Source organism: Mesoplodon mirus, assembly GCF_964341445.2.
Source record: "Mesoplodon mirus genome assembly, chromosome: 3".
NCBI lineage: Eukaryota > Metazoa > Chordata > Mammalia > Artiodactyla > Ziphiidae > Mesoplodon > Mesoplodon mirus.
The window spans coordinates 136,081,953-136,154,041 of NC_138978.1; the positions used below are offsets into that span (position 1 = coordinate 136,081,953).

At 38.8% G+C, this 72,089-nt stretch overlaps 1 protein-coding gene across 1 annotated transcript; it reads left to right on the forward strand.

Annotated features, from left to right (window-relative positions):
* Positions 1-14,703: 14,703 nt before the first annotated feature.
* LOC309799248 (ferritin light chain-like) lies at positions 14,704-56,928 on the forward strand (the record flags this gene model as incomplete). The annotated part of the gene is made up of 2 exons (XM_082612225.1): positions 14,704-14,887; positions 56,411-56,928. The coding sequence occupies 2 exons, from the start codon at positions 14,704-14,706 to the stop codon at positions 56,926-56,928; spliced, it is 702 nt and encodes a 233-aa protein (XP_082468351.1).
* Positions 56,929-72,089: the final 15,161 nt, after the last annotated feature.

Below are 72,089 nucleotides of genomic sequence, written 5' to 3' on the forward strand. Positions count from 1 at the left end.
CTTTAAAGGCTTTTGTTAGAGGAAGTGAATGTTAACAACTCTTTATAAATTAAAGTTGCCCTCTCCCAGGAACTTCAATACTGTACCAGAAAAAAATAAAATAAAATTGTCAACTATTGCTTTTAAGAAAGGGAACAATTCCCATTTTCTATAACATTACTTCTGAAATCAACACCCTTGATATCATTTCTGATAATGAGTCAGTGAAAAGAGTGATTAGACAAATGGTACAATTCAGAAAGAAAATAAGATGCAGAAAGAAATTCAGAAAGAAAATAAGATGCCAACTGAGTTTTCCCAGGTCATCCAATCAACTCCTTGCAGAGTTAAAAATAGAAGCTAAGACTAATTCCCACAGCTACTGCCAGATCAGAGCCTGACAACTTTGCATTGTGGTAGCTTCAACCTCTCCTGCTACTGGGATTACCTGCATTGAGACGTCTTCCTATGAGGTTCAGTCATTTCAAGGTTTGCTTTAAAACGGAGAGGGGTAGGAAAAGGTTCATAATTTTAGGGAAAATCTGTGGTAATGAGATCTCATTGTAAACTGCTCTCGAGAATTAGAAAGATAAAAACTGGAAATATTTACTAACGCTTACTATGTCTCAAACACTGCAATAAGTTCCCTTTCATGTTATCTTCTTTAATCTTCGCAACAACCCTGTGATTTTCCTGTTTTAAATATCCAGAAACAATTCACAGTGGTTAAGTAACTTACCCTAAGTCATAGAGATAGAAAACAATAGAGGTAGGATTCAAACTAGCTGAGGTTCAAAGTTCAAATTCACTTCCTGAAAAACATGATTAGAACATAAATGGTAGCCAAAACTCCCCAAAATAAATTAAAAAATTAAAAGAAAGAGAGAAAGGAGGGGAGGAGGGCCTAGTGATCTGCATACCTTAAAAATAATGTTTAGAACTTTTTGATTGATCTTAAAAATGACCAAAAGCTAGCTGCCTGAGAGCTCTAAGAATAAAATTATTAACAAACTAAACAAAAAATATTGATTTTTATACTCACTCACTTTGAGATCACCCAATTGCTTTCCTTTCATAACACTGTACTGCCATTTTATTTCATTTTCTATTATATTTATTAAGGGATAATTTAAAGACAAGTATTTTGCCTAACAGGTTAATGATTTTTTTTCTTCTAAACGATGACCAAGATGCCGATCCTCCTCCCCTTATTCAATGGACTAATTAGTGTCAGATCATTTTAGTGTCATATTTAATTTCTGTGGTGAAATAGTGATTTCACAAACCCTGTGAAGATGTTACACAACCACTATAACATGCATGCAGGTGGAAAAAATTTTCAACTGATGTAGATTTTGCTTTCTCTATGATTGTATTCTTCACAATCAATGAGATAGAAAAAGACACAGAGATAAGAGAACTGTTGACTCATATTTTCTTATTAAAATGTGTATCTTGGGCTTCCCTGGTGGTGCAGCAGTTAAGAATCCGCCTGCCAATGCAGGAGACACAGGTTCGAACCCTGGTCTGGGAAGATCCCACATGCCACAAAGCAACTAAGGCCATGGGCCACAACAACTGAGCCTGCGCTCTAGAGCCCGCGAGCCACAACTACTGAGCCCATGCGCTGCAACTACTGAAGCCGGCGTGCCCTAGAGCCCGTGCTGTGCAACAAGAGAAGCCACCGCAATGAGAGGCCCGTGCGCCACAACGAAGAGTAGTCCCCACTCCCAGCAACTAGACAAAGCCCAGGCACGGCAACAAAGAACCAACGCCGCCAGAAATAAATAAATTACTTAAGAAAATAAATAAAATCTGTATCTTGCATTTTCAATTTTCTAAAAGTTCAAATCCATGGTGGTTGAAAAAAGAAGAGTAATGTCATATGTTTTCTTGTCCTGGGTAAATGGATTGTGCTTGGTTGAGTGTCTTTTTTTTGTTTTGCCAAAATTTCTTTTTTATTATTTTTATATCTACTATTACTTATTTGAATTCTACTCACTGTTTTTTGTTTTTTCATCTTTATTGGAATACAATTGCTTTACAATGGTGTGTTAGCTTCTGCTTTATAACAAAGTCAATCAGTTATACATATACATATGTTCCCATATCTCTTCCCTCTTGTGTCTACCTCCCTCCCACTCTCCTTTTCCCACCCCTCTAGGTGGTCACAAAGCACCGAGCTGATCTCCCTGTGCTATGTGGCTGCTTCCCACTAGCTATCTATTTTACGTTTGGTAGTGTATATATGTCCATGCCACTCTCTCAGTTTGTCACAGCTTCCTCTTCCCCCTCCCCATATCCTCAAGTCCATTCTCTAGTAGGTCTGTGTCTTTATTCCCATCTTACCCCTAGGTTCTCCATGACCTTTTTTTTTTTTCTTAGATTCCATGTATATGTGTTAGCATACGGTATTTGTCTTTCTCTTTCTGACTTACTGGTTGAGTGTCTTGAACTGCTCAAACTTTAAGGTCCATCATCTCTAATTTCCACCTTACCAAAACCTCAGACAAGAAACAGGAGAAAGGGTAGTGCCATCCGTAATTCATTCCCACCACACCTACAAAAATAATCACAAGGAACTTGTGTAGAATACCAATTCTTTTGTATTAGGAAGGCAGTTTTCAAAATTAAATGGTATTGGTTCATTTGGTTGTTTAATAAATATCTTGCAGAGGCCTATCATAAAGCCAAATACCAAACTGACCATTTAAGTTGCAGGAATTTGTACGGTCTTGATATTTTACTATTTTAAAGTAACAGTTTACATTTGAGTGCTTACCACAATATGTAATACCAATGAGCTCCCTAGAAATCTAAACATTTATAAAATACACCAGATGCTACTGTCTCATGCCTTGCTTTGCAATCCTGGATTGCTTTCTCCTATGGAGATGATGTAAGAAATATAAGCTAGATATCTCTTCTATGGGATCACCAGCCATGTCTCAACTAACTTTTATCAGTGGAGACTCTCAGTACATACATATTTATTTATTATAAAACTCTTCGGTACTGATCATTAGGTAATTCCGGTAAATGTGGGCATGTAATAATAGTTAAGAATGTCAGCCCCATTTCATTTCAGCTTGATCCACTGCAGGAAAGCACAAATTAGATGAAAGCAATTTCCCCAAGAACAACTCACTTCCTTGAGATGAGACATAAACTTGGGTGAACAATGATTTGTCACAATTTATTTTTGAGGGTAGTGGTTTAAAAAAAGTGCTAATGTAATCTTTTCAGAATGAATCCTTTTAAAAATGCATTAATTCTCCAGTGAATATAGCTTATAATTAAAAACCTATACATGTAATTTTACTTTTCTAAATTTTTACATATGACCATATATAATAAATATGGAAATCTTAAAATCTTCATTATCTTTAAAATTTGATGGCCTTTAAATCTGAATTTGGATTTGGTGAGTCTGACGGATTATTCTTAGTGACTCTATTGGGTACCACCAATTCAGATTCCACATTATTTCTGCAAGTCTCAGAAGCATTAAGTTTTGTGAATGGATAGAGGGTATTAACATCCTGGTGGTTTTTCACTACATTGAGATGACCAGAGAACCTGAGTGTGAAAGATCATGGAGAGGAGTGTAAGAAATGGCACTAAAGGTATCACTGACTTCTCTCTGTTTACTCAGACTCTGCAGTATATACAACAGAAGGAACAAAGCAGGTTGTGTTGCTGCTACTGTTGCAATGACCAAGGATCCTCAGTCTCATAGCCACTGCAGTCCATTGTTTAAGATGTGAGCTTGTTGTTGCTTATTCAGGCAAAAGTCAGAATGCTTATTTGTTTTATGTCTGTTTTTTAATGAGGGTTTGATTAGACAGCAATAAAGACAAAAGTAAATAGGAGAAATGTTTATTAATAGGTTCCTCCATCCCTATCAACCAAAGAAAAGGCATACCTTAAAATATTGTAGTGAAATGTCTAGGGTGTGTCTGTCTGTGTTCTTGCCACCCTTCACCTTTAAGTAGCTTTTCAAAAATATGTTATAAACAGGTTGCTTCATCCTTGCCCTTTTAGCCTGTTAATGTCTAATTTAAGTAAAGCAGGATGCAATCCCCAGCAAGTTATCTGTTTCTCCTTTCTTGGACCATGCAAATCAAAACAGTCTTCTTCTAAGGAGGGTAGTGAAAAGTTGTGCCAATTGTGTTCATACTTCAGCTATTCCAACGTCCTTTAGTTTATCTTAAATGAGACATTCTCATCTTTGGGCTTTAATTATTCTGTTTAAAAATACATTTTCAAAGATACTCTGAAGAGAAACTAAGAAAAAAAACAACAAAATAAAAGATTTACCATAATGCAGGTACATAAATATGAACTAAAAATACTTTTAAATTAAAAATTAATCTTTTTTATTTTAAAAATTAATCTAATTAAAATTACAGATTAGGCTGGATAGAATTGATCCATTGCTGAAGCTTAAAAACAAACTAGCTATAAATGTTACTAGTTTTCTACACTGTTGTTACAAGACTTGACTGACATCCGTGATGTACTCTGCAATATTTTTGAAATGATGAAATGTGTGATCCAGAGACTTGAAATATTTCAATACTTGTGTATAGGAATTTTCTTCCATGAACTAGAAATGAAAAAAGTGAGAATGTTTCCTTGCTCAAATCACATTAAGTGGATTCCCTTACATTACTTGCATTCATTTTTAGGATAGTCATAAATGGTTACATAAAATACAGGAATATTATCTGTTGAAGAAGCTGATGGTTTTTATAGTCAATGTATGTATTCAAATGATAAATGTTTCTGCATAATCTCTGACCCAACAATACCATTCCATGCCACTCCAAGAATTCTTCCATCAAAAGTAAAAGCTCCAGGACATAAAGACATGAACCTCTATGCCCATTACCACATTTCTTGAAATCATAAAACTGTTTGGAACTTAATAAATGTTTATCAATGGGTTTTGACTGAATGAAATTATGGCTCACTCATAGTACACATTACTGGGCATCTACTAAAGGTAATATGGTAGTGATATATGCTAGATATCATTAATATAATAGAAACACAATGTACTAAAAGTGTTTTGCAACTAAAAATCACTATACATTGTATGGCTTTAAAAAGGAATGAAATGCTGCTACATGCTATAACATGGATAAACTTTGAAAACATTATGTTAAGTGAAAGAAGCCAGACACAAAAGGACAACTATTATATGATTCCACTTATATGAGGTAGTTAGAATAGGCAAATTATAAACCCAGAAAATAGAATAGAGTTAACCAGAGGCTAAGGGGAGGGGAGAAATAAGGGGTTATTGTTTAGTGCGTACAGTTTCTGTTTGGGATAACAAGAAAGGTCTTAAAATGGATAATGGTAATGGTTGCTCAACATTGTGAATGTACTTAATACCAATAAATGATACACTTAAAAATGGTTAAAATGGTAAATTTTACATTATGGGACATTTTACCAAAATAAAAAATAAAAATATACTATAAAATAAAGTACAAATTTACCTCATACTAGGCATACTATGAAGTTTGCATAAAATTGCACTTATTTTAGGAGCTTATATGGTTATTATCATATTTGGGGACATGTAAAGAAAGCAACAGCTTAAGTAGTCCTCTTGAGTTCTTTCTCTCCATCTTTCCAACCTGGTGTTTTCTAGATTAATGGTTTTGTCACGCCTCTCTTTGAATACTAGCATCAGTAGGAATGCTAGCTAGTACTGGTTTCCTTAAGTATCAGCTAAAAAGTTTAATGTATTTTTATGCTGGTAATTGTTTTAGAACCTGGGAGGGATGTCATTGTTTTCTTAACTTGCCAAAAGCAAATATAGTACTGTAGACAGCATTACTAGAAAGAAATAGTAACTTTGAAGTAGACATATGTCCATCCTAAGCAAACTGAATATATTTCAAAGCAGACCACACCACTCAACTGCTGGCAATGTTCTTCCACATACTTGGCAGTATACTACTCGAAGTCTGAGAACTGTTTCTTTTTTGTAAAACTGATTTTGATTGGAAAACCCTGAATAAATCCTTTGGAATGTGTAACGTTTAGAGCTCCTTCTGGGATTCCTTTTCCATGAATCAAGGTTCTTTGATTCACTATCCTCCTTGGCACTTGCTTCCTAGTCATCTCAGCAGCCTTTGTGCCAGTGCTAATGAAGAGCTCCCAGTTTAGGTCCTAAAGCAGGGAGAACAATAAAAGGAGAACCTCATTTCAAGTACCAGAAATGTCTGGGCTATAAAGGACACACATATTGTCAAAGTAAGCCCAGAGTGGGGTGACATCACCAAGGTCATTCCTGGCTCCACGTCCCCCACAGGAGGAACAACTAACAATTATTTGGAAACAAGACACTATTTGAGAGAATCCTAGAACATGGAGGTGAGGCTGAAGCACCCCCGGGCACCACAGAGACCAAGACAGACTGCATTAGAAGGGTGAGAAAAGGAGCTACACGTTGACCACACTGCCCCTCCCCCAAGCCAGTGGAGCACCATGGGTGAGGTCTCCCCTGAACCTCTGGTTCCTCCAGTAGGAGAAGAGAACTGGGGGACAGCAAGCACCACCACTAGCATTGGGGTTGCTTTGTGGGAGCCACTGCTCTAACCTGCTCCACTGGGATTGCAGGGGAATCTGCAGGGTTTGACCACTAAAAGTTGGACTGTGATGAAGGGGGAAGGGGCATGCAACAGCCAGCACATGGATTGCGACCGATGGAATTCATACCTGCAGTGCCCAAGTAGTGATCACAACTGGCACCTTTGCTTATCTACAGAGCCAGGTTGGTGGGACACTACAACCGGGGAACTCAGCAGGGTACAGATCCACCTGATACGCATCTGGCCCTTGAACCTGGTTTGCCCATACCCAGGGAAAGAGCAGAGTCACAGCCCACCCACTGTGGAGAGTGTCTTCTGGCCATCTGACCAAAAGGGCTGGCAATAAATCCTGGAAGCCATTTGGCCCAGTCGTGCTCCAGCCAAGAGGCAGGCAGCCAGAGCTCATCACTGGCTCTGGTACAAAGCAGAGCCAGTATCAGGTGTGGAGGGATCCTGTACCATGCACAGGCAGGGAGATTCATTCATATCCAAGGCTGAGAGGAGCTCCCAGCTCCTCCCAACTGGGGAGCCTGTTTGAGAAATTAAGAGTCGCCTGGAGTGGTCCCTCCTCATCCCACCCAGGCAAAGGAACTGGGACTAGCCCCATCCCATCTGCTGTGGAGAGTGTCTTCCTGGCCCATCTGACTAGAAGGATTGGTGACAACTCCTAGAAACTGTGCGGCCAAGCAGTGCTCAAGCCTAGAGAAGGGTAGACAGAGCTGATAGTCTGCAAAGCAAAGCCAGTGGCCTTGTTCAGCCACAGAACGTGGAGTGTGGATCAGCTTGAGTTAAGACAACAAAGAGCTTTACTGGCTTTAGAGTTGCTTCTCCTGCTGCACCCAGGCAGGAAATCTAATTCATAGCCCTACTCATCGCTGAATACAGCCTTCAGCACGTCCAACTGGGGAACCTAACCAGAGAACATGGGAAGCTGTACAGCCCATTAAACAGCCCTAGATACAGTGGCACTTGAACAGACAGCACAGCCTGTGGCCTCCCCCTTCTGCAGGGCAAAACCAGTGCCCTCACCTGACCAGGGAATTAAGTGCACACTCTGGCCTGATTTGGGTTCCCAAACAATGAACTATCCAGGCTCTGGGTCCTGTCCAGAGCCAGGTCCTATACAAGCTCTGATTCTCTGCCAGGAAACTAATTCATAGCCCCATGTACTACTACTACTGAATATAATACCCAGTTAAGTCTGGAGGAAAAGCCCAATTATTCAGATATGCAGATACCAATGTAAGGAATCAAGGATCACAAAAATTAGGCAAATAGGACACCACCAAAGGAAAGTAATAAAACTCCAATAACTGACCTTAAAAAAATGAAGATCTGGGCTTCCCTGGTGGCGCAGTGGTTGAGAGTCCGCCTGCCGATGCAGGGGATGCGGGTTCGTGCCCCGGTCCGGGAGGATCCCACATGCCACAGAGCGGGCTGGGCCCATGAGCCATGGCTGCTGAGCCTGCACGTCCGGAGCCTGTGCTCCTCAACGGGAGAGGCCACAACAGTGAGAGGCCCACACACCACAAAAAAAAAAAAAAAAGAATATCTATGAACTGTCAAAGAATTCAGAATAATCCTCCTAAGGAAGTTTAGTGAACTACAAGAAAACACAGACAGCTAAGTGAAATTAGGAAAACAATGCTTGAACAAGACAAGAAGTTTGACAAGGAAGTAGCAACATCAAAGAAACAGGAACACTAGATTTTAAAAATACAATAACTGAACTGAAGAATTCAATAGAAAGTTTCAAAGGTAGATTCGACCATGCAGAAGAAAGAATCAGCAAACTGGAGGACAGGACTTTAGAAATTACCCAGTGAAAGGAACAAAAAGGAAAAGAATAAAAAGAGTGAAGAAAGCCTATGGAAATTATGGGACACAATAAAGTAAACAATGTTCATGTATGGGAATCCCAGAAGAAGAAAAGAGAGAGAGAAAGGGAAAAAAAAGTATATTTAAAGCAATAGTGGATGAAACCTTCCCAAACCTAGGATGAGAAATGGACATCCATATCCATGAAGTCCAAACAAGCCCAAATAGGTTGAACTCAAATAGGGCTACTCTGAGACACATTGCAATTAAATCATCAAAAGTCAAAAACAAAGAAAGAATTTTAAGACCAGCAAGAGAAAAGAGAGAAGTTACATACAAGGGAACCCTGGGATAATTGGATATTCACATGTAAAAGAATGAAATTGGACCAATATCTTATACCACTCACAAAACTAACTTGAATTGGATTAAAGACTCAAATGTAAGACCTGAAACTATGCAACTGCCAGAAGAAAACATAGGAATAAAGCTCATTACATGGGTTTGGTAATGACTTTTTGGATATGACACTGAAAACACAAACGACAAAATAAAAAATAAACAAATGGAACTACATCAAACTAAAAAGCTTCTGCACAGCAAACGAAAACAAAAACAAATCAACAAAGTGATTGAAAAGACAACCTATAGAATGCGAAAAACATATTTGTAAACCATATATCTGATAAGGGTTAATATCCAAAATAAATTAAAAATTCATACAAATCAATAGCAAAAAAAAATTACCCAATTAAAAAAAATGAGCAAAGGACCCGATTAGACATTCCTCCAAAGAAGACACACGAAAAGCCAACAGGTACATGAAAAGATGCTCAATACCACTAGTCATTAGGGAAATGCACATTAAAACCACATTGAGATATTACCTCACACCTGTTAGAACAGTCATCCTCAAAAATGTCAAGAGATAACAAATGCTCGTGAGGATGTGGAGAAAAGGGAAGCCTTGTGCTGTTGGTGGGATTGTAGATTGGTAAAGCCAGTATGGAAAACAGTATGGAGGATCCTCAAAAATTAAGACTAGAACTCCATATATCTAGCAACTCCACTTCTGGGAATATATCCAAAGAAAATGAAAACACTAACTCAAAAAGATATCTGCACCCCCATGTTCATAGCAGCATTATTTATAATAGCCAAGACAGGGAAACAATCTAAGTGCCCATTGATGGACAAATGGGTAAAGAGGTTGTTTTATATATTTATAGATATATACGTATGATATGTATATACACACACACACACTGAAATATTATTCATCTGTAAGAAAACAAAGAAATGCTACCATTTGAGACAACAGAAATGGACCTTGAAGGCTTTATGCTAAGTTAAATAAGTCAGAGAAAGAAAGGCAAACACTATATGATCTCACTTATATGTGGAACCTAAAAAAAAAGAAAACAATCATAGAAAAAGAGATCAGACCTGTGGTTACAGGAGACAGAGGGTCAGGGGAGGGGAAATTGGAGGAAGATGGTCAAAGGTACAAGCTTCCAATTGTAAGATAAATACATACTATGGACATAATGTACAACATGATGACTATAGCTAACACTGATGTGTGATATATAGAAAAATCGTTAAGAATAAATTCTAAGCATTCTCTTCACAGGAAAGTATTATTTGATCTCATTTATATAAATTTGTGTGTTTGTGTGAGAGAGAAGGACAGAATACAAAAATGCAAAAAGAAAAGTTGTAAAGTACGAAGCTGCTTAGGTTTATATCTCAACTATAACAGATAACAATGTGTTTAATTTTAATAGGTACAAATATAAATATTAAGCATAGAACAAGCAAAACGAAAAACTGAGCCCAGCGTAGATGTCCTTAAAGCACTTGCAAAGGAGGGCTTTATTAGGCCCGCGAACACCTGCAATTACAGGCAAAATTCTATGTGTGTGTGTTGTGTATGTACTTGGGGAGTGGACGCATAGCCTTTATTGAATTATTAAAGGGGATGTTAAGACCCAAAAGTTTAAAAAGCACTGGAAAGCCTGACCACAAAACCATTTTAAACTACTCTGATTATGTTTTTATAGTTTTCCTTCACTCGTTAACACTTCAAAGAACAGCATGTGAATGTGGAAAGAATCTCTGCCATTTAGGTAAGATCTCTGAGTCTCAGTGTAAAATTAGCATATAGTAGAAGGATGAAATTATACACCATAGATGAAAGTACCTAGCAGAGCGCTTTAAGACTAGTACTTATTTATGCAAGACATCTTCCCCTGCTTACTTGTTTTCCGTAGAATGAAAGCATACTGAAAGCTGGTACAATGTCTTCTTTAAAGTTTTCTTTTGTAATGCTTACTATGCTTTTTGATACGGATGAGCCAATATCCACTTAAGGGCATGTAAGCTCACAATAACTTTTGTTGAATATAACTGTTTGAATGTACTTTCACTATATTATTATATAGGGATTTTAAACTAAAATGTACCTGCACACACTATTTAGAGCCTAACTTGGATATTAGAGTAGCTGGATATACACCCCTGGAAAATAATAGCTAATTTCTTCACTAAAATCAAATTGCTGAACGTCTACTTTGCATATACATAGCTGGGCACTGTATTATGAGTTTCAGGTAATAAAAAGTTGTTAGTCAAAGACTCTGCTCCCTAGGGTTATTTTACAACAGCAAATCATTTTCAAACTAAAGGATAGACCAAAATAGAAAGTGCCACAGGCATTTAGACAAGGGAGAAACACATCTGAAATGAGAAGGAAGGTGGGTATGGGGAAGGGTTCATGGAAGAGGCAGTGTATGCTGTGAGCAAGGTTTCAACGTGTAGCAGGGTGAGTGAAAGGAACAAATGAAGACATATAGTCGTGATATCATGAGGCACAAACTAGAAATAAACAGCACTTGTTCTAGGCTGGTCATGAGGTAATTTAAGGGGATTAGTGAGAAACTAGATAAAGAGATATCTCTTTATGTATTACTTATTAATAATACTTTTGAACACAAGTATTTAATTTAAAAAAAAAGAACAATATAGGGACAGGAGACTAGGAGGTACAAACTATTATTATAAAATGAGCTATAAGGATATACTGCATAGCACAGAAAATATAGCCAATATTTTATAACTATAAATGGAGTATAACCTTTAAGAATTGTGAGTCACTATATTTTACACCTGTAACTTATATAATATTACACATCAACTATACTTCAATTAAAAATGCTATTTTAGTGAATAAAACACTAAGCAGTAAATTTTTTAAAAAAGAACTTAGAAGAGAACTTAAAAATAAAGGCATAAAGAGCAGGTTGAAACAGCGCAGAAATCTGGCAATTAAGAGGCCATTGATAACTTTCAAAATAGCACTTTTTCTACCCATTCTCAGTGGAGGCAAAGCCTTATGAATCCTACTATTTCTTTTTCTGTTTTTCAAAATCTCAGGATAAGTCTATTTCAATTGTAGCTAATGGCAGTAATGCAGCACCAGAAAATGCCTTTTGTAAAGAGAGGGCAACTTTGTGAATCCTAAGTGGGTACTCAAGTCTTAAATTACTGATAACACTGACCACCCACCAGACTACATGTTTTTTTTTTACGTGATTGGAAAGCAACAGATTGATTTCAATTCTATCTTGTCATATCTACAAAAAAGTTCCTACAGTTCATTTAGCAACTAATAGAATACATCCTTCTATTTGGTATTACTCCTCCTTAACACGGGGCAATTAATTTTTCCTTTCTCTGGGAAACGTTTTTAACAAAGGCAATAGAGTCATAAATTAGTTTCGGTTAGGAAATCATACAACTATTTCTACCTAGGGCTTTGAATTTAGAAACTTTCCTCAGAAATTGTTTAAATATAACGAAGTCCAAATTCAGAAATACCTTAAATTTAATTATCTTAGTTGCACTAAAATAACAAATTCTATTTTCTATCTTGTTTTCTTTCTTCCCCAGAAGGCTTCTCCAACCCTAATCCATAACTTAATGCATTCATCTCACCTATACAATCACTGGCAGGTATGATGCCGGCTTTGGCGGCTCCAGTCCCCTAATCCTGACCCATTTCTTGCCAAAGAACTCAGTTTCTTCAGAAACCAAGTAACAGACATTTCAATTTCTAACCATCATTAGCATATTTTCATGTACTAATACTCAACATAAAAACACCTTTCAAAATTACAGAAATTTTTACTGTACTTAAGATCAATTGCACTAACCTGTATTTCATAAACCTTGGGCTACTTTCTAAAAAATGAATTATTATTTTAATATGTTTTTCACTTATTATTCAGAATAATTATTCATATAATTAAATATTTTACAATTAGGTAAGAAAGGTGGAAAATAGTTTTGCTATTCTTGTTCTTTGTTCTCTCTTCTAGTCGGTGTGCCTGAGCCAAAATTTTAGAATATTGAAAATTTACTATTTCAAACCCAAACCACATTTAAAGATAATAATAACAACCAGCCAAAACAATATCGGTCCAGAGGTTTGCATGGTCCGGGGAACAGTTCTCTGAGGGGGCCATTTGGAGTGGGATTTGCCCACCCCCCTCCACTCCTTCTGCCTCATATACTGAAGATAGAGACAAAGAAACCAACTCAACTCTTTCCAAAGTGTATCTATAAATAGAGAATTTGTAATCAGAAAAACAATAACGATATATAATAGAAGTAACATGATTTTTCAGAACCAGTATCTTGTTCTAAAGCAATATTTATAAAAGAAGGTAAGAAGGTTAGCTATAAACCCTGGACCTCTTTTTCATTGGTCTCCTATTTTAATTTGTTAAAATAAAACCCATGGCCTTTTGAGTCAAACTGTCTCTTTAATTTCAGATTTAAAGATAACAAATCTCTTTTTAAATGGAATATTGGCACACAGACACCACACAGTCTGGCTTATTGCAACTGTTCTCTGTTGGTGAAGTGGCACATTTGTAATCCCCACCATAGCAATCTTCACCATTTCACAGAATATCATTCAATTGTACATCCCTAGGTGGGCAACAAGAATGGGCACTTGAGCTCAGCAGCAAAGCGTTTGTGGGGAAATCCTAGGTCAGAACCCCCAAAAGGGGAGACTAACTTGAGGATGCCCAAATAACCTGAGGTTTACCTTGGCCACCTCCCCTGGCTTTCTGACTGCCTGTGGGAAAAGCCTCTCTGGAATCTCTTTTGAGGTTATTGGGGGAATCCTAGGACAAACACACTGCTTGCTTTTGCAGGAGGACTTGCCCCATACCCTACCCAGCTAGGTGTCTCACAACCTAGCTGGACTAAAAAAGCTTCAAGAAAAACGGGACAGACTGACATTTGCATTTCTACTTCCACCTAGTCTTATGCACGTGGAGCAAAATATGTAGGTATAGCCCTCTTTCTCACACCCCAACAGATTCTGCTGTCCTCGAAACCCATCTGGTAGCTGCAGTGACTACAACGAAGGGAGTTATCGGAAACCATGTTGGTACTGGGTTTAAAGGATTTTTCATGCCATGCATTTTGGGGAAGGACACAGATAATAGTCCAAGCATGGTATAAGGCAATGTCCTTTCTGGGTCCTTGAAAAATCAGTCACGGAACAGAGGTGGTGGACAGGAGCTGACAAGAGCTGGCTTGTTAATGAGCACAGCATCCCCGGGGTGGGGGGTGGGGGAATCAATGAAATGATTGACAAGAGAAGATGGTAAATGAAGGGAGAAGTGGGGACAAGTGCTGCTCAACCCAAGCTGAACTCCAGGAGGTAAGTTTCTCCTCTAATTTGAGATTCTTTCTAAAGATTCAGTATTGAAGTGGGTGTTTGACGTTGAAATGTGCAGACCCATTCTAATAACTGGAAAGGGAGAAGACTGAGGAAGGCAAAAGGAGAGGGAAGATTTCCGATTACTTCTCTAGGCTGCTGACAAGAACCTGCTGCTCGCAAACCAGAAATTAACCAAGCGAAGGTTGAAGGTAGCAACGTAAAAGTGAAACTCAAATTATTTTCCATTCTGAATCCTCTTCAATATCGAAGCGAGTGTGGCACAGCAATGGTTGATTATCTTAAGATTACAGAGGCTGACCGCCTTCTTTGTTTGCCCAGTAACACCGCTCCTCCAATCATCTCAAGCACTTGGCTGATTAATATTTCAATTCCAGTTGCTGCTCCTTTTCCCATTGCAGAAGGCGGCAGGGATATTCCCCTTCTTCCCTCTGTATTACAAACCCCATTACTAACCAAGCAGAAAGCACCGCGCAGTGTGGCCGAGGCTAATAATAGCCGGGCTGCTTACCTTCTCCGGAGGGATCGAATCAGCGCATGTCCCCGCGCCGGCTGCCCCGGGGCCGCAGTGCCGCCGCGCCGGGTCTGTGCTTGGTCAGTTCGGCCGGCCCCCACCCCACCTGCCAGCTGCAGCAGCTGCTCCCGCCGCTCCCGCCGCCGAGCTCCGGCCGCAGGAAGTCATCCCCCGCGCCGGGCCGGATCGCCACATTCCGCGCCAGCCGCGGGGGGAGAGGGGCCTCTCCCTGCTGCGGGGACCGGCTCCTGGAAACTGCGCTCAAAGATCGCTACCCTTCCCGGTTGTAGGGTTATTTTCTAGGAATGCTTTTACAGAAGAAGCGTCGCCGGCTGGTGGACCGAGAGAGAAGAGCCAGAGTGACTTTCTCTGCAGAGCGCCTTACCTCTGAGTGCTCCCCTGTCACTCCCGCGGCATGGACAGCTCCATTCCGCTGTGTGGGTTTTCCACCCTCTTCATCTTCCTTGTCTGTATTGTTCATTTCGCTGAATTTGAGAGTGGGATTAGCTTTGAAGATATCATTCAAACACTCCGAAAATATTTTAAATTGGCGACTAGTTTTTCTAAGCCCCTGTAGCAAGCTCCACTTTCCCTCAACACACACACACACACACACACACACACACACACACACAGTTACTCGCACGAACACACCCAGCCAAACCACTCACAATTAGGAAAGCTGGGACCTCTCGCCCTCTTGCCTACGTAATGGAACAGGAAACTCCCAAAGGAGTGGGGAAGTAGGACCGGCTAGCGAAAGCACTCGAGGAAAGAGAGAGGGGTCGCCCCAAGATTTTGTTGCTGTTCAGTAGTGTCCTTAGTGGACAGATGTTCCCCCTCTAACCCCCGGGCCCCGCCCCAAGTGGAATGGCTGGTCTGGTGACCGCTGTAACATTTGGAAACAAAGAAGCTGAAGCCACATTAACAGGTGGCTGCATCTCTTTCTTTCCCGAAGGATTTATCAGAATTGGCTTTAGGAATAATATTAGCATATACGTATATAATAAACCCTTTCCTTCTCTCTTTAAATTGGCACCAGCTATTAACAGGTTTCTCTCTCTCTCTCATTTTCCTCCCTCCCTCCTTCCCTCCCTCCCTCTCCTAAGCTGACCAGATCATCAGTTTCCGGACTTAAGGGGGAAAAAAGGCCAAGGATGTGCTCTCTTTACAGCTGAACCAGGGCTTATTTTCCCGGTGTTCAGCCATTCCCAAGTAGAGAGGCTTTTTGACACTAGGGTTCTCTGTGAGTGAACTTCTCACATTCAGCTTGCTTTTGGAATTGCCCATCACTAGGTCCAGGCCAGTTTTATCCTTGGATTTGTCCAGCAACCTAAACAGTATAATTGCACAAGGCCAAGGCAGTACTTTTAATCTAGGAAGAGTTCCCAGCTCTCTGTTTAGCAGTTCCAAAATTAGGAGGTAGTGTAGCAAACAGTTTCAACAAGGCTCAGTAAGAATTCTTGACCCTAGAATGCGGGCTTTTTAAAAGCTGGAACAACCTAATTCATCTCTCTGAGTTTCACTTTCATAAAATTAGACCTCACCAAAGAGCAGGGGATTCTTAATATGTATCAAAGTGTATGTGGAATCTGGATGGGAATATTACATCTTTAATTTCACTAACCTCTAGCTGCAATTTAGTATTTAGCATGTCCTTTAAATCTAAATGCAGACAATAAACCACAATAATATTAGGAGTACCCGTGACTATATCCCCAGCAGATACCACAGACAATTTCCTAAGGCAGTTTTTATAGTTATCTCAAAGTATCACTAGTCTGATGTTACAATCAAATCATCATTACCTTTTTTTGTTTTATCTAATAGACTATATCTATTTTAGAATGGTTTTAGATATACAGAAAAATTAAGGGGATAATACAGAGTTCTTATATATCTCATTCCCAATTTCCTCGATTATTGACACCGTACACTCGTGTGGTACCTTTTTTACAATTAACGAGCCAATATTAATACAATAATATTAACCAGAGTCTGTACTTTATTCAGATTTCCTTGGCTTTTGCCTAGTGTCCTTAATTCCATTTCAGGCTTCCATCCAGGACACCACATTACATTTAGTTATCAAGCCCCCTTAGGCTCCTCTGAGCTGTGGTAGTTTCTCAGGCTTTTCTTGTTTTTGATAACCTTGACAGTTTCTTTTTTAAATGTATTTATTTAATTTATTTATTTTTGGCTGTGTTGGGTGTTCGTTGCTGCGCGTGGGCTTTCTCTAGTTGCGGAAAACAGGGGCTACTCTTGGTTGCAGTGCGCAGGCCTCTCATTTCAGTGGCCTCTCTCGTTGTGGAGCACGGGCTGTAGGCACGTGGGCCTCCGTAGTTGCAGCACATGGGCTCAGTAGTTGTGGTTCACGGTCTCTAGAGCGCAGGCTCAGTACTTGTGGCGCACGGGTTTAGTTGCTCCCTGGCATGTGGGATCTGCCCAGGCCAGGGCTCGAACCCGTGTCCCCTGCATTGGCAGGCGGACTCTCAACCACTGCGCCACCAGGGAAGCCCCAACCTTGACGGTTTTGAGGAGCAGTGATCAAGTGTTTTGTAGCATACCTCACTAATGTAAACTGTCCAATGCTTTTCTCATGGTAAGACTGGGATTATGGTTTATTGGGAGGACAACCAGATAAAGTGCCTTTTTTATAACATCTTATCAAGGGTCCATGCTATCAACGTGATTTGCCTGTTGATGTTGACCTTGATAACCTGGCTGAGGTCGTGTCTCAGATTTCTCCACTGTAAAGTTACTCCTCCACCCCTTCCACACTACACTTGTTGGAAGGAAGTCACTATGTGAAGCACAAACCCAAAGAGTGGAGAGTTATGATCCACCTCCTTGAGGACAGAGTATGTACATAAAGTATTTGGAATTCTTCCACACAGATTTGTCTATTTTCCCCTAAACATTAATTTATTCAATTATTGATATTTATTTATATCAGTATAGACTCATGGATATCTATTTTATCCTTTGGGTTATAATCCAATACTACTTTATTTTGTTGTTTGAATTGTTCCAGCTTTGGCCATTGGGAGCGTTTGCTTTTGGCGCCTGTGCTCCTTTGACATACTCCCTTTGGGGTGTGTGAGTTTGTGTGTGTGTGTGTGTATCTGTGTTTAGCATGCATGTTTGTGTGTGTGTTTAACACTTCCTGACTTTCTGGTACCACAAGATGCTCCAGGCTCATTTTGTGTATTTCCTGCCCCAGTCCTAGAATCAGTCATTTCTCTGAGGAGCCCTGATTCCTTTAATTGGAGAGTAGTAATAGAAACCAAGATCTGGGCTCTAGATGTGCTGTTGCTAATGGGCTATTATTTGATTAGGCTCTCTTGACTGAGAGAACAAAGAAATATATATGTACACTAACCCATGTATATACACATATCAGTAAATATTTCTATATATAACTATCTATATCTATATTGAGCTGAGTGTATACTGATGTCTGCAACTATAATGCATTAACGCTGAGATTAGTTTAGCCTCCTCCTCTTGTTTATCTGTAAATTCATACTTCAATATTGAGAAATGTGGCTACCACCATCCACCATCTATTTATTTAATTGTTCAATTTCAGTACACATGTATCAGAGTTGTGAACCCATCTCCCCAACATCACTATTTTTAAGTATAGTAGTTAATAGAGTCTCTGTTGTATCTCGTTATTTAATGAGTTTAAATACCCATTCGTTTCTATATCACAAATTTGGTTTTTAAAATATTCTAATGACTGCACTTAAAGCATAGTAACTAGTTTCTTTTGAGATTCTATGTATTATATTTTATGAATTTAAAAGTGTTATTTTAAGACTCTTTAAATGGGCCACTCCATATTGTCAAAGGGATCCACAGTAAAAAGAAGGTTAGGACCCCAACCTCACAAAGATTATTGTCAGTTTATAATGAGATGATGTGAAATTGTCTGGTGCAAATGTTGGGAGCTCATGCTTGATAAGTGTTAGCTTTGTCCACTTGGGCAGGCTTCTTTCTCCTTTAAAGTTCTAAATACCTTGGAAGAGAGAACATGCTAAACCTTATGGTTAATAATTTATAATGTAGTGGAAGGATTTGCTAGGTATCAGGGTTGGAGGTAAAGGTCCATATAAGGTTGACGGAGGATGAGTGATTCCACTGCAGAAGTTTGTACTTGATATAAATTAATATAAGTGCAAGCAATGTATTTTAAGTTCATTCTAGAGGAGTAGTTCAGAATAGCTTCACAGAGGAGAAGACCTGAGCTATCTTGGGAGATGTTTAAACAGATGAGGAGTGGAGCCGGAGTTGGGAAGGCAAAGGCAGTGTAGCCTTAGAATGCAAATGTTCACAGACATGATCTTGTGGCTTATTCACCATCCTTACCAACCTAATAAGGACACCTGCTGGTAGCTGCATCATCATCATCATCACCATCAACATCATCACCATCATGTTAATAAAGAATGGATATATTTGCCAGGTAGTCAAACAAGCTCTTTGCACGTAGCACCTAGATGTTTTCTACGATCCGCCTTATGAGTTCAATCATTGTAATTATTCTCATTTTTCACATACAAAAATGAAGACTTAGAGAGATTAAGTAATTTGTTCAAATCTTGGTGTGTGCCCTCTCAACTCCATGCTCTTTACCTCTGTGCTTAACAGGCTAGGATGATTTGCCCATATTAAGGGCTCAAATATTGGTTGATAAGTATAATAATCTCATAAAAGGAAAAGTGAAGTAATCTACTTTGATGTTTATGATGCAGTTTGGTGAATGCACTTAAGTGCCAATAGATGAATAATAAAAGTTAGAAACACACAAACATAGAGAAGAAAAATTCATATGTGTATGTCTGCTGGGAACAAAAAATCCTCCTGAATGTCTAACTTCTTAGTAAATATCAGGATATCACATACACATCATTAGGCAGCATCAATGGAGGATCCTCTGTACCCTGCAAGAGGGCACTGTTATAGATGCACAGAAAGAAAATTCATATTTCCTGTACATTATAAATAAGGACATACTATGATCACTCTTCAAGAATGAAGTAATTTGAGTTTTTAAATTTTCCTTATCAATTGGTGTATATGAATCATGTTAGGTGAAGAATTATTGGTTGATTGGACATTTTATGTTTTAATTCTTTACAGAAAACAGTAAACAAATCCTTTTAGGCTTAAAATATCACATTCAGCAAATGAGTTATTATACTGAAGAAAGTGATGAATTCAGTAAAGTGTCTGGAATCTAAAATAAGAAGTAATTGAAGGAACTGGGAATAGATGACATGAAGCAAGACCAGGAGAGAAGTAGGTGGTCGCTCTAAACGATTTTAGGAGTTGTCCTATGAAAAAGGGTTTAGACTGTCCCACACTGAAGATTTTAGACCAAGTAGACAGGTTTAGGTTGATAAAAGGATGAATATTTTGACAAGTAGAACCTTTCAACTATAAAATGGACCGACTGCATTTTAAACTCAAGAACTCCCTGTTACTGAAGTGCTTTAACAGAGGTTGAAGTTAAGCAGTTGGAAAAGTAAGAGCCTTTACAGTGAGGAAATTCTATGATTCTATGGTTTTCAACTCATAAATTTGTGTAGTTCATCCATTTTACTCATTGTATACACTTAAGTATATTGTTCCTTGAAATGGCCATTCAAAGTTGTTTCCTGTGCCACACACTATGAATGTTAGGGTTGGTCCTGTGTAAATCTTACCCCCATTGAATTAGTATTAACCCTAAACAAGCAGCTTTCTTCCATAAGGAAACAAAAAAAGAGGTTCAGAAATGTCCAAACTAAGTTTTTATAAAACTGTGTTATCAAATCTAATTTATCAAAAAACTTCAAACAGGGGCTTCCCTGGTGGCGCAGTGGTTGCGAGTCCACCTGCTGATGCAGGGGACACGGGTTCGTGCCCCAGTCCGGGAAGATCCCAAATGCCGTGGAGCGGCTGGGCCCGTGAGCCACGGCCGCTGAGCCTGCGCCTCCGGAGCCTGTGCTCCACAACGGGAGAGGCCACAATGGTGAGAGGCCCGCGTACCGCAAAAAAATAAAAATAAAAGGAAGATGCAGACCTGTATGCTTCAGGATTTTCTCACCAAAACCCCACACAATTTCTTTACTATTCCAGCCAAGTATGGCCTAGCCCTACCCTCATCCCTGTTTTTCTTGGTTTAGTAATAAAGAAAGAGATGGGAATAAAGAAGAGATATCAGGTAGAAAGATATAAAATAGTGGGGAAAATAATATAAGTGAAGTCAAGTACCACCATCATTTACTAGAAGTGAACTTTCAGCACCAGCATTAATATTTTTTCCTGTTATATCTGTAAATGATAATAACTAATATGTACATAACAATTTTCAATTTAAACAAATCTCATTTTTATAACTAACTACTTCGCAACAAGTAACATGCTAAGGCAACATCAATAGATGAAAAACGGTAGTCCCTGGCCCCAAGGAATGTTGCCCAGGAGAACACAGATATATGTAAACAACACAATCACAATACAGTGTAGCGAGTGCAACAATCAGGCATGCAGAAGTGCAAGGGTAGCAAAAAGGAGCATGTGATCACAACACTAAAAAGAAGCCTGCACAAAAGACATAATATGTAAACTGAGGTTTGAAAAATGAAGTGGGTTTCCCAGGTGCCCCATAGGGAGAAAGGAATTCTTGGAGGAGGGAAAAGCATAAATGAAGACAGTGAATTGTTCATATAATCCAGAAGTGAAGTAGGCAATGGCAGGAGAAATGATTGGACACAGGCGTCATGAATACTTGCATGTCTGCATTTTAGCAAGTCCATTCTAAAGGAAACTTTGAGGATCAACTCGGGTGTGGGGGGCTGCAGGGGGGACAGAACTAGTCATTGCTGCCAGAAACACGGGAACCACTTTCTACCAACCCACCAAAATAACGACTTCAAAGGCAACATGGTATCACAGAAAAGGTTTGTTTTTTTGTTTGTTTGTTTTTAGTTCATTAGGTCTCACTTAAAATTCTGATTCCACGATGCACTTGCTTTGGGATCTTGAACAACACTCATAAGCTCTGCAAGTTTCAGTGTAGTAAGTTTATGTGATTACCTTCATCTGTAATATCCCTGTGTTGCAATCTTAATGGAAACTCAAGTTCAGGTCAAAGACAAGTTTCTCTGTGACCTCTCCTCTGAATTGATTCAAAAGCCGTCTCGCCCGTCCTCATTTGGCTTCTCTTATGGAATCTCATAAAAACTTCTATGACCTCTTTCGGGTTTTTTTGTTGTTGTTGTTGTCTGTTTGTTTGTTTTTTAATTTAAGTATAGTTGATTTACAATGTTGTGTTACTTTCAGGTGTACAGCACAGTGATTCCTTTTTCACATTCTTTTCCCTTATAAGTTATTACAAAATATTGAGTAGAGTTCCCTGTGCCAATAAGGAGATCCTTGTTGTATCTATTCTATGCCTTATTTGAATGACCGTAGCACTCGTTGTCTGTATCATTTTTATGTCTCTGGTTGCTTTGTGACTGAAAATGAAAAATTTCTATTTGTTCATTCCCTGGCCCTTCCTTAAAAATGTGTTCATTTATGTATTTCATATTTATTGACTACATCTTAGACACCGTGTTAACTGCTGGTTCTAGATGTTAGTAAAATATAGACCTTCCTGCTCAAAAGGTCACAGTATTTGTGGGAAAACGAAAAAATGAACAACCTATATCTCAAAGAGCTTTGTACTTCCCAAAGAGAACACACCTAGTAGGTACAATAAATACATGTATCATACATAAATGTATAAATAGTTAATGGGATTAAAAACTAGAGATAACTGCTTTTCGATTCTGAGGAAATGATGATTATATTTCACCAGGAGCTCAATACCACTCTGAGAATGAGGGCTTAACCCCCGTCCTGACTCACTGCATTGCTTTTCTGTATAAAAATACACAAGTCTGTATATGCGCTCTAGAAAAAGGCTTATCTGGCATGAATTTCAGAGAGCAAGAAGAAAACTTCAAAAAGTTCAGAGAAGCATCCAGAAGCTCAGATGATTGGCACTAATACAACTTGCTTGACAGGAAAATAGAGCTGTAAATCTCACAAAATTAGATGATCTTTGAAGAATTTCAAAACCTCCTGCTATTAATTGGAAATCCTAGAAGAACCGCTTCTTTTAAAGCATACTGATAATATGGTTTACAGCTTAATATTCAGAAGGCTATGTTTTGGCTAAGTGAGCTTCAGGAAAGAAGGAAACTTGTGGTTCAGTTCCATCTACTCTGCAACCTCTGGTCAAGACATCTACTTCTGTGCTCAGCCATCTTATCATCTTTGAAATGGAGGCAACTCTAAGAAAACATAGTTACAGAGATGTGGCACAGTTTCATGTGTCATTGTCTTCATTTGTTTCAGAAAACCAATAACATCTAAGCTACTACTGCAAAGAGTACAATGTTACCTGGGGTCATCTAGTGCAGCTCTGTCAAAGTAAAGAAAAGGAAAGGGGCCTAGAATAACTATAATTTTCCCAAGAGGACACTATTATTTTATGGTAACTCTGGGACAAGAACCCTGATCTCTTTGATGCCATTCCATTGTTCTTTCGTTGGGTTCTGAACAACCCAGAGAAAGAAAGAGAAATGAAACTCCTATGTGCTGTGTCACTGGTACAGGACGTGGCAAGATTGGAATTGGAGCACTACATATTAACAGGTATTTGGGGAATTCTTCAAACTAATTAAGATATATACCAGGTCCATAAAAAACAGTATGTTTTCTGAAGATGATTCTGTGGCATGAACAGAACTGGTAACTGAAGGTGTCTGTGTGCTGCAGTTCCAAACAGCATGGATGAATGCTTGTTTTCTGGCACCTTGAAGACTCCATCCCAACATACACATTAAAATAAAATTAACATTTCAACTGGGTCATATTTAATTATGCATGCTCTTGTAAGTCAGCAAAATATTCCATATATCATTTAAGTTGTCACTCATTTTCTTTTTTTTTTTTTTTGCAGTACACGGGCCTCTCACTGTTGTGGCCTCTCCCGTTGCTGAGCAGAGGTTCTGGACGCGCAGGCTCAGCGGCCATGGCTCACGGGCCCAGCCACTCCACGGCCTGTGGGATCTTCCCGGTCCGGGGCACGAATCTGTGTCCCCTGCATCGGCAGGCGGACTCTCAACCACTGCGCCACCAGGGAAGCCCCATATCTGATTTTCGTATTAGGACTCTTCTAATTTTTTATATATATTGGAAAATAACTGATGTCTTTCTAAGGTGTATATCTTTGATTATGTTTTCTATTTTCATAAAGCTTCTTGTATTCTCTACTCAAAACAGGAGTAAATAATGGCTGCATATAACTAATAATGATCAGCCATTTTGTCCAGATTTTTAGATGTGTTGGTATAAAGCTACCATAGTATTCTTTTGTAATTAAAAAAAAATTCTCTCTGTTTTATAGCTAGTCCCATCTCTATCATATTTGCCAAATATGGCTTATTTTATTGGTGTTTGTAAAGAGCAAGCTTTTGGTTTTCTTTGTCACGTTTACTGCTTTTCTTCTCTATTTTTGACTTTTCTCTTGATTAATTTTGTCCTTCCACTCTTTGGCATTTACCTTGTTCTTTTTCTATGTCTACTGTCCATTTCCTGTAGCTTCAAGAGCCATTTTCCAAAACTCAACGAGCTCTGCCGGCTGTGTCATGGCCACTTCATCATATGCCATTAAAACTTAATCTCATACACTGGGTGAAGACTCAGCAGACTTATTTTGCTTTCAAAATTGTTCTATAGCCTTGGATCCTTCTTCTTCTCCTAAATTAGCACTATCATCAGGGAAAATTCTAGTGGGCCTAGAATTCTAGGCTTCCTTTCCTGCAGTTTCATAATCAAAGAAAAAAACATTTCCACCCTTTTTTTGATGTTGATCAAAAATTTAGCAACACTTCTTTGCACTGTATTCAAATCCCCAAATATAAGCAAGCCTTCATGTACACAGGCTCACTGAAATGTCATAACTTTAAACTATGTATGACCTTGAACAATGACCTTTCCAGATACTCCACACTCTTTCTAGGTGTTCAGACTTTTTCATTCCTACAACATCTTTTACATATGGTCGATTTGTGTCATAAGTTCTTCCTCACTCCCACTTCTGAGTATATATCCAAAGGAAATATCATCATAATTTGAAGAGATATCTGTACTCCCATGTTTATTGTAGCATTATGCACAAGAGCCAAGGTATGGAAACCACCCAAGTGTCCATAGTAGATTAATGGAGAAAGGAAATATGGTATATATATAGAATAGAATATTATTCAACCTTAAAAAAGAAGAAAATCCTATCATTTAAGTCAACATGGATAAAACTGGAGGCCACGATGCTAAGTGAAATAAGACAAAGACAAATAGTGCATGATGTCACTTTTATGTGGACTCTAAAAAAATAATGAAATAAATCAACTCTTCCCTCCCTGGACATTTTCCTCAGCAGAATCTAGCAGCCTCTACTATGAGTCTTATCTCTTTTCTTTTTATTGTTTGTACCAGATCACAACCCCAGGGAACCTATGTATTTACTGATGTATATCTACATTACAGTTTACCATTGTTCTTTTCCTTTGTAATTCATTCCTTCCACTTCTGGCCTCAGAACCTCATTTTTACTTTGGAGAAGTCCTTGTGATTCAGGTAGGCTGTGTGTCTCCTTCCTAGGCTGTGTGACTTGGGGCTGGCTAGACACAGTGTTTCACATATACTCTATATGTCTTAAGTACTTATTTCTCTGTTTTCCATCATTTTCCCTCCAAATTTTTGTGTAGTTATTTTTTAATTGACATTTGTATTCCTTTCTTTTGTTTGACTAAGGTACTGTTCAACCAATCTTCTGAGTGCTTAATTTCAACTTTTTTTAATTCTAGAAGTTTCTTTTGGTGGCATTTCACAGATAATTTTTGCTTAAATTGTACATGTTGCCCTTCTTTTAATACATTAATCATAATTTTAAATAATAGTTTCATTGAGATATAATTTACTTTCCATATTATTTAAAGTGTACAATTTCATGTGTTATGCATCTACCACCACAATCAATTTTAGAACTTTCATCCACCCACCAAAAGAAAAAGAATCTATTATAGGTCACTCACTCCCCCATTTCTCCAAACCCTAGGCAGCCACTAATATACTTTGTCTCTACAGATTTGTCTAGACTGGACATTGCATACAAATGGAATCATACAATTACTTAGCATGTTTTCAAGGTTCATCCATGTTGTAGCATGCATCAGTACTTGATGTCTTTTTATGGCTGAATAATATTCCATGGTGTGGATATTACTATGTTTCATTTATCCATTCACAGTAAATGGCCATTTGGTTATTTCCACTTTGGGGCTCTTATGAATAATGCTGCTGTGGTTGGATTTACGTGCAAGTTATGTATGCAGGTCTAGATTTGTTTTTTCAATTAACAGACTATTTCGGAGCAGTTTCTGGTTTACAGAAAAATTAAGCAGAAAGGACAGAGTTCTCGTACCTCCTTAGCTCTCTAGCCAGTTTCCCCTATTATTAACATCTTACATTAGCGTAAGATGTTTGTGATAGTTAATGAACCCATATTGATACATTATTACTAACTAATGTCCATGGTTTACATTAGACTTCACTCTTTGTTTTGTACATTATATGATTTTTGATAAATGTGCAATAACCTGTATCCACCATTACAGAACCATACACAGGAAGTCTCTTTGCCTTTAAAATTCCACGCTTCACCCATCCTTTTCTCCCTCCCCGCAACCTCTGGCAACCATTGATCTTTTGACTGTCTCCACACTTTGGCCTTTTCCTAAATTTCATATAGCTGCAATCATATAATATGCATGTAGCCTTTGCAGATTGGCTTTTTTTCACTTAGCAATATGCATGTAAGCTTCTTCCATGTCTTTTCATGGCTTCATAGCATTTTCTCTTTATTGCTCAATGCTATTCCTTTGTACCGATATACCATAGTTTGTTTATCCATTCACCTATTGAAAAACATCTTGGTTGATGTCAAGTTTTGGCAATTATGAAAGAAACTGTTATAAACATCCATGTGCAGGTTTTTATGCGGACATAACTTTTCAGTTCCTATGGGTAAATACCAAAGAGCATGATTACTAGATCACTGTATGGTAAAAGTATGTTTAGTTTTGTAAGAAACTGCCAAGTACCCTGCTAGCAGCAAATGAGAATTTCAGTTGTTCTGCATCATCAACAACTTTGGTATTTCATTATTTGGATTTTAGCTATTTGAATAGGTGTGTAGTGGTATCTCGTTATTCTAATTTAAAATTCCCTGATGACATGGAATGTGTAGCATCTTTTCATATGCTTATTTGCCATGTGTCTATTTTCTTTGTTTAATCATAGTTGTTTTCTTTTGTTTTTTACCCAATGCCTACTCACTCTTGTCCTCCTGTGTCTATTTATATTGTCTTTTTTCTTTCTTTCTTTCTTTCTTTTTTGAGCTTTTGATCAGTTAGTCTTTTTCCTGGTATGTCCAATTATTTTTTCTATTAAAATTGGGCTTAACTTATTTTAGGAAACTATAAAGATACCTCCACATTCTGGATGTTGTTATTGTTCTCTTGAAAAGATTTCCTTTTGCCCATGGCAGACAGTTACTATAGGGACTGGAAACCTTAGTCCATTCTCAGTTTGAGCTCATTCAAAGCCTTTTTTTCCATCTGTGTGAAGGGTGCTCTATTTCTGTCTTGTCCTTCCTCTACGGGTGTTGCCCTTTGGGCTTAACCGTGTGAAAGTTTGGATTCTCCCTATTCCCAACTACCCTTGTATTTGTTAGGCTTTAAATGTAATGGTTCCCGCAGCCCTGTGAGACTAAGGATACGTGTAGCTTGTCATTCCATTAGTTGTTGCCTTTAGCTTGAGCTCTTGCCGTTTGGCTTCTGTGGTTACAGTCTTTTGAACTCCTTGGCTTTTCAGCTCCTAGGCTGTAACATTTGAATCAGCAAATGCCCCAAGGAGAAAAGCTGCACCAAATGTCAAGCTTGCATCTGTGTTTCCCTTCTCTCCAGAACTTGGCCCACATGTCTTGGTGTCTCTCTAACATTCGGATGCTGGCGAACAGATGTTTTCTTACTGTATCCAGGTTTTCTAAAATTTCTTTAGACCTCACCTGATCTTATGTTATTATTGAAGTATCATCTCAATTAGCCCTAGGAAGAAAGTTTACAATTTTATGTTTTTTTAAATTTTCTATATTACCTCAGTTTCTGTAGAGACCTTTTACCTGATAGTTCAGTCTAGTTCCTGTGTTACCAGTAAGATGGAGATAGGTGGAGGCTAAGAATATTGGGGGGAAAATCACTGATGAATGATATGGCTCGTTCTTTTGTTTTTCCTCTCCTTATTTACTCTGGCAGCCTACATTTGCCCTTCTTGATTTGACCCAGTTGCCCAGATAAGCAACCCACTCTGGCAAAGACATGACTTTACTCTCATAAATGTCTGCATGTTAGGATAAGTTAGATGATGAACACCATGCCAAAGTTCTTTCTGTGACCAGTCAGAATGGCCATCATCAAAAAATCTACAAACACTAAATGCTGGAGAGGGTGTGGAGAAAAGGGAACCCTCTTGCACTGTTGGTGGGAATGTACATTGATACAGCCACTATTGAGTACAGTATGGAGGTTCCCTAAAAAACTAAAAATAGAACTACCGTACGACCCAGCAATCCCACTACTGGGCATATACCCTAATAAAACCATAATTCGAAAAGAGACATGTACCACCATGTTCATTGTGGCAGTATTTACAATCGCCAGGACATGGAAACAACCTAAGTGTCCATCGACAGATGAATGATAAAGAAGATGTGGCACATATATACAGTAGAATATTACTCAGCCATAAAAAGAAATGAAATTGAGTTATTTGCAGTGAGGTGGATGGACCTAGAGACTGTCATACAGAGTGAAGTAAGTCAGAAAGAGAAAAACAAATACCGTATGCTAACACAGATATATGGAATCTGAAAAAAAAAATTCTTCTGAAGAACCTAGGGGCAGGACAGGAATAAAGACGCAGACGTAGAGAATGGACTTGAGGACACGGGGAGGGGGAAGGGTAAGGTGGGATGAAGTGACAGAGTGGCTTGGACATATATACACTCCCAAATGTAAAACACAAACTAGTGGGAGGCAGCCACATAGCACAGGGAGATCAGCTCGGTGCTTTGTGACCACCTAGAGGGGTGGGGTAGGGAGGGTGGGAGGGAGACGCAAGAGGGAGGAGATATGGGGATATATGTATATGTATAGCTGATTCACTTTGTTATAAAGCAGAAACTAACACAGCATTGTAAAGCAATTCTACTCCAATAAAGATGTTAAAAAAACAAAAAGTTAGAGAGTAAAAAAATTCAAAAGAATTGGCCACACTCCTCCAATAGATTCTCTAACCTTTAGCAGAACAGAATTCACACTGAATCTGGTTTATGAGTAAAAGACAAGTCAACTTTAAAGTGGATCAGAGATGACAACATTTCTTTTCCATGTGGCTGCTTTGGAGCCATATTTCTGCTGACCACTCAAAACCTTCCTCTTGCGTATTCTGTGATATATTAGAACCAGGAATAAGGGGTGTTAGTGCTGGAAGCGTCAGACAGTGGTCTGCGATTTAATTCACATAGCCTTTCTGCACCAGACTCTTTAAGATCATTGAGTTATCCTAAGAATTCTGAAGCTGTAGAATTCACGACAGTACATTACAATATGCCAATATTACTATTCTCCTGCTCTGACATTCTCCACTGATGGACAGATGAAGGAGAAGGAAGGGCAGTCAGCAGTAACTGAGAGTAAATGAAACCGGAATATTATAATTCAGTATCATTTGAGTGACTGAATTGGCTGGCAGAGTGTTCTCCAGTTAAGGGTGAGGGAAGATTAATTCTGCACATGACACCACTACTGTATTTATACAAGTCTACTGGGACAGTTGTTTGCCTTGATTTGTTTTCTTCATTCATTTCAGTCAGACAGTTGTGTTGACTGATTTTCCTTTTTGATGTATGAAATGACTGTTTGACTGAATTTACCATTTACTTTACACTAGTGCACTGGAAAAATGATACATTCGTCAAATTGGATTGGCAGGTATGAAAATGTTTACCCCAGAACTAGACAGAAATATAATATTGCCTTCTACAGAAATGTAAGTCATATGCCCTGGATTTTGGGGAAATGTTCCAATTTTAACTATTTTGCCAAATTTCAAAAATGTAGGGTAACTGATCCCATAGTAAAAATAAGAAGATCTGTGAAGTCCAGGTAAAAATAGTTTGGTGTGACTCTGACAATCACATAACACAAAAGAAAAACGTATTATGAGATAAATTTTAGTGATTTTCATACTTATTAAGAGGTGTTTCTATGTTAAACTTTTGAGTCTTATTCTAGAAGTTCTTTAGGAACAAACACTTCAAATATATTCATAGAAAACCCTCTTTATTTATAATTCCATTCTTCCAATATTTATAGTTACTATGACAGGCCATTTCTCCACATCCCATCCCATGATTCTCTGCTCCTATTGAACATTTGGAAATTGGTGGCATGAGCAGGAAAGTGAAGCAGTTTTTGAGAGTACTGAATAATGCTGATTTTATAAAGACTGCTTTCTTCCATTGTTGACAAACTTATTATGGTACCGATGGTTGGATACTACTCTTAGAGATGAAAAAGGTCTTAAGGAATCTTCCATATTCCATTCACCAATCTGTGTTCTTGTTCAAAGCAAAATTAATTCCTTTCAAAATTAACATATTAGCTTAATAATAATTTTTCATCTTAAAATAATCTATCTGTGAGAATGGGAATTTTTGGTGGGAAAACGTGACAGAAGATGGGACGAAAAGAGAGTTCATAGAAAGACAAAACAGCATTTTTTAAATGGTGGGTATGAACTTCTGTTTCCAACTATATCAGTTTACCTTAGGAAAACATACTAGAAAGGCCAGATAAATCATAAGCAACATTTGACTGTGAGCGTTAGAAAGCTACTGAGGTAGCCATGACCTAGAAAAGTAAAATAGAGAAAGAAACTCACTGAAGTGAGAACAATATTCTGCACATGCTTTTCTAGCCCAGTCATTTAGAAACTACTGATGAAGAGCAAAAGGCTGAGAAACCAAATGTGGCTCCTAAGAGGTAGAAAAGCCAGCAGATCTTAGGACAATGTCATAGGACTAAGGAAACCAGAATTGGAATTGAGAAATAACAAGGAAGCTAGAACTTTAAGGACCAAAATCACAGAGAGAGTAAAGATTCAGAGAGCGGAGCTGGATTCAGCAACAGTGTTCCCTTGCAGTATTTTCCATGTATAATAGGTAGACAAGGCAAGATGCTAAGAAGTCAAACAAAAGCTAACTGAAGTCAAAGCAAAGACTTAGTTGGTTCATAATGCTGAAGAGACAAAATTGGGGTTCAGAACCTATGAAAGATTTGTGGCCCAATGGTAAACTAATGATATGAATTAGGACATTGAAATCTCTACGTGTGTGTGTGTGTCTGTGTTTGTGTGTGTGTGTGTGTGTGTGTGTGTTAGGAAGGTTGAGGCAACATCTACATTGAACCTTATAAAGAAGGAAAATGAGTATGAAGTTGGTCCAGTGACTGAGGTGATCTTCCCCTCTGCTCCCTACCTAAGAATAGGAAATTCTCTCCTCAAGAAAATACAGTTGACCCTTGAACAATGTAGGGGTTAGAGACACTTACTCCCTGTGCAGTCAAAAATCCACATATAACTTTATGGTCGGCCCTTCTTATCTGTGGTTCTGAATCTGAGGATTCAACCAACCACACATCATGTAGTACTGTATTACTTATTGAAAAAAAATCCATGTATAAGTGCATCTGTGCAGTTCAAACCCAGGTTGTTCAAAGGGCAACTGTAATGTCATTCAGATTCTATACAACTTGTCATATCCCAAGTCTGGTATTCGCTGAAGAGCCACCAAGACTACCAAGAAAAGGAGAATTAGAATAAAAAAAAAAACAGAATCAGAATCATAGATGACCTAAACATTAAAGTTCATACATATTTTGGTAAATATTATCAAGTTCAAGAAAATAGATGACAAGGTGGAGAACTTAACTTGACGACAAGAAACTATAAACTGATTGAAGTTGAACTGATAGAATTAAAAACTATACGAAATTTAAAACTCGGTACTGGATTGGACACAGGTAAAGAGAGGTAAGTGAACTGGAAGATAGAGTAGTAACAATATTAAGACTAAGGCATGCGAAACGAAAAGAATAAAAAGTAGACAAAAGCGCATTTGAGACACATGGGCCACAGTAAATATTTTTTATCATATGTGTAAACTGGAGTCCAAGGAAAAAAGGAGAGAGACATTGGGATGAAAACAATATTTCAGAAATATTAACAGCTGAGAGTTCTCTAAAACTAAAAAGAATATATGGAGCCATAAATTCAATAAGCATTAAAAAATGCAACAAGAACAAATCCAAAGAAAACCACACCTGAGATCACCACAGTACAATTCATGAATAGCAAAGAAAAACATGACATCTTAAAAGCTGCCCGACGAAAAAGAGAGAGATTACTTTCAAAGGAACAATAGGATTAAGATTACAGCTTTCTTCTCAACGAAACTGACTGGATACTAGAAAATAATGGAATAACATTTTTAAGTGCTAAAGAAAAGAACTGCCCATTGGGAATTCTAGAGGCAGAGAAAATGTTGTTTGGAAGGAAAGATGAAATAAGGAAAGTTGCAGACAAACAAAATTTAGAAAATATGTTCTCATCAGAACTGACTGAATTAAATTATACAGGGAGACCCGCAGGCTGAAGGAAGATTATCATAGACGAAAATAAGGACTTTATAAAGAATTATGTATAACAGAAGGAATAAATAAGTGGATAAACCTAAATAAAATCTAACAGCACAAAAAAGTAATAATAAAATATATCAAAAATTAAAATGCATTAAAACAAATGGAAGAGAAAAAGTAGTAAAAGATATTTAAGATCTCAGCATTGCTTGAGAAGCAGTAAAAGAGCTAATAAGTCATGGTACATGTGTAACTGCTACTTATGTAAAAATAACAAGCTAATACAAGGGAAAATGGAATTTGAAGAAATCTAAAAGGAAGAAAGAAGAGCAAAAGGAACATAACAAGGTGGGACAGAGAGTAAACGAGGAGTAAACGGTCTACAAGAAAATACCTTAACTGTAAATACTCAAATTAAAGGACAAGGATTATTAAAACAAAAAACGTAATTCTATGCCACCTACAAGAGACAAGAGTCAGATTGAAAATTAAAGGATTCAAAAATTATGTCCTAACAACAATAAGTAAAATTGAAGAAGATTTTTTAATGTTAACATAAATTTGAAAGCAAAAAGTATCACTGGCGATAAGGCAGGATAATAAAACCCACTGTTACTTTACAAGGAATATATTATAAATCTAAACTTCAATGCAATAGATGAAGGGAAATTCCAAAAAACTAAGTAGAAATAGAAAAATCTAAATTACCTAGATCAGTAACATAGAATCACAACAGCAAATCAGCAGATTAGAGAAGATCTGAATACCAACATTAAAAACTTTGGCCTAAATTTACAGAAAACACTGCAACAACAATGATGGAATATATATATTATGCAGAAAATTATAGGTGCACATGGCACATTTATAAAATTGACTATATTCCGGTTATAAAACAAGACTCCGAATAAGCAAGAAATTTAAAAATATATAACCAATATTTTACCAAATAGTTGGATATTAAAAACATACTTCTGATCATTATGTAGGTCAAAGATAAAGTCACAATGGGAATTAGAATTTTATTAATTGAATGATAATGAAAATATGCCATAACCAAACCTGTGGGTTGCAAATAAAGCTGTGGCCACAGAGAAGTTTATGTATTCAAATTATATTTTCTAAATGTAAAAGGGAAAGGAATAAAGCAACTAGAAGATAACCTATCACCCTGAGGTAGGCAGCTCCTGAACTGTACCTGGTGGGGAAGGCAGGGCAGAACTTCAGGAGGCCAGCTGAGAGCACGGTGAACACCACGTCAGGAGCAGTCTCCAAGAAAGAGCATTTAATGTACAAAGGGATGACTGAAATATTTTTAAGAGCTAGCACCCTGACTCCTCTTAAGGATGACTTAACTTTGCTGGGGAAAAAACAAGAAGTGCTCGATGTAGAAGGGGAATAGCTTTATAATTCCCAGGAGAATCTTGGTACCAGGACCACACAATGAAGAACTTGGAGTCCCCGTGGCTAATCCAGCAGAGAGAAAAGGAGAAACAGAGATGCGAGAGAAAATAAAGGGAACTCTTGGTGCAGTTTGGTGCTGCTGCAGGCCCAAGTCCAGGTATGTGCTCTCTAGCTCCCCATCTTAAATAAAAGCCACCATGTTCCTCAGTCTTTCAGGTACTTAGAATTTCTCTTTAGAACCTGAAAATGGGGTCAGGTTTCCTGTCTGCATTGCTACAGTCCAAAATAGAGGCAGGATGTTTGAAATAGTTCTCTATCTGGCAGAGGAGGCCTTGAAGCTGTGAGCCACTCACTGCAAACCAGCAGGACATGAAAGATTCTTGAGCAGACCTGAAGCTACTGGGAGGCCTTTCGGGAGTTAAATCCCATAGTAAATACTGTACCTTCATTGGCCCCTTCTCCCTCTCTGTCCAGTCTTCCTCCACTCCCATGGGGGCCCAAAGGGGTTAAATGTGCACTCTTTGACTTGTACTTGGTGGTCCCAGAACTTGACTTGGGCTTGGAGACTTCCATGAAAAGTCTGCCTTCCACCTACTGGCTTGGGTTTCTTGGTCTCTCTGCTCCAGGCTAATCCCTTCAACCTGCTTTTTCCATTTCTGCCAATAAGCCCCCTCTCCAGACCTTCCTAATGCTCTTCTGGGGCGGGAGGAGACTTACTGAGGGCAATGTTTATTTCTAGAGGGAGAGGTGACCACATGACCTCACAGTGGTCATCCCCTTGATTACTCAGTTTCTGTCTAGATTAGTCGTGGGTGTCTGTGCACCCCAGCCTCACCCCCAGGAGGCTTTAGATCACTGTCCTTATCTCAGCCCTGAGCCTCTCTCTATCCTCCTTCCCTCTCTCTCCTTACCCATCTTTACCCACAGACTCGCAGACTTTCTGGACCTCTGAGGATGACAAGCACTTCACAGAACCTCTGCTACAGAGCCAAACATACTGAAATGACTCTTTACAAAGCTATTGAAACAACAGAAAAAGAATACATGAGGATTGTTTCTCCTGAGCGTTCAATTACCTAGGGGGCCTTTAGTAAACTTTGATTGATAAATCTAACCTTTCCTTCCTTGGCAATAGTTGATCACACTGTGAGGAAAACAAGTTAGAGAAAGGAAAAATAATATTTGGATTTCAAGGAAATAATAAAGATGCAGGGACTATCTTTGACTTTTGCAAGCTGAGAAGAGGTTTACATTTTGATTATTTGATGGCAGGAATCCCTTTTAAAACAGGGCCAGTCTGCATGATGCATTGAAAAATCAACCTTTTCAAATAGAGCCATAACCCCCACAAGACTTCCTGGTTTCTCTGGGGTCAGATAAACCATCACATTTCACAGTGGTGCCCTGTATATGAAAGTGATAAACATAATCTGGAAGCACGGCAGTGGCTAAAAATATGGAGCTGGAAGGCATTCGTTGAAATGATTTTTTGCTTTTAATTCATTGCATAAAATGCTAATGTCCAAATTCAGGCAAGTAGATCTTACTAACCATCAAGAGCTTCAACCCTGCTAACAGCTAAGTGTGCACTTTTAAACCCTACTTTGACTGCTCTAGAAACTTACTGGGTTTCTTTACTGCCTCTGTTACTATTTCCTTTGTGTCATTTTGCTTTTCTTTAAAAACATAGCTGTATGACCTTGGGGAAGTTATATCATTTCCTTGAGACTTGGTTGCCTTCTCTGTGAATATCTGGGTATAATTTTAGTATTGCTCAATAGAATTTTTGGTGATAATGAAAATATTCTGTATCTGTACTATGCAAAGCAGTATTCAATAGCTACATGGAGCTAATAAACATCTTTGAAATATGGCAAATGCAACTGAGGAACTGAATTTTTAACCTTATTTTAAAATTTGTTTCCATATAAATAATGCCACGTGGCTAGCATCTGTTGACAGTACAGATCTACATAATATTTTAAGAACACTCTCCACTCAAAAACTCTATCATTCATTAAGTCAACCTAAATAATTTTGCCCTCTGACAAACAGAAAATAATTTATGCTTCCCTTGAAATTATCTGTCAAGACCTTTATCAGTTAGGGGACATTATATTCTTAAAATTGACTTTGCTTTATGAAACTTTAATAATGTTGGAGTTCTCTGCCCTTGGTACCACCTTTGTGATGATGGGAAATACTGTGGATGATCAAGGACTATTTCAAGAGATCATGGAGAGAAACCGTCTGGATTCAGTTTCATTATGAGGATGTTAAAATGTTAAACTACTTAAAATAAAACCCATACTGTTTTTATGCTAAGTTATATTCTACATGTAGCTGGAAAAATGTTAAAAATATTTTTAAAGAACTACACATCTGGGCTTCCCTGGTGGTGCAGTGGTTGAGAGTCTGCCTGCCGATGCAGGGGACACTGGTTCGTGCCCCGGTCCGGGAAGATCCCACATGCCGTGGAGTGGCTGGACCCATGAGCCATGGCCCTGGGCCTGCGTGTCCGAGCCTGTGCTCTGCAACGGGAGAGGCCACAACAGTGAGAGGCCTGCATACCACAAAAAAAAAAAAGAAAAAAAAAGAAAATTAGAAGTATCTGAAATAAGCCTAAATTCAGAGTTAATCAGATTGGCCTGCTTTCTCAGGGGGACTGGAATTCACTGCTCTTTCCCCTCAACTCCCTGATGTCAGTGGCACTTTCCACAGATGAGGTGGCCTTCTCTGCCTACTGCGGAAGCTCAGTTCCCCCAGGCCCACTCCCTGTCTGAATCCCACCCTCGAGGCCAGGTGCCACCCTTCCCAGAACATTCGTGGTCTCATTTCAGTTTTTGACCTGCTCAGATTGAGTCCCTGTAGACTCTTTCTCAGCTTGAAACCTGATCTTCAACCCCTTTCCCTGACCTCGATGGTTACCTTCCTACTTTAGGTCTCAGGTGCTTTAGCTATAAAATGATATAGTTGCCCTTAATTCTAAAGTCTTCTTTCTAAAGCTCTACAATGTGGTGGCTCCTTGAAAATGTTTCTCTTTGTTGGTTTTAATTTTGTAGAGAATTAAAACCACAGCTACTCTAAAAGACGGTATGTTACATTGGATAAGGAAAGTGTGTTTTTGTAGTTAGATTAACAGGGATGGAAGACGACTTAGCATGTTTTAAGATACTCATGATCCATTCTCGTGAGAGTCAGGAGAAGAAGGGGAAGAGAGTTAATAAAATACCAAACCATTGTGACAAATTAAGTTAACAAAGATGTAGCTGATTAGTTACTACTTGAATAAGCCACACATATCCAATTCAAGTTTTCCTTTATTTTTCTAAGGAGGGATCCCAGTGAACTGAGTCCCATGTTCAGGAACTCCACGTTCAATGGCTTAGTCTTTAAAAACTGTTATGTTGCTGGAAGAAGAAATATTTCCCATCAAGTCCTAATTGATGTTTAGCTATCACGCACATTTGAAATAAATTTATTACTTTGCCTGATCTCAGTGTAATACATTCCAAAGGGGCAAAGAGCACACGAAAATTTATGGAGTCTCCATCTTCTACACTAAAGTGTGCAATAAATTACATAATATTGGGCCGTGAAATTCACAAGCCATAGAAACCACACCATTAGCAATGTATACAGTGGTAAACAGCAGGTAATGATAATCATATAAAACAAAATAGACTGTGTGTGTTGGCACTGCTGCCAATAAAGCAATCATTAAATGCATTCATATGCATCTACGCTAGGTAAGCTCTTTGAGGGCAATTGCTATGAATTCTACATACCTGTCAGGATATTATATAGAGCCCAGTTTCTATGGCCTTTATTCAGAGAGGCTGAGAAACGGTTACTGTGGGTAAATTCAGACCTTTTCTCAATATAGAATTTGGTCAACATGCATTCTGAACAGCAAAATTTCACACTGCTTTCAATTTTCCTACAGTAATTGCCACCTCAACAAATGCAGGATTAAGTATAATGGATTATAAGAAGTTAGAAAGGAAAGATGGAAGAAAAGAAGGAAGGTAGAAAAAAGTTGCGTATGGAGTACATCAACATTTACGTAAAGACTGGACCTAAAACTAACCTGAGGTTACCCTAAACTATTAGCGTATGACATAGAAGCGTAAGTGAAAAAAAAAAAAAAAACAGCAAGGAAAACTCAAAGATTCTTTGTTTTTTCACTTTACTGCATATACACGTCCATCTTAAACAATCTATATGCTTATATCCAATAAGAGCATTGTTTTGCAAGGCTATTTGGGTTCTATCAGCATGTGAAGGTCGGACAACTCAACTTTAGCAGAGTTAGCCTTCAGGTGAATAATTGCTTCTTTCAGGTTGTGAGCATTTCAATTTTCCAGAAATGTTCCCCAAAAAATGAAAACTAAAAGAGTCCTAGGACAGCGTCCTTTAGAAGTTTTATAGTATCAAGGTTTTTGGAGGAAGAGTATCCTTGTCGATTATCAACACAATGATTCCAAGCAGGTCAATTTATGCTGAGAATATTATATAACAGACCCCACTTCACCTCCATTATACTGACAATGATCTTCCTTACTTCAACCTTGTGCTTCTTAGTAAAGTTGAAAATACTGAGCCAAGAACAGACAGTGACAATGCCAGAGACTCAGATGTACCTATAAGGTGCCTTCAGACAACATCAGCCACCCAGGCTAAAGTCCTGGTTTAAAACATCCCAACATGAATGAATCTCAAAAACCATATGCTGAGCAAGTGAAGCCAGATCAAAAGGGCACCTACTGTATTATTCAACTTACATGAAATTCTAAACTGGGCAAAATTCATCTCTAAAGATAAAAATCAGATCCGTGGTTGCCTTGGGGTGGGAGATGGGGATACTTTTGCAAAAGCCTAGGAGGAAACTTTCTAGGGTTTTAGAATTGTTATCGATCTTATGGGGGTGGTAGTTATACAAATGTGTACATTAATTAAAAGTCATTGAACCGTTGACTAAAAATGTCTGCATTTTATTGTGTGTAAATGATACCTTAATAAAGTTGATTACAAAATGAACCAAAAACAAAACAAAGAAGAAGAAAAACCTCTCAAGACCTCAAAGGAAATACACTGTTTTCTTCCAGCGTACCAGATTGGAAATGAGGCACTGGTCTGTTCTACCCTCAGATTATCCCGAGGATTATCTAGTCTATTTTAAAGCACTAGAGTCCCCTATCAGAAAAACTCACCGCATGTTTAATTACTTTGATTTCTTCTCTGCCTCTTCTCTCACACGGTGAAGTCATTTACGGAAGAAAAACCAGCTTTTTCCAACTTTGCATCATCACATGTTCTTTCCAAAGCTACTATTTATGAAACAAAATTTGGCTACACTTTGTAAAAATCTAGTTTTTTGAGCCTGACAAATCTTAACAGTTAACCTATTGCCTCCTTTGGAATTTGGAAAAAAAATTATTTTGAAAATGAATAGCTGAGATTTGACATTTTTGTTTTTTGTGATTTTCTCTTCCCCTAAGAGAGAAGTGAGTAGGAATGAGAAACACATACATAAAGAAAAAACAAGTTATCTTGCTGCCTTTGCATGGTTATAATTTATAGGAGGCCCTTTTCAACAATAATCTATTATCAGAATCAATAAAAATAATCTCCATGAAGGCCAGGCCAGGATATTTGTCTCTTTTTCAGCAGATTGCAATACAAACCACATTCATGGATATGCTTCTTCATGATCTTTGTAATACTGTAACAGCTGACCATTTCCTCATGCCTCTTCACCTTAACTTAAACCTGGTTTTTCATTAATGACCTCACATTTCCTTCTCTATCACTTGGTTGTCGGCCTCTTTTCCAACTCCAACTCCAACCCGCATTTCACTCTGGAACCAAAGGAAGACTCACACCTTCCTGCTTTTTAGTGGTACCTCAAGGTCATTACCATATTGTGATCACCCTGAAGAACAGCCAGACAATTGTTATTGCAGAGCCATCTGACAGTTTGTAGCTCTAAAAATTAACTAAGGACCGCATTTGTCAAAAATACCCTAGTTTAAGATTTTGGTAATATAGCAACAATAATTCCGAAGTCATTTATGACGATCAGTGTGGGAAGCACCTTCCTCTGGGAAGATCCTTTGCCATACAATACACTTACCCTGTCAGGTACTAAGGAAGCACGGCCGTGGAAATTAAACTTTTGTGGAAAGAAATACTTGGCTTCGAGAAGGTTTGAAGTTCATACATTTTTCTTGAATTAGATTCCCCATTAATTACATTATCCACAGAGAGGTAATTATCAGAATTATGTAAGCAATTAAGGAGATGCTACTCCACATTCTTTCAGCTTGTTGACCTTTCTCACTTTATTTCATGTGGCTATCTGAAACATCAGTGATTGACATGTCTTTCTTTTTTTTAACAGATTTCTGTGTGTGTGTGTGTGTGTGTGTGTGTGTCCCCATGATGAAAACATCATTAAAATAAAATATCATGAATAGCCTCTTAAGAAGCAGAGTCTACTTAAAGTCCTGGAAAATGTGAAAGCACTAATATTCATGGACAACTCTACGCTCTGAACGCTACTTCAAATTTTATTGATCTCTATTTTGTCTAGGAGTTTTTCAAATTTTCTACCATGATCATTTGTTAGTTTTATAATTACATAATAAAGGCATTACATCATACAATCTTTTGTTATCCATTGCAGTTTTAAAACTATTCCTTTCCTTGTCCTCAGCAGATGTGTCATAGATTATTAGTACACAAGCAAAGACTTTCAACGTAACAGTACTTTATAGTGAGAAGAACTATACTGAGCTATCTCTATCCTAAGACAATGCACTAGGAAAGCACTAGGAATTCTTAAGCACTAGGAATACAGAGACAATCAAGGGGCAAGTTCCTTGCCTTCGAGTATACATAATCATTATAGCAAATGCTTAAATAGCACTTAGTATATAACTCACCACAGCAGTCTTATTATACTCCTTTTAAATAGGTGAGCAGAGGAAGCCACAGGGAAGTCATAGGGTAAAGCCAGAATTTGAACCTAGGTAGACTAGTACACTGTCCACATTTTGGAGGAACATTTTGGCTCCCAAATCCTAAAGCCATTCTGATTATGCCTGGGTCATCATGGGGACATCATCGGAACTACCAGAGGACTGGCAGAAATACCAGTGGTCTGGCCAGCTTATAAATTAGAAATTATACAGAATCCAAGTTTATTTTTTTGTTAAGTAATTCCTATGAGGTTTTTGGGATGTCAATGTAAAGTCCTTTGATGTGTAATCTTTATCCATTAGATAGGGAACAATGCCAATCCCCATCATAAATACGTTCCCAATCTGACACTGAAAATCCACTGTAGGGCATAGGACCTGCAAATAGGATATGAATCACACACATCCATCCACTCATTCAGACAATCCACAAATATTCATTTTTAAGTCTACTATATGCCAATAATGTACCGGGCTCTAAGATGCTAAACCATGCTAAATGCTGAAACAGACATACTCAGTTCTGGCCCTCCTGGAACTTATGACCTACAGAAGTGCCTTCATTGTAAATAGTCAGGACTCAGCCAATGCTATTATCATCAGCAGGTGACCAAATGATAGAGCTTGCTTTCTAAACAAGCTCCACACTCTTTGCTTCCAACATTTTTGCTTTCCTTCAAGCCACATAATCCAGTGGTCAGTTTCTCCCAGTTAGTGAGGTTTGGGGAAAATGTACCCAGTGAACAATTCCTTGTGGCCTCACTCTTTCCTCACACTCTCCTCTGTGCTCTTGAGCTAAAGAGACCTGGATTCAAGTCACTTGCTCTAACCTTATTATTTTAAAATAGGGCTGCTCCTGCTTTGAGGATTTCCACGGGATCAACACAGTAGCAAAGCAGCACTGAATCAGAAGCAGGTACATTTCAAAATGACAGCTCTAAAAATATCCACTCTCCTTTTGTTCTCCTCCTATCCCTTTGCTCTGAACACCTCTGCTCTGAGGCTTTGCCTTTACCCTTCTCTGATTACTGCGCCAAAAGGGTTTCCAAGAACCGGGAGTATTTATGGTTTCACTTGCTCCCAAGTCCTTGGTGGAAAAGGATGCTTGCTTTCTGATTCTTACTAATTCCACACTCACATTGTTAACACAAAAATCATCATTTAAAAAAAAATTTCCCCAGCTTCATATTTCATCTGGGCCAACACTGAAAGAATATTTTCAAAGAAACAATATCCTCTCTCCTTTGCTCTTCTGAGTTTCACATTTTTACCTCCAGTCTCATTTTCAACCCTTATTACGGGATGCATCACCAAAATAGAAGAAAGTTCTTTCTGCTTTCCCTGTACCAGCCAATTATTCTACTTTGTTCTGTCTCTAACGAACAGAATGCGAAATCAACACAAAGCCTGATTATGCGACCTCTTCCAAGGGAAAGGTCTGAGAGTTGTCTATTTACTAATGAAGCTCAGTGTGTATTAAGGGTTGACTGAAGCAATCATCAGGAATTTTCATCCCTTAAATTAGTGTTTTCCACCAGAGGCACATCGTTCATTTCAGATAATATAACTTTTAAGTTCAGGATACAACTGGACAAAAGAAAAGAAAAAAAAGTAACCAACACAACATTTGCAGTAATAACACAGTAACAGCTATCATCCTTCCCTGAGGAATTCAGCCTACTTTATGGACACAATTTAGTACAAACTCACAAGAAAGCTAACAAAGCCCAAAACTACTTCACAAGAGTGTAGAGAGGTAAAGGTCAAAACTTATTACTGCCAGGCCCAGCAGACAATGGCACCTACCGGAAAGAGCACAGGACGGGAAAACCTGGAAGCCTGTGTTCCAGTTTCGGTTATTCCTGTAAGCATTGGTATGATCTGAGTGAACTCAGCCTGCCCTGCTTTTTCCGTTTATAAAAACCTACATCATCCTCTCATTAGAATGAAATGCCGCATCTGAAAAGTTGCAGATCTCTTTAGGAAAGAAACAAAACTCATGTTTCTAACCAAAATGGAATAATTCAGTCAATGGAGACATAATAAAAATCTGCCATAAAGCAACTGTTTACTTGAAATCTATCTTTTGTGGTGTATTTATATGGGTAAGGAGTGTAAGGATATCATAAGTAGAGTTACCAATTCTTCCAGAAATCAAGGTCATTGAGTTCAGATTTCAACTTTGACCTTGACCCAGGCTTACAGAGATGTAACATGTGCCAATACCTCATATCCACCATACATGGGAGAAACAAGGTATGCAGACAGATCTTCTTCTAAGTATCCCATATGTAGTGGTTTTAATACAGGGTCTCAGATTCGTTGCCATTCTTCACATCCAGACGTGGGCCTTTCCCCTTGAATTTGGGCAGGCTTTCCATGGCTTCAAACAGTAGAGCAGGGGTCAGTAAATTATGGCTGGTGGGCCAAATCTAGGCCTCTACCGGCTTTTATAAATGAAGCTTGATTGGAACACAGCCATGTTCCTTAGTATATGTATTGTTTGTGTCTGTTTTCACATCACAGCAGCGGAGCTAAGTAGTTGCAAAAGAGACTGTATGGCGTGTAAAGCCTAAAATATTGACCGCCTGACACTTTATGGAAAAAGGTCTCCAATGCCTGCAATAGTATAAAGTGATGCTATGTAACATCTAAGACTAGGTCATAAAAGGTCATGCAGCTTTTGCATGATTCTCCTGGAATGCTTCAACCCTGAACGCTCATTCTTGGGATACTCTATCTTGAATCCTAACTACCACGTTATGAGAAGTCCAAGCCACATGGGCAGCCATCTATAGGCACTCCAGGCAACAGTGCTTGTTGGGCGCAGTGTTCAAGTCATCCCATCTCAAGGGCCAGACATGTGAATTAAAATTATCTAGATGATTGCAGCCCCAGCCATTTGAATCCTCATGAGCTGAGGTTTCAGACATCAGTCACAGAGTAGAGACAAGCCATCTCCTCTGCGTACTGTTTGAATTGCTGACCCACAGAATCTGGGCACATATTAAAATTTTTGTTTATTTCATCACTAAGTTTGGACTTCTTTATTATGTAGCAATAGATAACTACAGCACTGTGTCTGTACACAGGAGATCTACATTTCACAGAGCACATACTTTTATTTATTTATTTATTTATTTGCTTTAAAACAAATTTAATCAGTTATACATATACATATTTTCCCATATCCCCTCCCTTTTGCGTCTCCCTCCCTCCCCCCCATCCCACCCCTCCAGGCGGTCACAAAGCACCGAGCTGATCTCCCTGGAGCACATACTTTTAGATGTGAATGTTGACTGCTCAATTTCTAAGAAGAACGTATACACACATATAGGTACAAAATAGTTATGTATATGTAAATATTAGACCTATATAAACTAATCTATATTATCCATAAAATGAGGGGCCCTTGATAATGGCTAACATTTCTTTTCAGTATTTATTGTGTTCCAAGAACTGATAAATTCTTGCATTGTATGAATTTTCTCTTTTAACCCTCATAGCAACTCGCTGAGAGAAGTAATGTTATCTCTATATTATAGATGAGAAAACTGAGGCAGAAACAGATAACATGCTCAAGAGTACTCAACAAGTAAATTTTAGAGTCAAGATTGGAACCCAAGTTCTCAAGGTTTAGATCCCTTACTCTTAGTCACCAAGCTATATACTGAGTAAGGAGATGAAAGCTGAAGCCATTACCTCATGCTCAAGAAGTTAGACAGAAACTTAGCAGGCATGGTTGAAAGAAAACAGGACTTGGAGTCGTAAGTCCAGAGCCTGAGTTATGAAATGAATTCTCCTCTCATCTAGATATAGGTTTGTTTTTAGAAAATGAAAAAGATCACTGCATATTTTGATGGTTAATTTCTGTACTTAATGATTACAAAAGAATGGAATTTTACCAGGGAGCTATTTTGCAATGACATAACTTATTGATTCAAAATCAAACCTTTATTATAAATTCTTGATTCAAAAGCAAGTCTTTATTAAGTCTCCGTTGCATCAGAAGTCTTTCCCATTCTTCATTTCTTTTAAAACCCTTTCCTGTCTACTCTTGGCCAAAGCTTGAAGCCTAATTTAACATTTGGAAATAAAATAATGAAATAGTCATAACACAGCAATTCCAATGCCTACTGAAATGGAAGCTCTAAATAATTTTTCAGATAATTTAGGAAATTAAAAATATTTACATCATAGATGCAAAGAGATAAGTTACTTGTGTAATAAAATAAATGGTGAGACAAAAAGCTTCTGGTCAAGTAGGTTTGTTTAAATATGAACACTAATTTGAGCTCTATCCCGATGCTAAAACCCAGTGACAGGTTGCATACAGTTTCTAAAGGGATAGTTCAGTGCATTGGGTCAAATTCATGCCATAAAATGTGGTATTATTAGTAGTACTAGAAGACAGAGTGTGGCTGTCTTCTTTGGGACATAGATAAAGACCCCAAGTTAGACAATATCAAGGACAAGTTATGTAGAATAAGATATTGTCTCAGTCCTTGGAACATGTCATCCAGGATTGAACAAGAGGTAGATTTATTATGAAGTACATGAAGCCAGAGACAGTAAGCAATGAGTGGTAGTTGGTTAAAATAGACAGGTTTTAGAAGTAGAGGCAGGGATGTAGAAAACAAACTTAGGGTTACCAGGGGATTGTGGTGGGGAGGCTAAATTGGGAGATTGGGGCTGAAATATACACACTGCTATACATAAAATAGATAACTAATAAGAACCTGCTCTTCTTATTAGCACAGGGAACTCCACTCAATACTCTGTAACGGGCTATTTGGAAGTGACTCTAAAAAAAAATAAAAGTGGATATATGTATATGTATAACGGATTCACTTTGCTGTACACGTGAAATTAACACAACACTGTAAATCAACTATATTCCAATAAAAAATTTTTTAAAAATAGGTTTTAAGAACCATAGTCAGGGAGCAGTGTGGATTGGAAAGACCTGGCAAGAAATATTTCTGCATCCTCAGACAATGCTCCCCAAGCTGGCTATTGCAAGGGTGAGCATTTAAGAGATCTTTGACATAAGGAGGACAGGAGATTAACAATCAACCCCAATGTGCATGAATTATTCTCCTCTGTGTTATCAGAAATCAGATGGCATCCTAGAGCAAGGGTCAGCAGATCTTTTCTGTAAAGGGTCAGATAGTAAATATTTTGGATTTTGTGTACCATACCTCTCCGTTGCAACTGCCTATCTGCTGCTGTAGCACAGAAACAGCCATGCACCATACGTTAATGAATGGGTGTGGCTGTGTTCAAGCAAAATGTTATGTACAAAACCAGGAGTCAAGCGAGATCTGATCAGTGGGCCAGAGTTTGCAGACCCCAGCTCTGGGTCAGTGTTCACAGCTGAATGAGTCATGAGGCCTTAAGTTCCAGTTCTCATTGTACTACTTTCTACCTGGGTGAACTTGGGTTCATCCTTTTATTTATATGGGCCACTATATTAGTCAAGCTTCTCCAGGAAAACAGAACCAACAGCATGTGTATACAATGTGCCCATATATATTGATAGATCTAGATCTAGATATCAATATTGATACCTAGATCTATATCCATATCTATATAAAGATAGAGAAAGAGAGAGAGAGATTTTAAACAATTGGTTCACACAATAATAGAGGCTTGGTCAATTCAAAATCTGCAGGTTAGGCTGTCTAGAGACTCTAGGAAGAGTTGCAGTTCAATTTCTGTAAATCTTCTGGCAGAATTCCTTTTTGCGACAGGGAGGTCAGTCTTTGTTTTATTAAGAGCTTCAACTGATTGGATGAGGCGCACCCATACTATGGAGGATAATCTGCTGTACTCAAAGTCCAACACCAATTTAAATATGAATTTCATCCAAAAACACCATCACAGAGACTACCCTTGTGGCGCAGTGGTTAAGAATCCGCCTGCAAATGCAGGGGACACAGGTTTGAGCCCTGGTCTGGGAAGATCCCATGTGCCGTGGAGCAAATAAGCCCGTGGACCACAGCTACTGAGCCCGTGCACCTAGAGCCCATGCTCTGCAACAAGAGAAGCCACCGCAATGAGAAGCCTGCACACCACAACAAAGAGTAGCCCTCACTTGCTGCAAATAGAGAAAGCCCACGTGTGACAATGAAGACCCAACACAGCCAAAAATATAAATAAATAAATGAAATTGTAAAAAACACGAAAACACCATCACAGAAATATCCAGAATAATATCTGACCAAATAACTGGGCATGGTGGCCCAGACAAATTGACATAGAAAATTAACCACCTAAGCCATAGTTTTGTCATCTTTTACTGAGAAATTTGACTTATCTGAACTATTTTGATAACTAGAAGATACCTTCTAGAGGTAACACCCTCAGGTTTTTACATGGTAGGCAGCAGAGGGAAAGAGCCCATTTGTCCAGTCAGATGACACCTAAAGATAAAATTCTGTCTTCTCTTTCCAACCCACAAGGATGAATGCCAAAAATACATCACTTATATCTGCTTTAGCTAACATAGGATAGGTCTGGAACAGACCTATGCTCCCAGTAAGCCTCATGAAATGCTATTTCATGAAGGGGAGACTTTACTTGCTAAGATTAGAAGCAAAAGAGGGTGGTGGATGAAACACTGCCCAAGGATATAAGTTCATGCAAGGAAGCAGGAGAGAGAATGGGTATCCGAAGATGTGCGCTCTAAGCCAACACTAATTCCACAGCATCAGGTTATAATTCAGGGAGCACAACTGCTGGGGTTTATTTCCCCCTCTTTTTTTCCCCCAAAGAGGGACAAATCAAGCATACTGACAAAGGAAGAGCATTAGTCACCACAGATAAATTCCTTTTTAGAGGTGATCTTGCAAATAATTTGGCTCAGTGTAGACTATGATTTGGTTCCAAAAACCATAAGCTAGAGCATTTCATTCCAGGTCCCTCCTCAAATATCCATGATAGGTAGAAATTTGGCATCAGTAGTCCTTGAAATCTCCCCAGGTGATTATAATATGCAACCAGGGCCGAGAATCTGGAGACGTAGAGAGAATTTAAATTCAACTTTAGTTAAACAGTAAAACGAGCTCTGACTCTACTGGCTGGAGCTAGAAAAGGGATATGCATTTACTGGGATGAGAAGATAAAGAAAACCAGGGAGTAAATCAAATGCTTTACACCTGTGCTTAGCTAATTGTTACTCAGATAATTCAGACAATCTTACAGCACCTGAACCCTGAAATTCCTTAGTTCTGTTTAAAAAAAAAGTAACTCTTCAAGTAACTGAACTCTGAGAATCATGTAAATCATAAAGAAAAAGAAGAAATCTTATTTTTTGAATTAGTTGATTTCATATATACTGTTTCACTTTCATGATGTTAACTAGTTAGCTTTCTTTCCATTTTATGTTTGAGGAAAGTAAGGCTTTAAAAATCTCAGTAATTTTCTCAAGGTCACTTGTTAAGGGTGTGGTAGGGAGCATAATGGCTCCGAAAAATGCCCTCACCCTAATCCCTAGAACCTATTAATATGTTCCCTTACATGGTGAAGAGGACTTTGCAGATATGACTGAAGTTATAGACCTTGAGATAGAAAGATTATCCTGGATTACCTCATGGAACAAATCTAATTGCATGAGTCCTTAAAAGTAGAAAACCATTCCCAACTGTAGAAAGAGAAAGAGAGACATGTCCTAATAGAAGCAGAATCAGAGCGATTCAACATTTTGGGTTTTCTGGGTGGAGAAAGGGGACTCTGAGTCAAGGACTACAAGTGACCACTGGAAGCGGATAAAGTACAGGGAACAGAAACACCCCTAAGAGCCTCCAGAAAAGAATGTAGCTCTGCCAACACTTTTTTTTTCTTTTTAACCATCTATATTGGAGTATAACTGATTTACAATGGTGTGTTAGTTTCTGCTTCATAACAAAGTGAATCAGCTATACGTATACATATATCCCCATATCTCCTCCCTCTTGCATCTCCCTACCACCCTCCATTCCCGATCGCACCCCTGTAGGTGGACACAAAGCACAGAGCTGATCTCCCTGTGCTTTGCGGCTGCTTCCCACTAGCTATCTATTTTACATTTGGTAGTGTATATATGTCCATGACACTCTCTCACTTCATCCCAGATTACCCTTTCCCCTCCCTGTGTCCACAAGTCCACTCTCTATGGCTGCGTCTTTATTCCTGCCCTGCCCCCTAGGTTCTTCATAACCATTTTTTCTTTTTTTTAGATTCCATATATATGTGTTAGCATACCGTATTTGTTTTTCTCTTTCTGACTTACTTCACTCTGTATGACAGTCTCTAGGTCAATCCACCTCACTACAAATAAATCAATTTCATTTCTTTTTATGGCTAAGTAATATTCCATTGTATATATCTGCCACATCTTTATCCATTCATCTGTAGATCCTGCCAACACTTTTACTTTACTCAATTGAGACCAATGTCAGACTTGTAAGGTAATAAATCTACATTGTTTTGAGTCACTATATTTGTGGTCATTTGTATGGAAGCAATAAAAAACTATTACAGGGGTCCTACAGGAGCCAGGCTATATATTTATACTTAAGTATTTCTGAAATGAATTTAACCTTGTGATTGACAGCAGCTTCCAAGGGATCCCACCACACACCTGAGGCAAAAGCAGCCTAATACAAAGCAGTGACAGCAGCAGGTCACTGCCCCACACTTGGGGTAGAGGGGGACTCGATCTACTGTAGCAGCAGCATAGCCTGAATGGGAACCCATCCTCCTGTGGCACTAGTCCCATCAACATTAGTCTAATCTGCTAGCACCTGCTGCACCAACAGACCCAACATATACAAACCCTCCAACTCAGCAGCATTAAGTGAGCCAGACTCAGTGTTTCCTGAAACTCATATCCAATGGCACTGGAAAGCCCAGATATCACCTAATGTTATGAAAACATAAAAAAAAAACAATAACAGAAGACTGGGAACTTCAGAAAGAAAAGGGGAACAATGGAATGGGTGAAAACAAATGGGGTATATATAAGAGACTATCATTAGCCTCATGAGTTTCTTAAATACTATCTGATGGTCAAAGCAAATATTATGACACCATCTGATGTGGTTCTCAATGTAGAGAAAGGAAATACTACAGAAAATCATACTTTAAAACTGGGGAATAGTAAGAGACTAAATGGAAGTAAAATTTTGAAACTTCACTTGAAGTAATAAAACACTGATTCCCGTAGGCTATGGTAAGTTACATATGTATACTGTGATGCCAAAAGCAACCACTAAGAAAACTATACAAACAGTATACACAAATGATTATAAATAAATTAAATTAAAATGGACTTATTAAAAAATGTTTAAGTAACCCACCAGGCAAAATAAGAGAAACACAGGATTGAGAAACTAAGGTAAAAGACAAAACAAAAAATAAAATGGTAGACCTAATCTTTAACATAGCAATAATTACCTTAACTGTACATGATCTAAATAACCAAGTCAAAGACAGAGATTGGAAGAGTAGATTAAAAATTCACAAGCATGATCCAACTATATACTGTCTATAAGAAGTTTACTTTAAACATCATGATATAGGTAGTTCAAAGTAAAAGGAAGATAATGATATATCATGTGAACGTTAATCAGAAAAAGTAGGAATGGCTATATTAATATCAGATAAAGTAGACTTCAGAGCAAAGGAAATTATTAGGGGCAAAGAGGGTCATTACATAAAGATAACAGGAATAATCCACCTAGATGACCTAATGATACTAAATGTGTGTGCACCAAACAACAGAACTTCAAAATACATGAAGCAAACACTGAAAAAGTAGTAAAAGGAGAAAATTTTAAATCCACAATTATTATTTGAGACTTCAGCACAGCAATTTATAGAACTACCAGAGAGAAAAATCAGCAAGAATATGGAAGAAATGAAAACATCATCAATCAATAGGATATAACTGACATTTAAAGAACACACTCAGTAACAGCAGAATACATATTCAAGTGTCCATGGAATATTCACTCATATACTATATACTGGGCAATAAAAAGAACCTTAGCAGATTTAAATTGTAATGTGCCTAAGTGTTGGATGCTAAGACTCAGAGGTTTTCTTATTTCTTTCATTTATATATTCATAAAAAAATTAGCAGATTTAAAAGAATTAAAATCATAGAGTATGTTCTCTAGCCATAATGGAATCAGACTAGAAATCAATAACAGAAAGACAACAGGAAAATCTTCAATCACATGGAAACTAAACATCACAATTCCAAATAACTCATGGGTAAAAAAGACAGCACCAAGGAAATATTTTTTAATGCATAGAATAAAAGAAAATGGAGATATAACAGATCAAAGTTTGCAGAATGAAGTGAAAGCAATGCTGAAAGGGAGGTTTATAGCACTAAATTGGGAAAGAAAGTATTTCAAAGCAATAATCTAATTTTCTATATTACAACAGTAAAAAAGGAAGAGGAAAAAACACTAAACAAGCAGAAAGAAGAAAATAATAAAGATGAAATAGAAATCCATGAAACTGAAAACAGGAAAATAGGGGGGAAAAATCAATGAAACAAAAGGCTGGTTCTTGGAAATAAACAATCTAATCAATAAAGATCTAGCAAGACTGATAAAGATAAAAAGATGGATGGCACAAATCACAGATATCAGAAATGCAACCAGGGATACCATGACATATCCTGCAGGTTAATAAGGGACAAGTTGCTATGAACAAGTCCACACTATAAATTCAAAAATGTAGATGAAATGGGCCAATGCTTCTACACTCAAAACTACCAAAACTCAGCCAAGATGAAATAGATAATCTCAATTTTCCTGTAACCATTAGAAACACTGATTTTTCATTTAAAAACTCCCAAAAGGAATATTCAGGCTTAGATGTTTCACTTTTACCCAAGACATAAAGAATTAACACCAATTTTACATGATTTGATAAGAAAGATAAGTAGAAGGAACAGTTCCTAATTAAATTTATGAAGCCAGTATTACCTTGATACCAAAACCGGACAGGGATAGGATAGAAAGAAGAAAACTACAGACCAATATTTTTTTATGAAATTGGCTGTAAAAATCCTCTGCCAAATATTAGAAAATTAAATCCAGAAATATATAAAAAGAATAATATACCATGACCAAGTGGTATTTATTCTAGTTATGCGAAGTTGGTTAAATATTTGAAAATCAAACAATGTTATCCACCATATCCAATAGATTAAAGGGAAAAGTCATGTGATCCTATCCAATAAGGCAGAGAAAGCACTTGACAAAATCCAATCCCATTCATGATTGTAAGAAAAGAAGAAAAAAGAACTCCAAGCAAACTAGGAATAGAAAAGGAACATACTGAAACTCATAAAGATGATCTACAAACAACCTATACCGACATTATATTTAACTGTGAAAGACTGAATGCTTTCTCTGTAAGATCAGAAACAAGGCACGGATATCTGCTCTCACCACTTTTATTAAATATATTACTGGAGGTTCTAGTAAGAAAATAAGCAAAAATAAATAAATACATAAATTTAAATGTTAAAGTTTTAAAAAGTTCATTTAAAAGATAAAAGGACTATTCCTACTATGTTGAATAGGAAGGAATATATCCTACTGAATGTTGAAGAGTAATATATCCTATTATATTGCCTAAGGAAAAGTAAAACTGTCTGTGTCTGAAGAGGAGATGATAATCTAAATGGAGAAAATACCAAGGAATCCACAAAAAGCTTGAGAAATAATATTAGTTTGTAAATGTTTTAGAGTACAAGATCAACACAATTTTATCACATTATATATTAATAACAAATGTGTAGAAGCTTAAATTAAAATATGTGATGCCATTTACAACTGACCTAAATAAATACTTAAATACAAGCCCAATAAGACATTTATAGGACCTCTATACTGAAAATTACAAAATGCTGATGAAGAAAAATTTTAAAGTCCCAAACAAATAGGGAGACATACCTTGTTCATGGATTAGAAAACACAACATAATAAAGATGTCAATTCTCCCCAAGTTAAGAGGCTTAACACAATTACTCTTAAAATGCCCTCAAGGTTTTTGCGGATATAGACAAGCTTTTTCTAAGATTTGTATGGTAAGAAGAGGCTGAAGAATAGCTAAAACAATTTGTAAAGGAAGATTAAAATGGGAGGAATTAATCCACCCAATTTCAAGACTTCGCAGTAATTTTGGAGGGTAGATACATAGATCAATGGAATGGAAGAGAGAACCCAGAAATAGACTGACATAAATACATTTAACCTGTTTTTGACAGCAGTGCAAAAGCTATCAAGGAAGAGTAGACATTTCAAAACATGGTACTGAAACAGTTGGACATCCCTCGACAAAAACAAACAAAAAATGAACCTTAACCTAAACCTCCACACCTTACACAAAAATTAAATCAAAGTGGATCATAATCTTAAATGTAAAAGCAGGACATTTTTAGAAAAAGAAATAGGAGAAAATCTTTGGCATCTAGAACTAGGTGAATAATTCTTAGACTTGACACCGAAAGTATGATCAATAAAAGCAAAAACTGATAAATTGGATCTCATCAAAATGAGTTAAAAATGCTTCATAGAAGATCCTTTTAAGTGGATGAAAACTCAAATTACACAGTGGGAAAACATATTGGAAAATCCCATATGAGACAGATGACTTGTATCTATAATATACAAAGAACTCTCCAAACAACTTAAAAAAATCCAACTAGAAAATAGGCAGAAGACAGGAACAGACATTTCATGGAAGAGAATATACACATGGCAAAGAAGCACATGAAAAGATGCTCAACATCATTAGCATTAGGGAAATGCAAATTAAGACCATAATGAGATATCAGAGAATAACTAAAATTATAGTGACAACATCAAATGCCGGCGAGTACGTAGAAAAGTTATATCACGTCACTGGTGGAAAAATAAAATGGTTTAGCCACTCTGAGAAACAGCTTGACAGTCTCTTTTAATCCTAAAAGTAGATTCACCCTACAACGCAGTACTTGTACTCTTGAGCATTTATCCAAAAGAAACAAAAACTTAATTAAGTTCCCACAGAAACTTACACATAAATGTTCAGAGCAGTTTTATTTATAATAGCCCAAAACTGGCAACTACCCAAATGTCTTTCAATGGATGAATGTTGAAACAAATTGTGATAAAATCTTATGATAGAATACTACGGAGCAACGAAAAGGAACAAATTATTAATATATGCAAAAATTAAAATGAACTTCAAGGGAATGATGCTGAAGAAAAAATTTTTAAAAGCCAATCTCCGAAGATTAAGTAATTCATGATTATGTTTACATATTATTCTTAAAATAACAAAACTGTGGAGATGGAGAACAGATTAGAAGTTGCCAAGGGTTAGAGATGGGGGTAGAAGGTACAGTGGGGAAACTTTGTGAGGTTTTTGTGGTCCCAGTACAAATAATACAGCACTCTTGGTTTTAATCCCTAAAGATGTTTAAAAACAATTCCTAATAAGAATTGTCCAGATATTTAGCAATGGCAGCAGATTACAGGTATAGCTCCCCAACATGACAACTTCAAAAGAGATTGTACTAATTCAATGCATATGTTAATTTTTAAAAGGCCAGTCACAGTACTTAAATGGTATATATCTTAACGATATTATTCTAAGTATCTAGTTATACCAGATGGACTAGCAGGATTTTCTGTACATTCAATCTTATTTAAGACAGTAAATCTTATAATAAGACAGTTAAAAAAAGAAAAAGAAAAAAAAACAAACCTCAACTACAGTTGGATATTCTCATAGGAAGATGAGGTGAAAATATGTAGCAGTGGTTCAAAAGCTTAAGCAGTGGCACCTAAATTTGGCTGCATATTAGAATCATCTGAAGCACTTTTTAAAAACCCTCACACTGACTGTTGGTCATCCTAGACCAATAAAATAACTTTAAATCTGCTCAGACGATGCCAGTGTCTAGCCAGAACTGAGAACCAGTGGACTAAGCAGAAGGGGATGTTTCTACAAAGATTTCTTAACAATAAGTCCTTTCACCCAATCAGATTTACCTTCCCACAAAGGGGTAAAGAAGGCTAGATGTTGTCCATACTTGCTTCGCTTTAATTAGCACTTGTGACTTGCCCAAATCCTAGATCATGTTTCCCCTAAATTTCATGTTATTCCCTAAGTTTTTCAAATCCAGGGCTAAGGGGTTTGCCAGGATGAGATTTTAAGTGTTCACACAGGGGAAGTCCCTGGCAAACCAGGACAGCGGTCACTCTACATTGAATTGTAAAGCATCCTAAATAACCCTGCCACTGCTCCCAGATACTAGTCTGTGCCAACCAGTGGAGAAAAGGCATTCTCCATTACTACCACGGCAAATGCTGCTGTACTTGCCTTGGCTACTCCCTATCTTTTCCAGGCGCCACTCCCCTTCACCTGCTGGTGGACGCTTTGGCCAGCTGACAATGCAGATATTTTCAAACTTTAAGGTGAATAAAAATCATATGGAGGGCCTGTTATAACAGAGATCACTGAGCCCCACTAGAGTTGCTGATTCCATAGGGCTGGGATAGGGCCCTAAAACTTGAATATCTGACACATTATCAGGGGACGCTGGTAAAGCTGGTCAGGTTGTTACCGAATGCAGGTTCATGTGTCTGAAGCACAGTGAGGCCAAACAAACCTAAAGGTTGGAGTCTGGAGAAGAGAAAGGTTTATTGCAGGATCGAGCAAGGAGAGGGGTGGTCCGTGTTCCAAAACCCCTGAAATCTCCAAAGGATTTCAGCAAAGCATTTTTAAAGGCCAGGTGAGGGAGGGACATCCCAGGGCATGTGATCAGCTCGTGCACAATCCTCTGACTGGCTGATGTTGAGGCCACAAGGCAGGTAACATTATCCATCCTTAGGTGCCAGAAGGTCTGGGGGCTACATGCTCATGATCATCAAAGAGTTCATTTCTTCCATTGGGTGGTGGTTTTTAGCATCTGAAAACTCAAGAAATATGCCTGAGATACTATTATCTGAGTACTTCAGAGAGAAACTACAATAGAGGATATGGGGGATGGGTCTGTCCTAGGAAGGCCCCATAGGGTACTGCTTGGTTACAAGGTGACCATACTTTGAGAACCACTGCTCTAGTGGCTTGGAATGTTAAGAAAGTAATGGAAGAATCCCTTCCCAGATCTAGATTCTAGTATCACCAGCTATTTTGGTGGGAGGAAGGGTAAGTTTTGTCCTTGCTTGGACTTCTTGTTCATTTATATCGAAGCCTATTTGAGGCAGTGCACTCGGCAGTCCTGCAGATCTGTCTTTTGCTTCAACAGTGTTTGGAATGAACAGACCCAGGGACGCTCCTTGCTCCAGCCCCCGACCACCCTCCAACCTTTCTTCCTTTTGCAACCTTTGGAATCAGACACTCAGCTATCCTCAGCCTCCAGGACAGGCCAACACCAGTTTTTGAGCTTAGCTCCTTATCACTGATCAACCACGAGTTCCCAGGTTCGTCAGAGTTATTCCACCGAGGTGGAGGCCGCCGCCCACTGCCTGTTCAACATGCATCTGTGGACACTTACCTCTCTCTGAGCATCTATTTCGACAGCAACAATGGGACTCTGGACAGTATGGGCCACATTTTTCGCCAACTGGCTGAGGAGAAGTGTGAGGGCGCCCAGCGCCTCTTGAAAATGCAAAACCAGTGCTGCGGCCGCGCCCTCTTCCAGGAGGCGCAGAAGCCTTCTCAGGATGAGTGGGGTAAAACCCAGGATGCTGTGGAAGCCGCCGTTCTTAGGGAGAAGAATCTGAACCAGGCACTATCGGATCTGTGCGCCCTGGGTCCTGCCCGTGCAGACTCCCAGCTCTGTGACTTCCTGGAGAGCCGCTTCCTGGAGGAGCAGGTGAAACTCATCCAGAAGATGGGCGACCACCTGACCAACCTCCGCAGGCTGGCTGGTCCGCAGGCTGTGCTGGGCGAGTATCTCTTTGAAAGGCTCACCCTTGAGCCAAACAGGAGTCTCTGAAGTCCAGCCGCGTCTGAGGAGACCCTCTGGCGTCAGAGCTTCTGCCTGAAGCCCCGCTCTGCAGCCACTAGGCAGCTTTGTAACCGCCCTGGAGCCCTCTCCCAAGCCTTGGACCAAATGGAAACAGTAACGTTTTTTGCAGAAGGAAAAAAAAGCCTATTTGAAATACAAACAGAACAAAGCGAAAAAAAGAAATATATACATATATTCACGTTCTTTTAACATATGAATTGCCCCACTTTATCTGTGTGAAATAAGTTTGTTCCCATTATTGGGCTGGTTCTCAAGCTTTGCTGCTCGTTTGAATTACCTAAAGAGCTTGGAAGAAAAACATTGGTGTCTGGGTCCCAGCCCCAGAGATTTTGATTCAGTAGGTCTAGGGAGGAGCCTGGGCACGGGGAGGTCTCAGAGTTCCCCAGGTGATTCTAATGTGCAGCAACTTTGTGAACCACCTCTTGGCTTCAATGCAGCTAGTCATCAGATATTAAATCTAAGACACATGGACTACTAGTGCGTGAGCTCTGTTGCTAGGTGTATTCCATTTTCTTCCTCCTGGAAGATCCGTGCCAGGGAAAATGATTGATAGTTGTGTTACTTCTCTGAAATGGATGGAAATTTCCAATTAGCGTGAACAGGGGAGGGTGAATGGGTGAATGCAATAAGGTGTATCATTTACGTATTGCCCTATGTGTATGGCTAGAAGCTTTTGCAACTGAGGTTTCATGCTAATGGTAATGCTTGTCCTCCTAATGCAGCTGTAAACTTTATAAGCCCATAGGTAGACAGCATCACAAAATATTTACCCCTCCCCACTGGCCCACTCTCAAGCTTCACTCCCGTTCCCCAATACACAAATGTGCATCAATGCGCTTGAGACCAATATCAACATACTGACCTTCAATTCTTCTACTTTGCAGCTTCCCTCTTATCAGGAGATGTCAGCATTTAGTGCAAGGACAAATGCTTGCCTCTTGAGGAGTAATGTAGACAAAGCCTCCAAGAGACAAATAGCCCTCAGGGAGGGGGAAAAAGTCTTTCAAAAAGGTTGATGCCCAGAGGAGGCATTTTCAGTCATCTCAGCTTAGAGGTCAAATATCCAAAATTAAAAAGGTTAAAAAAAAAGAAGAAGAAAGCAAGGAAGAAAAGAAGGAAACAATTTTCTTATCTCATAGTAATAAGGCAGTTTTCCTTAAAAAAAAAAGACTTAAGCCTTAAATTCTCTTTCCTAATCAAAATGTGCTTTTCCATCTTTAGACTATTCCTCTTATATCCTGTATTATTCATGATGTTTAATTCTTGAAATAGCACATGGCTGAAAACAGAAGCTAACCTCTTGTTCACTATGAATTAAATCTTCTTTTCCTAGGACCCGTCTACAATGTACAATTTGGGGTTGGCCAACATTATTTTCTCTGAAATACGTTACAGCATTTTGCCTTTTCAATATATAGTTATACAATACATTGTTAACACAACATATTTAATATAGTCAATATAGTAAATGCAACTATAACACACATGATATGATGCCACTTTGGTGGTTTTCTTCATCCATGTAATTCTGAAATTTGACAGTATAGTTTTCATATTCTAATGAGCTGAGTATTACCTTTGCAAGGATAGAAAAATAAAATAAATTCATAATATTCTTGTGTGGTTTGCCCCTGGGGTGGATTACCCTAATGGGGGGATATTTGAGCCTTTCCCCAAGTCATTAAAAATCCTCCAGCGAGCAGCCCCTTGTCCTCTCCAGGGAGTGGGGGGAAAGGATCTTTAATCATAATAATCCTGGGGGGAGAAATCTCGGAAATAAGACATCTGCTTCTGTGCCTTGTTGTTTTGCAGAATAGCAATGATTGCCTTAGCAGCTTCTATTGCCATATGTATACAATAAGTAAATGAACAGAAAATTGAATGAACGCATAAAAGAAGGATAAACCCACCCAGCTTAACAAACCCACTCTCTCACCTGCTGTGCCCCGAAACATGAAAGAAAGAATCACGGGATCATAAGGATTAATAAAATAACAGTCTCTGTTAACAATATTGACAGGAGGTATAAGGATAATTTGTCTGATGTGGGACCAACAGCTTAACTAACTGCTTAATTCTTTTTTTTTAAGGGCAATTCATTCATTTATTGTTTAAAGATTGCAAGACAACATCTGAATTTTTGTAGCACAATTTAAATGTTTTACAGAGTAAAACAGAGTATAAGCAGAGTATAATAGCAAAAACAATTAGTTTCCAGTAATATCTATATCTCTATTCAGAATTAAGTCTTCCACAGACATGTAACCTGGAAACAAAAGCCTGTTACAATAAGCAAAGCTTCAACAGAGTGGCTACTTTTCAGGCCAGGGAAAGGTTCATCCCTATAGGAGGATGATGTGCTATGTAAAATGGCTGCAAGGTCACAGCCTTGAGAGCGTTGGAAGTCTAGTATCCTATTCCACATTAAGTAGTTCAGGGAACTTCAAACGTCCGTTCATCTGCAACCAAGCTGGCAACCTTTAACTGCTATTTCAAGCAGGTAAGAAATAAATGAAAAGAAATCCCTACATTGATGTTCCTTGATTTACACTGTTAAATGGTTCATTAACATGTAATTCTGGCTAAGAATTACATTTGAGACTCCTTGCCCAGATTTTGGTTAACAGTACAAATCTTTCAGAAATTCATGTTTTTATTAATCAATAATTTGTCAGCTAGGATACGTTCAGGCATCAGCTGCAACTTCAAAATAGGTGCACTGCCTCAGCGCTTTGGAAAGACATAATCTAAAACACTAATAGCAGACAAAATATCTGTTACTAGACAGCATGTGTGCAGGACAGCAAGACAGAAACATATTCATATGTGCCGCGGACCAGCCTCAGAAAGAGGATTTCACCGCCCAGGGTCAGAAGGGACGGGGTAAGGAACTGAAGTAGCACCGACGAATGGGGTCAGAAGGACCAAGACAACTGATGGTTGCAAGGCAAGTTTTATTATGCTACAGTTGCAGATTATATAGACTAGAAAAGGGAAGGTTGCCAGACGGTGGTTTATATTATCTAATGACTGTCTCGGCTCAAGGTTAACTTCCCTGGGAGAAAACCCATAAACCCAGAATCATCCAAAATAACCTGCACGTGCAGGGTGGAGACAGATTTGCTTGTCTCATTTTCCATTCTTTCTGATTTCTGGGCCCTGGTGATTTATCTCCCATGGAATGGAACAAGGAGGGGAACAAGTAGGGACAGTCCCTTCGAGCAGCGGCGGCATGCCTGGCATGTCTGTAGCCTGCTCTCAAGGCTGACTGCTTCCCACAGGTCCCCCTTTTTTATTTTTTAAGTTTTGCTGCAAAATAATTCCATGAACCTTAGTGCCGAGAGTAGTATACTGTTGCATGAGGATACGAAACAGACATGAGAAGATTATTATCAATAATAGGCAAATTATGGCCAGGGTAATAAATCCTGACAACCCTCTAGTAATCCACGACTAAGGGTTTAACCACTTTAAATGATCCAGTAAAGTTTGAATTACATCTTCTGGTGAAATATCATCAAGATGTGCATTTTGTATATCCTGAATTTCAGCATTTAATTTCTTAAGATCAAGACTAATATTATCTGACCAAACACTCAGCAGATGCATTTTTACTTCTTCCCATTCCCAAACACAGTCATTGTACTTGTAAGAAATAACACAAATCCACGTATACTTTGCATGACAAGCTAAACGCATCCTCAATTTTAATGCTGCCATCTGATCTCCAATCCTCAAAATTGCGTTTTTAAATTCATCTAACTTGTTATTAATCTGTAAATCTATGTGACTTTGTAAAGATTAAGCAAGACTGGTATTTTGAGATAATTGATTAGCAAAGTGAGCATGATTAATACTCTGTGAAAGAGCAAGACGGGCAGTAGCCGCGGTAGCAGACAGAGCAGCCAAGGCAAGTAAACTTATTATTAGCCACCCAATAAAGCGTCTCCTTCTCTGCAAGGCTTTGGAGAGTTCCACCCATGCCTGTACTCCAGTATCTTCATACCAAGGTTCTCTCAGATGTACAGGCACCATAACATATATGGGTTGCCTTAGTATAAGCACAGATTGTGTTCCTGCAGAAGGGAACATACAACTGCTAAAAATACAATGAACACAGCTAATATTATATCCTCCTTTGGAAGAATTACCAATGTTAATAGAACCAATCAAAAGTGTATATGGAGGAGCAACACAAGTTATAACAGGTGTATTGGAATAAGTTAGAGCTAGTTTCCATATATCCCAGTTCTTTTGAAATGTGATAAACCTATCTATGATGGGAATAGAAGAGAGAAGAATTGGCCCCTTGGTATGATCTGTAGTACACCATATTTGGTTATTATTCCAAGATGCATTGCAACATTCAAAATTGGATCCAGCAAAGTTAATGGTCATAAAAGGAGGAAATTGAGGTTTTGATTTTCTGTTAAGAATAGTAACCTTATGTCCAACTATAAGTATCCCTTGTCCTCCAAGTAAATGCTTCATACAGAAATAATTTCCTGAATCTTCACCTGGAACCTTGGCTATAGTAATAGCGGAATCCCGAAGTGGTGAGGCATATGAGATTCGACCTCTAATATTAATAGCTTGCCCATTTTTATACCAAATGATGGTATCCTTAAGATCCTCTCGTCGGCTGGTAGCCGGGCCTGTAAGAGTAATGTTGGTTCCTGTAAAATGAAGGTTCATGAAAGCAAAACAGTGTAATAAATGAGTGATAACATGTTTAGTAGCTTCTCGGGTCTGTGCTGTAGCACAGAGGAAACCAGAATAAGTATCAATAGTGACATGAACAAATTGTAATTTCCCAAAAGACGGGATATGAGTAACATCCATTTGCCATAAATGACTAGGTGATAATCCACGAGGATTAACACCATAATGTGGAACAGGAAGGTGAGGTAAGCACTGTGGGCATTGCTTAACAATTTGTCGGGCGGCTTCACGAGTAAGGGAAAATTCTTTGCGTAACGTAGCCGCCGACTGATGGTGTAAAGCATGCGATTGCTGTGCTGCTTGTGAAGCAGTTTGATCATAACTTACCATGATATGAGGGTGTCCAGGACATGGACCATGAGTATCAACAGTATGAAGATAATGAATGCAATACCTTAGCCATTCTTGACAGCATGACGAACGGAAAGGAGGAGGACGGTAAATTGGGATATGTCCTGCTTTAGGGAAAAGAGATTGAGGAGGAAGAGGAACTTTAACTTTATTTTTGGGAGGCAAACGCACAGGATAAAGATCACGTGTAGATCGAGTTAAAACATCTGCAGTCGCATTAAGTTTAGACAATGGACCAGTCAAGTTAGAATGAGCACGGATATGCAGAGCTGCAACACGACCATCGTGGGAACGAATAAGCTGTTGAAGCAAACGAAAAGAGGATGATAATTCAGGGTCATTAGTATGTCCTCTGGTCGCAGTCTCCAGAAGAAATAATAAGCTGATAAGATAGTTACTATCAGAAAACAAATTAAAAGATATAGAAGGCAAATGTTTAAAAGCCATAATGACAGCATACAGTTCAACACGTTGAGCTGAAGTCAAGGAAGTTTGTTTAATGAGTTTGGTTCCGTCGTCAATGATTACAGTAGCCACTCCTGAAGAAGAACCGTCTGTAAAAACCAAAGGTACATGAGGAATAGGCTGTTGCCTAATTATAGAAGGAAAGATATAACAGTTAAGTTTGTCGAATTGGATCAATTTATCAGCAGGGTAATGGCATTCCAAGGTACCTAAAAATCCTGCAAGAGCAAGACCCCATTTATTACTATGTTGAAAAAGCCAATTTTGTTGACTAACTGAATAAGGGATAATAATTTGAGAAGGTTCTATACCCAGAAGTTGTAAGCATCTAGTTCTACCTTGCATTATTAGCTTACTACTAAGTTCAAAATAAGGGTTAATAACCTTAGAGGATGTAGTTTTCATATGAATCCATTCAATAATTCCAACAGTTTGCCATAAGATGGCAGTAGGCACATGAGGTGTTGGACAAGCAATTAAAGAAATTGGCAGGTGAGTATGCATTCGAGTTAATTGTGCAGAGCTGATAGCTCTATTAACTATTTGTAAAGCTTGAAGTGCTTCTGGAGTCATAGAGCATGAAGTAGAAGGATCTGAGTCACCTTTAAGAATATCAAACAAAGGCTCTAATTGAGCAGTAGTAAGTTTTAAGGAAGGCCTTGGCCAATTAATATCTCCAAGTAATTTTTGAAAATCCTTTAATGTTTTTAAATTATCAACTCGAATTTGCAGTTTTTGAGGCCTAATGGTAGTGTTATCAATATATTTTCCCAAATAGAAAAATGGAGATTGTCTTTGAATTTTTTCTGAGGCAATGACCAAGCCAAATGATTGTAAGGATTGTTGTAAAAATTGAAAAGCAGTCTCTAATAAAGAAATATTATCTGTGGCTAAAAGTATATCATCCATATAATGTATGAGATATAACGTTGGAAACCTTTTTCTCACAGGAGTTAAGGCCTGAGCCACATAGTTTTGGCATAATGTAGGACTATTTGCCATGCCCTGAGGCAATACTTTCCATTGAAATCTCCTCATGGGTTCCTTAAAATTTAAGGAAGGCAAGCTAAAAGCAAAATGTTTTCTATCTTCAGGAAACAAAGGAATAGTGAAAAAAACAATCTTTTAAATCTATAACTAAAAGATGATAATTGTGTGGTATGGCTGTTGGAGAGGGTAGGCCTGCTTGAGGAGCTCCCATTATTAGCATAGTTTTATTAACAGCTCTTAGATCCGGTAATAACCTATATTTTCCAGATTTTTTCTTGGTAATAAAAATAGGAGTATTCCAAGGACTATTGGAAATTTCTAAATGCCCTAATTGTTCCAGTACTAATTGTTCTGCAGCTTCTAATTTCTCCTTTGTGAGGGGCCATTGGCCCACCCATACAGGGTCATCACTCAGCCAAGTAATTGGATCAGCAGTGAGTGGAGGAGAATCCAAGGCCCCTAAGAAAAACCCAAACCTTGTCTATCATTTTTTATTTTCACATCAATAGGATAGACAGTTCCTTGTTGATTTGTTCCCAGCCCTTTTGTGGGAAGAAATCCTTGATCCAACATCATATTAGAGACTTGAGAATTTGGACTATAAAGTAATACTCCCATTTCTTTTAATATATCTCGGCCCCAGAGGTTTAAAGGCAGCCTAGGCAAAACATAAGGCTGGAAGTATCCTGAATGGCCCTCACTATCTTGCCATAATAATAACTGACTACTTTGCATAGGAGAAGAACTCTGTCCTATTCCTTGAAATTCTGTAATAGTAGGACTAACGGGCCAATGTTTATGCCAGTGAATCTGTGTCATAACAGAGACATCAGCTCCAGTGTCTAACAAACCTGAAAAAACCTTTCCATTAATGGTTCATTTCCTTTCTGGACGTTCTTTCCCTACCTTCTGAATCCAGTAGGCAGCATTAGATGATCCAAAAGCCTTTGTGTCTCTCTTTTGATGTTGTAAAATTTGTCCATGAGGTACAAAGGGCAAAAGTAGCAATTGTGCAATTTTATCCCCAGGAGAAATCATTATTATATTTTTAATAGTTTGTGCCATGATTTTTATTTCTCCTTCGTAGTCACAATCTATGACTCCTGGCATAATAGTTAAACCCTTCATGGTGACACTACTTCTTCCCAATAATAGTCCCATCAAACCCTTGGGTAAAGGTCCATAGATGCCCGTAGAGAAGGCCTGAGGACCCATTTCAGGAGTTAATACATATCGGGCAGAGGTACTGTGGTCCAGTCCTGCACTTCCTGCTGTTTCTCTGGAGAGCAAATATATGGAATGTTTTTGTTTTTGGTTAATGTCTGATTGATAGTTTGAGGAGGATACACAGACATTGCCCCTATTATCTGTTGGGGCCGGGGAAGGCCCCGGGAGGAGTTTCCCGACAGTGGTGTTCCATCCTTGTGGGCCACTGAGCGACAATCTCATGCCCAACGTTTTCCCCTATTGCATTTAGGGCATAAACCAGGGATTTTCTGACCATCTGGAGGGTTTTGAGTAGGGAAGGAAGGACCAGGGTTACAGTGAAAAGATCTACATTCTCCAGCAAAATGACCTGCCTTTCCGCATTTAAAACTAGTCTTTGTTCTCTTTGGATTGTTTTTAAACCCCACTTTAGTTAATGCTGCAGCCATAGCAGCACCCTGTATACAAGCAGGCCCAATGTCTGCACAAAGGCGAATATAATCCTTCAATGTTCCCCGTTTTCTCCAAGGTCGAATCGCAGCCTGACATGCATTATTAGCGTTTTCAAAAGCAAGTTGCTTAACTACAATTGTACCAGTGAGTCCATCCACAATGAGCCTCCCCACCGGCTGTAACAATCTATCTACAAAATCAGCATATGGTTCATCAGGTCCCTGTCTAATTTTTGAAAGATCCTCAGTTTTGTGTGTAGAAGATAACTTCCTCCAGCCTTGTAATGCCAAATGATTTATTTGAGGATAAGCAACAAAGGGATAAGTTAATCGATCTTGTAAAGAAATATATGGTCCTTCCCCAATCAGCAGATGATAATCAACTGGAATATCATGGGTAGCATGCTTTTCTGCTTGTTCAGCAGCCCGTTCATAAAAATCAAACTTCCATATTAAATAATCTCCACCATTTAAACAAGCTCGTGCAATAGACTGCCAATCAGCAGGGGGAAGAGCTTCTCCTGTAATAGTGTCAACCATAGCAGTAGTAAAAGGAGCAGTGGGCCCATATTGAGCACAAGCAGATTTTAAATCTTTCAAAACTTTAAAAGGAAGAGCCTGATGCTCCCTAATAGCCTGTTGAGGATTATTAGGATCAGGTCTTTCCGTGACAGGACAACAGAAAATAGGATCTTCTCCTCGTTTTATTGCTGCTTGTACAGCACGTTGCAAGGGACTGAGCATTTTTAAAGATGGAGAATTTTGAGGAAGACAGTCCTTACTAATTTGCAGCTTTTGCACTGACTTATCTATTATAGCCATTAGAAAATCATCCTCAGGATATTTCTCTCTTTTATGTTTAAAAGCCTCATCTGTTAAGTCAAAATATTCCTCTTCATCTGAAATATTTAAATTGATTAGCTCTTTCGGTTTAGAAAGTGGCCACACAGTAGCTGATAATACAGTCTTTTCTTCTGTCAGAGGCTTATGTTTTTCTAACTTTACATTCAAATCAACACTATCATGAGAAGAACCTAAACATATTTTTATCAGATTCCACAAACTAAATGTAACAACGGCAGTATGAGTAGGCCCTCGAGACTCATAATAACTTTTTAAATCTTCTCCAACTTTCTGCCAGATTTCTATGTCACAGAGCCGCCATCAGGAAACCAGGGAGATACATCATGGATATGCTGCAAAAATTCAGTCAACTGTGAGGTAGAAACTTTATTACCCCGAGCTTGAAGCATCAAAAGTAAAACCGGAGCAAATAATTCACGCTCCTTTGAGCCCTTTTGCCCCATCTTATTTTACTTCTGACTGTTGCCTTATGCCTCTATTAGTTTCACTTTTACTCGTGTCCACACATATTTTGCATAAGGGTTCTCTTACCTGCACTTTCTTTCTCTTTTCATTGGCTTCACGCTTCAGGTCCCTGTTCGGGCGCCACTTGCCACGGACCAGCCTCAGAAAGAGGATTTCACCGCCCAGGGTCAGAAGGGACGGGGTAAGGAACTGAAGTAGCACCGACGAATGGGGTCAGAAGGACCAAGACAACTGATGGTTGCAAGGCAAGTTTTATTATGCTACAGTTGCAGATTATATAGACTAGAAAAGGGAAGGTTGCCAGACGGTGGTTTACATTATCTAATGACTGTCTCGGCTCAAGGTTAACTTCCCTGGGAGAAAACCCATAAACCCAGAATCATCCAAAATAACCTGCACGTGCAGGGTGGAGACAGATTGGCTTGTCTCATTTTCCATTCTTTCTGATTTCTGGGCCCTGGTGATTTATCTCCCATGGAATGGAACAAGGAGGGGAACAAGTAGGGACAGTCCCTTCGAGCAGCGGCAGCATGCCTGGCATGTCCATAGCCTGCTCTCAAGGCTGACTGCTTCCCACACATATGTTGGCTTGTTTAAGCCTCAAGCCCTCGATCCTTTGATGAAATACAATAATTTCATTCCTATGGTTTTCAATACCAAAAACTCAACCTCCAGGAGGGCTAAAGTCTAATTTGTACTCCAAACCAAGTAGCAGTGCAGTTCGCTACTACTGAGGCTGAATCCATAAAGACTTCAAGACCACGACCAGAAGACAAGTTATTATATATAATACCCTAGAAGGCCTGAAACATAATTATCATATACATAGCTGGTCCTTCAGAGCTTTTCACCTATAACATGTTTTTTGATGAAAGTTATTTAATGTACTGGAGATAACTGTGACTTACTGATCAAATATTTGAATACTTATACTTACCTGGGATTTCATTTCTGCTGAAAGAAAAAGGAAGAACAGGACTCACCTAAAAAAAAACAATCTTTAGAAATGAAAGTAAAAATCTTATCACACACTCTCACTTTTGGAAGCAGCATAGAGGGGCAGTCAACGGTAAAACACTGGTGAAATAGGTCAAAACTCTAGGCCAAAAATCCATTATTATTATCGTCAGTGACAGTACCACAACTCTGCCCTTCATAATTAATAAGCACTCCTAAGAATCTTCATTTGGCACCAGATGATGTGTTGAAGAGAAACACTCTGGGAGGTTGTGAATCACACTTGGTATTTTGTTAGCCAAGTTACAGGAGAATTTTTAAAGTGGGGGGAAGGGAAGAAGGAAACGGACCAGAAAAAGAATTGAAGCCATCATCTACAGACCAACAAAGCACTGAGAGTTCCAAACATTATGTCAGACACTAAAGTGACTGATAGAGGCTCAAGTGGTTTATAAAACCTATAAAAAGACTACACCAGCAAAGTCCCCATTTATCGGTAGAGTTCAGAAACTAAAACAAGGAATATTTTAGCTTAAAACCTTATCTCAAGAGAATCATATACACTTCACATGAATAAAAATACCTGAAACCAAACATTTTTAAAAGCTCCAATACCCAAAATATAAAGAAAAAAATTAATTCAGAAGACTCAATCAATCCGTGATAATCACAAAACGGCTGGGCAATCTCTATCTCCCTTCCACACTAACCATCCATCCCCTGGGAGACCAAGGGAGATCAGACCTTCCAGACTTACCTTCCAGACCCTCCAGACACCTGGCTGCTGCAAAATTCGATGGAGACTCCTTGTGGAACAGCAGTTTCGCATCTCTTGGGTCTCTCCCTATCGTGATCATGCAGGAAGCAAGTCTGGCTGTGCTATTTCTTATCATTGTCTGTCACCCATCTGCACCATGATATGGAAAAAGTAGTTCCCTTTCCCCCAGAAGGTTGAGGCTCAGCTACAGGGGTAATTCTCCTGGGCACACAGTCATTATTTAGGCCGACTCAGTGACTTCAACAGGCTTAATCATGTGATCAGGTTTGTTGCCAGCTGCATAATGCTCCCACATGTGTAGATAGAGCCGCTCTAGTTCCATTGTGTATTGTTTGGTGTTGAACAGAGGGCTAGATGTTCTCTGCTTCCAGACTTTGCCACGAATTTTCTTCAGGTATTCGAGATCAGTTCCCAGTTTCACAGCTATCTCTTCATATTCTTGCCTATTTTTAGCAATCAACTCAAGACAGCCTAAACAAGTGAGCTGGGAACCTGCAACTCGGGAAGCAAGAGTCTCTCCTGGCATAGTCACCATGGGGGTCCCTGCCCAAAGGACATCCATCCCTGTGGTGTGGCCATTACAGAGTGGAGTGTCCAAGCAGACATCAGCCAGCTGGCCTCTCCGAACATGTTCCTCTTTAGGAGCAACAGGGGAAAAAATGATACGGTTCGGGGGAAGGCCCATATTTTGTGTGTACTGTTGAATATTAGCTTCTCCTGCTGCTGGAAAATGCAACAGCCACAGTACACTATTGGGAAGAGTTGTATTACTGCTGTCTGCGTTGTCTTCTCCATCAGGACATTTCATCTTGACTATTTGCACATCTGATAGACTATCAAGAAATGCTTGGAGGCCGATGCCATTCAGCACAATCCGATTGTCATAAATGTGCCCATTGGACTTAAAATCGATGACGGCTTTTTTCTTCAGGTGAGGGAACATATTAGCATGATCACCAATAAAGAACGTATGGGGCATATAAGCCAGTTTCTCAGAATACTGCTCAGCAACTTCAGCAGGTGACGTTTCCTGATCAGTGATGATATAATCCATGAAAAGCATGCCACTAGTACCAGGGTACCCCATCCACATTGCCTGAATAGGAGCTGGCCTGAGAGCAAAGAGTTCATTTCGAGCACACCTGCTATAACCATTCATATTTACAAGGATGTGTATACCATCTTGATGGATGCGATCAGCTGCTTTCCCATTGCATGGAATCTGAGAAAGATCAGTGAAATGATTGGCTTCTGCCATCACCTTCGCTTGGAAGTTTGTGCCATCATGTGGGCTCAGGGCATAACAGAATATCTCAAATTTATCAGAATTGTGCATGCCTGGAATAGACTGCATAAGGTGAGAAGTAGGATGGTTCCCAAAGTCAGAACTCACGTATCCTACATGCAGTCGACCGTCACTGAGCTTCAAGTCTTTTGGATGTTCATACGGTGGTTTATGAAGGGCACTTATATTAGCCAAGCAGAGGTTCCCATGTCTCTCAGCAATAGCCTTTCTGAAGCCATGAGGAAGAGGATAGAGCATACTATGATGAGGCTGCACAGAAGGCAACCTATTCTTCTCCAACTGGTCAGCCACAATGCTGACCAACTTCTTCATTCGCTCATCATAGTCTGTCCAATCACAGACAACCTGCAGGCAATGAGCCAAATTACAATAAGCGTCAGGAAAATCAGGTTGAAGCTTCAGAACAGTGCGATAAGAAGCAATTGCTTCTGGAATATTCCCTGAATCCTGGTGAATGGAAGCCAGATTGCTGTGGGCATCCGCAAATGCAGGGTTGATCTGAACGGCACGAGTATAACACTGCAAGGCTCCCTGAACATCCTGCATCTCCCATAGAGTGTTTCCCATATTACAGTACTCATCAGCAAAGGTAGGACTGATCCGAATAGCCTCCTTATAATGCATCAGAGCTTCGTGCAGTTTTCCCTGCTGCTTCAATACACTTGCTAAATTTGAATGGGCATCAGCAAAGTCTGGGCAGAGCTCTAATGCTTTACGATACAAGCGAGCTGCCTCTTCACTGTTTCCCTGTTCTCCTTTGATATTGGCTAGGTTATTCAGAGAGTCTGCATGGGTGGGACACAGCCGGAGAGCTGTATGATAACAATCTTCTGCTCCAGCAACACTGCCCTTCTCTTTGAGAGCGTTGGCTAGGTTGCAGTAAGCATCAGGGAAATGTGGTTGCAATTCAATAGCTCGCCTGTAGGTGTCTATTGCCAGATCCATCAGGCCTTGCTCATAGTATACACAAGCCAGGTTGCCATGTACCACTGCATGATTTGGACTCAAGCTTAGGGCACGAAGGTAAGCTGCCACAGCTCTGTCAAAAATCCGTGCCTCATTGAAGACATTTCCTAAATTGATATAAGCATCCAGAAAATTGGGGTCAAGGGTGACAGCCTTTTCAAAGTGATGAATTGCAAGCCAAATCTCCCCTTGTGCATTGAAAACACAGCCAAGATTACTCCAAGCTACTGCAAAGTTCGGTTGCATCTCAATTGCTTTCAAATAACATGCCTTGGCTTCTTCTAAGCCACCCAGGGCTTTGAGCAGGTTCCCCAGGTCACTGCGAACACAGTACAAAGAAGGATTGTACTGAAGAGCAGAGACATAAGCTTGTACTGCCCCTTCCATGTCACCTGCTGCTACCAAAGTGGCTGCCAGGTTAATATAACCATCGATGAAATCTGGTTTGAGATGCAATGCATGCCGGTAATGCTCAGTTGCTTCCTGCAACTGCCCTCTTTCCTTGTACACATTCCCCAAATTCGAATAGGCTTCTGCCAGAAGAGGGTTCTGTTTAATTGCCAGAGTACTAAAGTGGGCAGATCTGTCCAGCCTTCGACACTGGAAGTGTATAGATGAAAGTAATAAAAGTACACCAGTATTGCCTGGCTCTTGTCTCCAGAGCTGCATGCAGTGTCTCTCAGATGTCTCAAAATCTCCTGCCTGATATTCTCGATGTGCCAGCTCAGCTAACCCTTGGAAGGAAAGCATACGTTTCGTTGGTTCTGTGCTGTCGGCCACGTTGCCCACGGAAGACGCCATCTGGAGCTTCTGGAGAGAGTGAAAAAAGGGGGTAATGGAGTCCCGCTGCCGCCACTACTGGCAAGAATGTTTCTAATGGTAGCAAACACGAGCGCAGCAGCCGTACCACTGCTTTGGCACGCGTAAGCGGCGGCAACAGTTACAGGCACCGAACCTTAGGAACTATGGTTGGCCATCTACCTCTCATGCTCTTGAAATCTTAATTCTTAACCCTGCCCTCTTCCACCATTTTTCTCCTAATCAGGGAATAAAAATTACCTATCCATTTGCCTTAGAAGAAATCAAAAGTCAGTAGGCCAAACACTTTTTAAAATATTGTTTTCTGTCCAGTTGGAAATGAAATACATGATTGACTTTTCTTCATCATTCATATAGTCAACGTGGAAAACATTAGGGCCGTGAATTTCAATACAGTAAGATGAGAAAATTTTAAATTGGCCTTCCCAAACCACTAATAAGTAACCGATGTTGTATAGAATGCTAAAATCTTAGAGACTGAGTTTGATATTTTAAAAGTTCTGCAAACATTAGCTAATTTCTCCTCATCAAACTTCTCATGCCTCAAACCTGAGTATTACTTTTTAAAAGATAAATTTATTTATTTTTATTTATTTATTTTTATCTTGGTTGCGTTGGGTCTTCAGTGCTGCGTGAAGGCTTTCTCTAGTTGCGGTGAGCGGGGGCTACTCCTTGTTGCGGTGCCCGGGCTTCTCATCACAGTAGCTACTATTGTTGTTCCACAACTCTATGGGTTCCTTTTGAGGTCCTACGAAGAACCCTAGAAATTAGTTCATGTAATTATAGG